This window comes from Narcine bancroftii, chromosome 8 (assembly GCF_036971445.1).
Source record: "Narcine bancroftii isolate sNarBan1 chromosome 8, sNarBan1.hap1, whole genome shotgun sequence".
Lineage (NCBI taxonomy): Eukaryota > Metazoa > Chordata > Chondrichthyes > Torpediniformes > Narcinidae > Narcine > Narcine bancroftii.
Genome location: NC_091476.1, coordinates 163,088,368 through 163,160,456, shown reverse-complemented (window position 1 = coordinate 163,160,456; position 72,089 = coordinate 163,088,368). Strand labels below are relative to the sequence as shown.

Below are 72,089 nucleotides of genomic sequence, written 5' to 3'. Positions count from 1 at the left end.
CACTACAACGATGTAGAACATGATGACGGTATAAACTGAACAGCAAAGAAAGCCACAAACTGCCTTTTTGTATATATTCTGTTGATAAATTTTCTTTGGAAATCATTGTAAAGGTGGGTTGATGGACAGGTTTCCCCATAAGGCCAGCACAGAATCAGGTTCCTGGGGAGTTGTAAACTGGGGAAGTGTTGTTTCCTCAGAGTCTGTCCACAAACCAGAGGCTGTTTGTAATTGTCCTGAACTGCAGCAGCTGATCACAGGGGTTGGTCAAAGGCAGGGAGATGTTCTGTGGGAGTGGTGTTAAATAAAAGGGAAATTACTTTCTGGGAAGGAAGGAGAGAGAGGATGGGAGAGACCAAGAGAAAGCTCAGTTCTTTTTCAATGACTGGAAAAAGAAATAACATTTCTGTTTGCTAATGTTTTGAATAGAGTAATGAGGCTTTTTGCAATGAAGATTGAGAGATAGTTTTAACCTGCTTTGTTCAGGAGCTGTAACAAAATCCCATCTCTTTTCCACAAGATTAGAATATCCAAATCTTTATTTGTGCACTGCCTTCATTTCTTAAATGTAATTTGTGAGCAACTGGATTATTCAGAACAGGTATAACTCGTGTTATAACCTTGGTCTCTTAGACCTGTATACGTTTCCTGTCAAATATGCTGCTCTTCCCAGCCCCACCAGCTGCTCCAGCCTAGTTCTCACTCCCCTTGATTTTCTGATCCCAATTTGCCCTTTGTTTCTTCCCACCATTGATGTTCCCAATGCAATATTTGCAACTATTTTTCTTCCAGTAGAGGGAAAATATTTGGTCACTGTCCAACAAGAATGGACAGAAAGGCATCATCACAGTCTTGTGTTAGGAGGGAAGGATACATTTTCTTTAACACTGGCATGGTTGAGTTAGTTGCTGATGCAACTCAATACTGTGCCAGTGGGAACTGGCAAGGCTATTGTACAATACCACATTGTACTCTTGTGGATGAGCATTATTTGAATTTTTTTTTAAATTGCAATTGTTGGAAATCTAAAACAAAGATAGAAAATTACAGAAATTGTCAAGAGGCCAGGTAGCATCTGAGGAGAGGGAAACAAAGGTTATCAACCTTTCATCAAAACAGGAGATATGAGAAAATGAGTGTTTCAAGGTGGAGAGCGGAAGTGAGGAGGAAAATAGACAGGGGTCTAATGGTGAATTGAACAGACAAGTGGCTGAAAGACCAGGATAGATTTAATTGAGGTGATGTGTAATATGGTTACCCAATGAATGTTTGGTTCCTACAGGTGACCACATTTAAATTAAATTTGGACATACAGCACAGTAACAGGCCCTTATGGCCCACGAGCCCAAGCCGCCCAATTACACCCAATTGGCCTGCAACCTTGGTACATTTTTGAACAGTAGGAGGAAACCAGATCACCCAAAGGAAACTCACGCAGGCATGGAGAAAGCTACAAATTCTTTACAGACCAAGTACCGGATTCGAAACCTGGTTACTGGTGCAGTAACAAAGTTGTTGTAACCAGTAGGCTAAACATGTTTCTCCACCATTCTGAAGACCATATACAGTACACTAATTGGAAGATGTCACAATGAAGCACTCCTTCTTCTGCAAGGAGTACTTGGTTTACAGGATGGTGGGAAGAAGCGATTAAAAGGCAAGTTTTGCAAATGTATGTGAGAGGGCAAATTGGACTGGTGGAATAGAACAAAAACCCAATGAGTTGTAGAAAGAACAGTCCCTTCGGAATTCTGAAAGGCGGGGAGAGTAAGATGTGTCTGGTAGTTAAAATCTCTTTGAAAGTAGCAGTATTGAAGGAGGATGATCCATTGAATGTGGGGTCTGGTGCAGACAAAGCAAACTCTGTCTTGTTCTAATTGGAGGATTAGGGGTGAGAGTAGAGGTACAAAAGATGTGGCGAAGAGCTCTGTCAACTTTCATAGTGGGAAATCATGGTTGAGGACAAAGGAAAGATTTAAAGGATTCAGGTGTGGAAAGTCTAACTGAGATAGAGAAAGAAATCTTCATTGGAAGAGGTGGGAGAAGGTGCATTAAAGATGGCCATAGTTTGTGGACTAAGTATGGATATTGGACACTATTCCTATCACCCAAGATGGAGATGGGTCAAGAAAGGGAAAAGAATGTGAAAGTGAAAGCAGTGGAAAATTGCAGTAAAGGTAATCAAGTTTTCCAGATCTGTATGAGTGCATGAAGAAGCCCTGATGGGATCTTCACTGTCACAATGAGGAATGGGCATGGTGTTTTTGCCACACCATACTCTGCCTCTGTGATTGGCTGTGTCTTGCAGCTGCAAAATTTGGGAATAGAAAATACTTCATTCTAAATAAAGCAAGTATAATTTTCTACAAAATGATATATTTCCAAAACTTGACACTGTCATAGCTAACAAGTCCAAGAAAATATTATGAGGTAACCCCTACTTTTGGGACATTTAGGTAGGACACTGTTCTCCAAGGGACATTTCACACCACTTCTTCGTTTCGTTGATAATTTTCAGACATGCAAGTGAGAAATTTAGCCACAGAAAATACAAAGACATTTCATGTTAGTTCTTGAAGCCTTGATAATGTACATTGCAGACAATACCGTGCTCAAGTCTCAGATTCCGAGCTTAGTGGAACTTCCTCCAAATGTTCACTCATGTATAAGGATCATTAATTTAACACGCATCTTCAATGCCGATAATTGTCCTCACATGTCGAGCACAACTAAAGTTTTCAGTCAGTATACATTGTTTAATGGCTGACTATTTCATGGTTGTGAGCATTGTTTCACCCTCAAGTTCCACCTGTCTACTATAGTCTTAATAGTACACATTAAGGAGATGTTCACATAATGGTTCAGAGCTTGGTAATATCAAAGAACTAGGACCTCATCATCAACCTCATAAAACATGAGGTCAATGCAATGCCTTGAGTAAAACTATCAAATTTGTTAAGGTCACAGAGCTCACTGACATAATTTAGGACCTACCTGAAATTCAAAGTTCAAGGTTCCCCTTATTGTCCTGTAATAATACATAAAAATGTAAAATACGTGATGTAATTCAACTTTTGTCTCCCATAAGGCAAAAAAAAGAGTGACTATGACCAGTGTCCCTAACAATGACAAGTCAAAGAGAGTCCCTTCAGAGACATGGAGTGTCCGTGGATTCACCTCCAGTGGTCCCGCAGCCTTTGCAGCACCAAGAATCCTGTTCAAACCATTGACAGCCCTAGTTCCAGGTCCAAACCTCCAAAATGATCAGGAAGCCTTCAGTGCCCAAGCCCTTGCGGGAACCCTTTTTGCCCTCAGCACTTTCTTGAATCCATCTCTATCGAAGCATTCTTGATCAAGAACTTTGTGCACGTAATAGATGAGTAAACTATTTTTATGGTCATGGTGCCCAAGGGCCTAGTACAACAAACTGGGCCATGAAGGCTTACATATGTCATTTCACATAGCAGAGCTTTGAAATGCTGCTGCTTTCTTCAAGTAACCTGACAATTTCGATACGCGTCACTTGCTAAGTACTCTTGTATCATAAAGTAAAACCGATTTACCAATTTAGGAATGCCGTGGAGTGCCAGTGAAGTAATGTTAAATGAAACACTGCTCCAGTGATTGAAAATGCTCTACAGCAGAATTTTAAAGTAAGTTTTCCCATACTGTAAAATGCCACATCATCCATCTTATTGAAGATAATTGGGACAAATGTGGAGGATTATCCAAATCTAGTTTGCAAAATATTTTTCATAAACTTTTGCTTGAAATTACTCCAAATGTGCCCATCTTTGGCTTGGCTTCGCGGACGAAGATTTATGGAGGGGGTAAAAAGTCCACGTCAGCTGCAGGCTCGTTTGTGGCTGACCAGTCCGATGCGGGACAGGCAGACACGATTGCAGCGGTTGCAAGGGAAAATTGGTTGGTTGGGGTTGGGTGTTGGGTTTTTCCTCCTTTGCCTTTTGTCAGTGAGGTGGGCTCTGCGGTCTTCTTCAAAGGAGGCTGCTGCCCGCCAAACTGTGAGGCGCCAAGATGCACGGTTTGAGGCGTTATCAGCCCACTGGCGGTGGTCAATGTGGCAGGCACCAAGAGATTTCTTTAGGCAGTCCTTGTACCTTTTCTTTGGTGCACCTCTGTCACGGTGGCCAGTGGAGAGCTCGCCATATAATACGATCTTGGGAAGGCGATGGTCCTCCATTCTGGAGACGTGACCCATCCAGCGCAGCTGGATCTTCAGCAGCGTGGACTCGATGCTGTCGACCTCTGCCATCTCGAGTACCTCGACGTTAGGGGTGTGAGCGCTCCAATGGATGTTGAGGATGGAGCGGAGACAACGCTGGTGGAAGCGTTCTAGGAGCCGTAGGTGGTGCCGGTAGAAGACCCATGATTCGGAGCCGAACAGGAGTGTGGGTATGACAACGGCTCTGTATACGCTTATCTTTGTGAGGTTTTTCAGTTGGTTGTTTTTCCAGACTCTTTTGTGTAGTCTTCCAAAGGCGCTATTTGCCTTGGCGAGTCTGTTGTCTATCTCATTGTCGATCCTTGCATCTGATGAAATGGTGCAGCCGAGATAGGTAAACTGGTTGACCGTTTTGAGTTTTGTGTGCCCGATGGAGATGTGGGGGGGCTGGTAGTCATGGTGGGGAGCTGGCTGATGGAGGACCTCAGTTTTCTTCAGGCTGACTTCCAGGCCAAACATTTTGGCAGTTTCCGCAAAGCAGGACGTCAAGCGCTGAAGAGCTGGCTCTGAATGGGCAACTAAAGCGGCATCATCTGCAAAGAGTAGTTCACGGACAAGTTTCTCTTGTGTCTTGGTGTGAGCTTGCAGGCGCCTCAGATTGAAGAGACTGCCATCCGTGCGGTACCGGATGTAAACAGCGTCTTCATTGTTGGGGTCTTTCATGGCTTGGTTCAGCATCATGCTGAAGAAGATTGAAAAGAGGGTTGGTGCGAGAACACAGCCTTGCTTCACGCCATTGTTAATGGAGAAGGGTTCAGAGAGCTCATTGCTGTATCTGACCCGACCTTGTTGGTTTTCGTGCAGTTGGATAATCATGTTGAGGAACTTTGGGGGACATCCGATGCGCTCTAGTATTTGCCAAAGCCCTTTCCTGCTCACGGTGTCGAAGGCTTTGGTGAGGTCAACAAAGGTGATGTAGAGTCCTTTGTTTTGTTCTCTACACTTTTCTTGGAGCTGTCTGAGGGCAAAGACCATGTCAGTGGTTCCTCTGTTAGCGCGAAAGCCGCACTGTGATTCTGGGAGAATATTCTCAGCGACACTAGGTATTATTCTATTTAGTAGAATCCTAGCGAAGATTTTGCCTGCAATGGAGAGCAACGTGATTCCCCTGTAGTTTGAGCAGTCTGATTTCTCGCCTTTGTTTTTGTACAGGGTGATGATGGTGGCATCACGAAGATCCTGAGGCAGTTTACCTTGGTCCCAACAAAGCTTGAAAAACTCATGCAGTTTGGCATGCAGAGTTTTGCCGCCAGCCTTCCAGACTTCTGGGGGGATTCCATCCATACCTGCTGCTTTGCCACTTTTCAGTTGTTCGATTGCCTTATATGTCTCATCCAGGGTGGGAACCTCATCCAGCTCTAGCCTTAGGGGCTGTTGAGGGAGCTGGAGCAGGGCGGAATCTTGGACTGAGCGGTTGGTACTGAAAAGAGATTGGAAGTGTTCTGACCATCGGTTGAGGATGGAGATCTTGTCGCTGAGGAGGACTTTGCCATCTGAGCTGCGCAGCGGGCTTTGGACTTGGGGTGAGGGGCCGTACACAGCCTTTAGAGCCTCGTAGAAACCCCTGAAGTCGCCAATGTCCGCGCTGAGCTGTGTTCGTTTGGCGAGGCTAGTCCACCACTCATTTTGGATCTCCCGGAGTTTGCGCTGAAGATGGCTGCATGCGCGACGGAAGGCTTGTTTCTTCTCTGGACAGGACGGCTTTGTAAGGTGAGCCTGGTGGGCAGCTCGCTTCTTTGCCAGCAGCTCCTGGATTTCCTGGCTGTTTTCGTCAAACCAGTCCTTGTTTTTCCTGGAGGAGAAGCCCAGTACCTCTTCAGTGGATTGCAGTATGGTAGTCTTCAACTGATCCCAGAGGGTTTCAGGGGACGGGTCCGTGAGGCGGGTTGCAACGTCGAGCTTTGCTTTGAGGTTTGCCTGGAAGTTTCCTCTCGCTTCGTCTGACTGCAGTTTTCCAACATTGAACCTCTTTCTGGGGGCTTTATTGTTCCTGGGCTTTGGCTTGAAGTGAAGGTTGAGCTTGCAGCGAACCAGCCGGTGGTCAGTGTGGCATTCCGCGCTAGGCATGACCCTGGTGTGGAGCACATCTTGTTTGTCACTTTCTCGCACCAGGATGTAGTCCAGGAGGTGCCAGTGTTTGGATCGGGGATGCATCCAGGTGGTCTTAAGGCTGTCCCTCTGCTGAAAAAGGGTGTTTGTAATGACAAGCCGCTGTTCTGCGCAGAGCTCCAACAGGAGGCGCCCATTGTCGTTGCACTTGCCGACGCCATGCTTGCCCAGGATTCCTGGCCAGGTTTCTGAGTCTTTGCCGACACGAGCGTTGAAGTCGCCCAGGATGACAACCTTGTCGGCTGTAGGGGTACGTTGGATGAGGTTGCGCAGGTCGGTGTAGAACTTGTTCTTTTCTGCTGGTTCCGCCTGGAGGGTTGGAGCATAGACACTGATGAGGGTGATGTGACGCTTGTTTTGAAGTGGGAGTCGCATGGACATGATTCGGTCCGAGAGGCCTGTCGGAAGGTTTTCGAGTTTGGAGGCAATGAAGCTCTTGACCATGAAGCCTACACCAGATAGACGTCGTTCATCCGAAGGCTTGCCAGACCAGTAGAGTGTGTAGCCCGCGCCGCGTTCTTGGAAGCTGCCTACATCTGCCAGGCGGACTTCGCTGAGAGCGGCTATGTCGATGTCAAGTCTGAGGAGTTCATGTGCAAATCTAGTTTGCAAAATATTTTTCATAAACTTTTGCTTGAAATTACTCCAAATGTGCCCATACCCTCTTTGAATAACTAACTGTAAGAAATAATTACCAATTCTGCTGTAGCTTCACGTTACTTCAACCTACAGCCTTCTAAATGGCATAATCTCACACCTCATAGAGCCAATTAAATCTTTGCAACGTGCCACAGTAACGGAACATTTGAGGCCAGGGTATTGCCATTGTGCAAAACACCATTGCAGAAGTGTTTGACAATTAAAACAAACATTTATTTATTTTTAAATAAAACAAAAGGAGTTAACATAATATGTGTGAATGTGGTAGTAAACTAGATTAAATATTGTTATCACAATCTTAAGGAACAAGCTTGTATTGCTTTGCTTGTTAAGATTTATTTAGTTTTCATTATTTTTATTAACATTGAAATTTCACATCCATAAATATAGAATACATAAGGATACTTCACATTTAAATGAAATCGTTACATCCAAGGTACTCCACATTTTAATCAAGCAGATATCGCATTGATATATTATTTTATTATAAAAAAAGGAAAATCTAAACCTACTACCAAGAAAGAAGCTGTTTGGCAAAAAAAAAGACAGAATTCTTATCAGAATGATAAATTAGTCAACATTTCTACCTTCATAACAAATCAAAGATTACAAAAGTAATTAAAAAGGGTCCCCACAGTGTTTCAAAATGTACATTCAAATATGAAATTGAGCATCAAATCTTCTCTAAGTTTAAACATGCCATGAGTTCATGTAGCCATTGAGCATGATTAGGTGGGATAACATCCCCCCATCTGAGCAACACTGCCCGGCAAGTTATAAGAGAAATAAAAACTAATACACACAGCTCAGATGCTGTTGAAGTTCTGTCACTCTCTCCAACAATACCAAATAAAGCAGTTAAGGAATTAGGTTTAAAATGAACTTCAAAAAATGTAGCGCAAGTTTGAAATACTTTGTTCCAATATTTCTCAAGACTCTCTCTGACATGTCCAGGACACAAGAATTAATGAAGCATCCCATTGTTGTATTTATCACAACAGAGATACATCCGCATAAAAACAAGATAGTTTGAAGTTGGACATGAGCCCTATGGACTACTTTAAATTGTAGAAGAGAATGGTGGGCACATAAAGAAGAGGTATTAACCAATATGAAAATTACATTCCAAATTTCTTCAGGAATTAAATGCTGTAGATCATATTTAAATTTTATCTAAGGGAATCTCTCTTATTCCCAACAAGATATCATAAATGTTCGATATTGAACAATTATCGAAAGGTTGTAAATTGAAAATTACATCAATTAAATTCTTATCAGTCCTCTTGGGAAATATGCCATTGAGATCGTAAAAAAAATTTCAAACTCTAGATAATGAATAAAATGAGGATTTGGTAGACTGCATTTAAAGGAAGCAAGAGTCAGCTCAACAAATAAATCTTTAAAAATTTAATGCCCAATTTATAGCTCTCTTTAAAAGTTACATCAATCATAAAAGGTTTAACGAAATGATTAGAAAAAAAGGACCAAAAAGAAAAAATCTCATTAAACCAAAATATTTTCTAAATTGCATCCATATCCTCAAAGTATGCTTAACATATGGATTGTTAGGTTTTTTTAAAAGATATAGAAAGTGAGGATTCAAGAATAGAAATTAGAGAAAATTTTGTAACAGAATTAGATTCCAGTGAGATACATATTGGACAGTGGTCATGGTTATTGCAATGAAACCAAAATGTAAGGTTTCATATATTGACTGCCCAATAATAAAACCTAAAGTTTGGTAAAGCTAAACCTCCATTCTTTTTGTAAATGGACTTAATTTAGGTGAGGATGTTTATTCTTCCATATTTAAGAAGATAAGGTTGAGTCAAGGGAATAAAAAAAAAATTCAGATTAAAAACAGGCAAAGCCTGAAAAATTATAAAAATGTAGGTAATATATTCATTTTAATAAAGTTGATTCAATCAACCAATGATAAAGAAAGGGGCGACCAATTTGATAGTGCCCATCTCACGTGTTTGATTAAGGTGTGAAAATTTTATCTGAATAATTGTTATACCTAAATAGATAAATTATTTTTTTTACTATTTTAAAAGGATTTTATTAGTGCCAAATTATTCAAAGAAAAAAGCTCACTCTTATGAAGATTTAACTTATAACCTGAAAATTGACTGAAATGAGAAATTAAAGAAACATAGAGAGTAATGAAGTCTGAAGATTAGAAATATAAAGAAATAAATCATTTGCATATTATAAAAATTCATGGGTTGTGCCCTTCCTTAAAATTCCAGTAATATCATTCGATTCTTGGAAAGCAATATGTAATAGTTCTAAAGCCAGGTCAAAAGCAGTGAACTTAAAGGGCATCCTTGTCTTGTTTTGCATTAAAGTCTAAATGGTTTAGAAATCTGTAAATTAGTAAGAACACAGGCAGAAGTGGATAAATATAGGAACTTATTTAATTGAATGAAGCCAGCCCCAAAATTAAAAATTTCTGAAGTCTTAAATAAATAATTCCATTTTACATGATCAAAAGCCTTCTCTACATCCAGAGATATCACACATTCTGAAATCTCCTTGAAAGAGAGCATATAATATTTAATAAACAGAGTATATAGAAAAGTGAGTACTGGTTTTTAATAAATCTATTTTGATCATCCAATATAATGTGGTAAAATATTTTCAACTCTACGAGCCAAAACTTTAGATAGAATTTTAGTGTCAATGTTGAGCAATGAAATTGGCCTATATGAAAAGCATTATTTCTCATTGCTTATTAGAATGCAGCTTTCAAAAATCCAATCGAAATGCTTGTTATAAAGATTTGGAGTCCCTAATCTGTAACAATGAAGACATACTGCATAATATGTAGGAACTGACTGTGAAGACATCAGGTGGTGTCCCACACACTGTAATGTAAAAGAGCCTTTAATGTGTATTTGCAATATAGTTAAATAATATGTAGGAAAAGGTCCCTTTATATTGTTGTGGCCAGCAGCTGGTGATAAAATTGTTCCATCGAAGTTATAAGTGTAATGAGCACTTGACCTTTCTGGGGATATATTGAATGTGTCCATCTCATCTCAGAGCAGCTGGTCACTGCTGTGTTGACTCACCTTAGGGGTGAACAATCCTGTGAAGTCCATTAATGGGCTGAATTGCACAAAAGAACATTTGGTGGATTACAAAACACAGAATTAAAATACTCCTTTACTACCCTCTGCCAATCTTTTCATTTGTCATAGCAATAATGAAAGGAATATAATTTAACTTTGGGGAAAAATACAAAAATGCTTTATGAAAGAGCCACTTCCATATATTAAAATGATAATTTAAAGGTCAATATTTTTGACAGAGTGATTTAAAATATTAAGTACGTGGTACTGATGGAGGAGAATAATGAATGCTGTTTCCTTGGCCAGAAAATACTAATAGCTCCTGATGACTCCACATTCCAAAGCTAGCTAATTGGTGCCAAATTATAGGCAATTGAATGTTAAGGTGGATTTTGATTTATAGAGCCATATATACAGCACAAAAACCAGTCCTTTAGCCTTCTACAACAATACTGACATGTTTTTCCCATCTACACTAATCCTTTTTTCCCATGTTAGGTCCATCCATTTCCTTCTATGCCTTGCCTATTCAAGTTCCCGTCCAAATGCCTCTTAAAAGATGGTGATCATATCTGATTTCACCTCCTTTTTGGGCAGTGAGTTCCAGACATTGTGTGAAAATAAATCCCCACAAATTCATTTTAAAAATCCTTCCTCTCACTTTAAACCTCCTGTTTTTGAAACCACATGGGAAAGATTCTGCAAATCATCTTAATCCCTTATTGTGGATTCCTTTATTGAGAGATCAACCCAATCAAATGTGACCTTTATTTTTATGAGTTCAATCCGATCAACCTCCTGAACACCTGAAAGATAGGAATATTGTTCAACTTGGCCCAGTCTCTTTACCTTTCATTTTCTTTAACTAGTAAACTCCCTGTGCTGAACACTCCATTCTAAATGTCTTGCAGAGACATTGGGCAATTGCATTTCCACATCCTTTTCTACCTGAAATTGTTGTATCTTGTTAATCTGCTGTTATTCACCACAAAACACAATGAGGATTGCCCAAATGTAAAGCATTTTAAAAACAATTCTAAAATAATCACTGCTGGAAAACCTAAGATGTGAATTGGCTTTGAATGTGTTTGGATTTGTCTCTGAATATTTTAATTTTGCAAGTTGAATATATTGTAGTTTTTAAGGCCTCAGAAGAAGACTGGATGTCACACAAATGGAACTTTGGACGGAATATAGGAATATAGGAAGTAGCTGTTCAGCTGCAGCAAGTAAGGATTTTGGTGCATATGGTACATAGTACAATATGTATGACAATAAATTCATTAACAATGTTAATATCATGACTACAGTCTATAACTTGGCTATTAGTATCCATTGGATGCATGTGGTGAACTACTGAACACTCATTAATCTGGCTCTGTCCCATTCTGTAACTGTTCTCATGCATGGCTCCTCTTGACCCTGTATAAAGGCTCCAACACCATAATTCCTCCATAGAAAGCCTGGATCACAGAATGGGATAACTTTTAAGTTTATTGTAAATAAAAGTTCTTTAACTCTAGTCTTTTGAGTTATTGATAGCGCATCAGTTAGAAATTAGAAAGAGGCTGCAAAACCTTGTGAAACTGCCATTTCTTGACAGGCATCGTGTCATACTACACAATATCAATGAAAGGCCATTCTTTCCCGGACAGGTCTAAGGAGTTGCCAAGTGGTGGTGTGGAGTGAAAGACGGGAATAGAAAGGGGTGTTGTGGCAAATGGTTGATAGATGGGAGGTAAGAAGATTGAAGCTAGGAAGAGAGATCAGGATGAGGCTGAAGTGCTAGGGGTACAGTGGGATTTTGGGGGGGAAAGTATCTCTGGGGTTGATACTACATGACACGGCAGATTGGTAAGCAAGGAGGTTGGATTAGGTCAACAGCTCTTTACTTTGAGGGCTATCACATTAGAATAGGGAGGGTGGGGGAGGTGAGTCTCTACCAAGATAAGGGGGGAGCCAATGGGAGGAGGTTCCAGTACTGGAATCTACTCAGTCATCAGTCTCCATTCTGCAAATCCAGACTTCCTGAAGGGTCAGGAAATAAACAAAGCATTTGACCTTGTAACTTAGAGCAACTACCCAATCTATCAGTACATTTTCAATGAAGTTGAATAATATAGCACACAGGAATATGACATTTAAACAAACCAATTTCAAAGCAAATATATTTGAATATAATTGCGGAGTAATCAAGGCTTTAAACAATGCTTGATTATAAACAATTTAATGGCTTTAAATAGCTCTGATTTAGATTGTTTAATTACCATTCATTCCTAATGGTCAGATTGCAGTGTTATGAGAAAAAGCAGAGAATGCCACAAAAATGAGGCTATCCAAGCAGTCATAACAATAGGGGAAGGCTGTTGACAAAGCGACAGAGTTATGTTGTCTGTCGCTTTGAAAGCCTTGTCTGACAATTGTTGCAAAAGTCGACGTGCGGACATTCCCTAGCCAGGTAACCAAGTATAAATGAAGAAAAAAAGAGAGAAATAAAACAAGATAGACAAATTAGAAGGGTGTGTGTGAGAGGATGGGTATGTAAATGTATAATTCTGGTCATATTTATTGCCCCATATGATGGATGTAATTTCACTTTGTTACATTTCGTTGCAAGGTGAGGCCTCATTATATAATTGGAGCAGACAAGATGCAGAAATTTCCCACTGTCAAGAATGCCAACCGAATTATACATAATTTTATCATTAGTTTATTTAGTGCACGGATTATTTTACAACACAGTAACATAAAACAGTATCATCGAGTAGCTTGAACTCATTCTTTCCTCTTCCACAACTTACAGTTCCATTCCTGCAGAATTCTTCCATTGGCCTATTCTTTTGCCCATTAGCTACTCTATCCAAATAGCTACCCTTTATGTGGTTAAATCCATGGATATCACCAGTCTATTTGACTGAGAGCCTCATTATAGCCAGATTCTGCCTCTGTCAAAATCTGGGTTGTTGGTATGTTTACAAACATGATGGTACAGTAACATGGCTCTCAATTCCATTTGATTTCCTCCTCATACCACTTCAGGTGGAGATAATTCCTTATCTTTTCTTCAAGCTTTAACTGAGATCAGGTGCATCTTCCACAATTTCTCACTTTTCTCTGCTGCTGTTTCTTCAACAGAATCTTCATGGTACATCATAAGAAATTGGATTGGTGCTTTAAAAGTCACAACAGGTCAAGTACAAATGTCATCCAGCTGGTCTTCAACTCTGAGTTAGATGAGAACACCTGTTGTCCCTTAACTGCAGATCAGAATTCAACACCATCACCAGAAATTTTTGATTAAACCAGGGAATCTGGAACTCTGTTCATATGCCTGTACATGGATCCTTGCCTTCCTCGTCGGGAGACTCTAATCAGTGCAGATCAGTAACATCATCTCCTCCTCACTGACGATCAATATTGGAGCACCTCAAGGATGCGTCCTTAGTCCCCTGCTCTACTCCCTCTACATTCATGATGGCATAGCCAAGTTCATCTTCAACACAATCTGTAAATTGGCCGACAACACCACCATTTTTGGCTGAATTATGGGGAATGATGAGCCAGAATATAGGATGGAGGTTAAGAATCTGGTTGGGTCATGTCAGAAAAACGATCTTGCTGTGATCGTCAACAAGATCAATGAAACTCACCTGGAGCCAGCACATCAAGGCAATTGTGAAGAAGGCACACCAATGCCTCTACTTTCTGAGAAGGCTGAGGAGATTTGACATGTTGTTGAATAGTCTATCAAACTTCCATGGATGTACTGTGGTTATATTAGGACCTTGTTTGGAAAATCAAGTGCCCAGGAACCCAGAAGGCTGCAGAAAGCAGCAAACACATCATGGGTATCGACCTCCTATCCACTGACAACATGCTCGTGAGGCACTGGATTGAGAAGGCAGCCAACACCATAGCTTGAAGGACTCAGGCCCTAAACTTTGGTTATATGTCTTTATCTCCAGTGAATGCTTCACGATCTATTGAGTTCCTCCAGCATTTCTTTTTATTTACTAACATGAGGAATCCCCATCACCCTGGTCACAACTCTGTCTTACTGCCACATTTTTTCTTGCACTACTACAACTGTGAATATTTTTATCTATCAATCTATTATTTCTTTCTATATGATGATTTCATGGATTATTTGATTTGTTTTTTTTTACAAATGATCTGTTTGGTTGCAGCAAGTAAGAATTTTGGTGTATGTGAACAATGTAGTTATGCACATGATAATAAACATCATCATGAATTATTATAAAAGGGTGGAGAAGACAAATTATCATTGTTTGTCTTTGATCTTTAAGGGCTTCGAGCCAACACATATACGAAACAATGGCCCAATATTGCTGAAGGTGGTGCAAGGTGAACTAAGGATGGAAGGGAAGGTTTCTGTGGGAAGCTGAGAAGAGCATGCCTGCTACTAGAAATGCCTGTTGTATAGACTGCTCCCCTGTGAATGCACAGCACAACAGTAGATTTTATGTAACGCTCCTAACTTGAATTTAAGAGCCCAATTTAAATGTTAATTAAGTAGCCAGATATTTAGACACTGATATTCACCTGCTTTGTGTGCACAGTATTGGAGACACAATTTCCATATTTAACTCTGAAATCCCCTCCATTTCACCCGCCCATTGTTAATAGCAAGGACAATAAAAGTACTTTTGGCTACAACTGTCTTTAATTTAGATGGCTGAGATTGGCCCTTCCTTCTTTGAAGAAGGATATGAGGTCCTATCGTTGTTCAATTACATTTCAAGATCATCATTAGAGCCTGACCTGATGATCTGGCAGCTGAATGCATCAGAAACAGGATTAGGAGTAGGCCACTAGATCCATCACAGCTGCCCTGCCATTCAACGTGATGCTGACTGATCTGTGCTAGCTCAACTCCTCTTAAATAACCAGCCCTTAATCGTATTGCATTGTTTGTGACTGTCCCACCGATAAGAACATGTCAATCTCCTTCTTTGGCTTGGCTTCGCAGACGAAGATTTATGGAGGGGTATGTCCACGTTTGCTGCAGGCTCGTTGGTGACTGACAAGTCCGATGTGGGACAGGCAGGCACTGTTGCAGCAGTTGCAAGGGAAAATTGGTTGGTTGGGGTTGGGTGTTGGGTTTTTCCTCCTTTGTCTTTTGTCAGTGAGGTGTGCTCTGCGGTCTTCTTCAAAGGAGGTTGGTGCCCGCCGAACTGTGAGACGCCAAGATGCACGGTTGGATCTTAGGATCTTATCTATTTGAATAAGGCCACCCCTCAACCTTCCGAATGCCAAGAAATACAAACATAGTCTTGCCTCAGAAGGTATCCGTGGGATTCCATGGTATCTGTGGATGATCAGATTGTGGAGACATCTCTGACCACAATTGCAATGTGCCTAGGGGAAGAGAGGTCCAAGATTTTCTTCGCAAGTCTGGAGGAGCAAACTTGCCCGGGGTAGACGTCTTTATCTCAACCAGTTACCTTAAAGGTAGCACAGGATATTATTACCATAAAACTGGAATATGGATTAAGTAAAAATGTTAGAAGGAAATGTTGAAATTGTGTCATTGGTCCCAAGATAACTTGGTGAAATGTAATCCATTTGTTAACTTGGTCCTAATCTTTTTCAGTGTGCCCTATGTAGATTAAATGGGATGAGGTATTTTCTGAATAAGACTTAGATCTGTTAGCTTGATATCTCATTGTTATTTCCTTCCTGGAACCAATAAGTAGTTTTAACAGTGACTGGCTGTGCTGTTGTTGGATCTGCCACACATTTGTGGTATAAATAATAGCTACAGAGCTCCCGGGTAGGAAAGCTTTTAGCTTAAATCGCCAGGAGAGAGAAAGTTATATGATGTAAATGTTGAGGCCCATAAAAATCAATGATCCTTCCCTGAATGATCAATATTTACTTGGCTTCAGTGCCATTTAATCCAATGTATCAATTAAAGATAGTGTAATGTCTAATTTTGTCTCCATCCTCTGTTCCTATTTGTCACTCGCTCAGCTGTGGCATATCACTCATGTCTGGAGCCACCACTCTTTTGTCCCATGCATAAGTCAAGGACAATAAGTAATTGACATGAAAGTTTTTAAAATTAATTTCACTGCATATGTGACTAACCAAGAGCAAAAGCAGAGATCATTTATAACTCTGCAATGATTGGTCCTGACAAAACAATACCCTAAAAACTCACAAAAGTAAATTATGTCCCCAGTAAATGGCCAAGTGATGGTTGAGCCTCAGATTTTGGAAGAAAGCCAAGCTAAACGAAGTAATGTGCTTTTGATATTAATAACGGAGATGATATTGATCCTGTTGCTGGTGTCATTTCAACGCTGAAGCTTTCGAATTGCCTGAGGCACTTACTCTGCTGTGGAGCTGGTTATCCAACTACCATTTCATTTTATAAGGCCTTTTCATTATGTGAAATGGAATCCTTTAGAACAGAATCTCCATCCAAAGAGAAAGAATTATATTCGGCACTCTGGTGTCAGCTCAGTAAAGGACTGGATGCTCAGTGTGAATTGTAAACTGCTGCCTCTGCCCTCTCTGTAGGAATAGGATAAGGAGCTTGCTTGAGATTTCATGCTGTGATTGAGATGTGCAATCTAAATTGAATTCAATGACAATCAATCTGGTATTGATTAATCAAAGCTTGTATATTTCTAGACTCAGTGGCAAGTATCTTTTATTTATTCATACCACTACCAAGTTTTCTAACTGACAAGGCCACTTCTAATCATTTCCCTTTGTCCACCAACATCTCCTCTATCCTTCATTTCCAGCCCTGGATGCCTTGGGATCACTTCTTTTAAAAAAAAACCTTTTCATAAATGTTTTAGTTCCTTTGATTCTGTAAATGCATGACTGAGGATGGAGCAGACCAAGAGCTTAATAACACCTGCCCCCAAACTTCTATTCCACTGTTTCTAGCTGGGTTCTTGTACATTGCCACTCCTGTGTTACCCTTGCAACTGCCTATTTCTGATCATTTGAAAATACTTCAGTAAACCCCTCTATTTCTATATATTCCACTTATGCTTTATCTCCTCATTATATCCTTTATGACCAAGATTTATACCCCTTTAAATATAATTTATTTGGTTGTGTAGCAATTATTCTGTTTTAATCCAGTAACATTTGTTTTTTTGTTTAGTAACATATGTGTAATCAACAAATCTTTAATTTAATATCCCAGAAATTACTGTGTTAGGTATTGTTAGTAATCCATGGCTTATAATAATCAGTTAACAAATGTCACAGGGTAAGATATTTTCTGTTGGTTTGACACTGAATGTGGGACTGCAGCTGAGGCCAACATTTATCACCAAACCTAATTCCCCAGTAGAGGTGGTAATGAGTCAGCTGACTAAATCCCGCCACCCAGTGTTGAAGGTACTTAGGAAGTAACATGATTCATAGTTGAAGTTTATTGTCACATGTACCAAGATGCAGTTAGAAAGTTTGTTTTCTGTGCAGTCCATCGAAACATCCCATACATATTAGCACAAATAGGGCACAGTACAGAAGTGCAGATTTACCGAGATAGATTAAATATTATAGAAGGTCAACATTATTTTAATCTTTGTTAGAGTGGAGGACAGTAGAGGATAGCAATTGTAGAGGGTGAGAGAAGATCCACTAGGAGCAGCTCACTGAAAGTTGCCATGCTCCAATGCCTTTTTTTTAAACCTACATTTTGAACCAATCTTTTTAAAGAATTAGCATGAGTCTAGAATTTGCCATCAGTAAGTGATCCAGTTAACCACAGAACAAAGTTGCTGCTTGTGTTGTAAACTTATTAGTAACCATTACCATGTGAAGCTGCACCAATCATGATTGGCGCAATCCATGCACGGTGACCACCTGCAATGCATTCCAATCACATGGGTAGGGAAAGGGGGAATTGAACCAAGTAAGCTTCACCCCCTCCAAAAGAAATTGAAAAAACATCTGACGAACCCACACCTGTAAAAATTGCCAATATTTGTGTCAATTAAAATCTTGTGAAATGTAAATTTAAAAAAACAGATCTTGATACATTTCAAACCCCTGATAAAAATGTAACTGAGAGAAAAGGGGGGAATATTCATTCTCGGACTGACCGTGAAACCTGTGTCAGGTCCAATTAAAAATTTGCCATCAACATAAATACATAAGAAATAGGAACAAGGCCTGTCGAGCCTGCTCTGCCATTCAATGAGATCGTGGGTGATCAGCGCATCTTCACCTACCTGCCTTTTCCCCATATCCCTTAATTCCCCAACTTTGTAAAAATCTGTCCAACCTTATCTTAAATATATTTATTGTGGTAGCCTCCACTGCGTCAATGAGCAACAAATTCCATAGATTCACCAACCTCTGGGAAAACCAATTCCTCCTTATCTCCATCCTAAACCTACTACCCCACCAATGGGAACAACTTACCTACCTGTGATAGTACAGATTCTATCACCAATGTGTATATGTACAGGTGATAGTGTAGGATGACTGTGATTGGCTGAGAGTGTAGCCACACCTACTGGCAGGTCTTAAAGAATTGCTCCTAGCCAGACGTTATTCTGGACTGGTTGACCTACTTGTGATATGCTCCAGTCTTTTAGTTAATAAAAGCCTTGGTTTGGATCAACGTCTTTGGTTCTTTCGACGCACACTACACTACCTCTATCTTATCTGTGCCTTTCACAATTTTATATGTTTCTATAAGATCTCCTTCATCCTTCTAAATTCAAGTGAGTGCAGTCCCAGATGCCTCAATCTCTCCCCATAGGCTAACCTCCCTGTAGGGCACTACCAGTAACCACAAAGACAAGCTGAGGGAACAATAGGCTTCAATACACAGAAGAACCTTGCTGGCCCGGATCCCAGGATAGGAATGGCGGCAAGGGAAAGGTGGCTTAACCTTTATGGCCCAGGACCCCAGGGGAGGAGTCATATGATATGAGTCCTCCTTGGGCGGGCTAGCTCCATATTTCTTTTGGCTTGGCTTCGCGGACGAAGATTTATGGAGGGGGTAAATGTCCACGTCAGCTGCAGGCTCGTTTGTGGCTGACAAGTCCGATGCGGGACAGGCAGACACGGTTGCAGCGGTTGCAAGGGAAAATTGGTGGGTTGGGGTTGGGTGTTGGGTTTTTCCTCCTTTGTCTTTTGTCACTGAGGTGGGCTCTGCAGTCTTCTTCAAAGGAGGTTGCTGCCCGCCGAACTGTGAGGCGCCAAGATGCACGGTTTGAGGCGATATCAGCCCACTGGCGGTGGTCAATGTGGCAGGCACCAAGAGATTTCTTTAGGCAGTCCTTGTACCTCTTCTTTGGTGCACCTCTGACACGATGGCCAGTGGAGAGCTCGCCATATAACACGATCTTGGGAAGACGATGGTCCTCCATTCTGGAGACGTGACCTACCCAGCGCAGTTGGATCTTCAACAGCGTGGATTCCAACATTCCATTTGACTTCTTGATAGCCTGCTGCACCTAGAAACCAACCTTTTGAGATTCATGCACAAGCATTCCCAAGTTTATCTGCATGGCAGCATGCTACAATTGCTTGCCATTTAACATCAAAATGTACATGGTAGGCAGGCTATTTGGCAATGATAATGTGATTGAATATCAAGGGACAGCAGATAGACTCAAACTTGTTGAAAATGGGGGAGATGTTGATTAGACCTCAAGTCTGACTGATGTCAGGTTTTATTGCAAATGGGCAGAAATTGCTTCATTAAATTCTGTTTAGATCTGAACACTGCAATCTTCAATGAACAATCAAGATTTTGTCCACACTTTTGCCTAGAAATTGATTTTGCTCTTTTTAGTCCACATATTTTGTTACATATCGAGTAAGTGTCAGATCCAAACACCCCAAAAAGATCATAAGATCAGCTGCAAACAAATGTGTAAAACATTTCTACCAGAAAATATATGTTTATTCATTAGCTGCATTCCTTGCAGTTAGGATACTCCCATAGCTACTGGCACTTTGATCTGTAATTATCAAAGAAGGGACATTCACCCTGCCAGACAAAGAGGAGAAACACATACAGTGGTTAGCACAGAGGAGGACAAACTGGGAAGAGTAGGTATATTTACACACAGGTACACCCCACTTTACAAATAACACTTTACGAAAATTTGCTTTTACGAAGAAACTAGCGTTCGCTATCCAAAAGAAATTTGAATAGGTTTTCGCCTTTACAAAAATAAACTTCAGTAGTTGTGAATGAGTCTTTGCTTTATGCCATTTTGACTTACTAAAAGGTTTCATAAGAACGCTCTACTTTCGTAAAGCGGGGGTATGTCTGTATAGTTGAACTGCATCATGACATCATTGGATAAGTCATGGTAACCCCAAAGGCACTATAGATACACATTTTAGCATACATTGCATCAGATGCATACATTCCTTCACATCCTCCATTGAGGTGCAAATTACCAGGAACAGAATGTAAGCCACTTGGACAGGAAGGACATTCCTTGAAAGCAGCACTCAAATAGGCTGAGAAGATTGTCTTCCTTCTCAAAGGCTGACGCATCCCTAAAGCCTGACTCTTTTAAATGATTATTTCCTCTTTTAAATGATTATTTGCTGGTTTCAGCGTGTTGGAGAGGTGGGAATCAGGTTGCAGATGGTGTTGGAGCTGCCTTGTGAATTGATGTTGTGAGCCCAATGCCTTTTTACATGATGTCTTGTGTAGAAATGAAGAGGCTGTGCTTGTTTTTTTTGTTAATAACTTGTTCTCTAGGCCCAGAAACTCCAAAGTTTTCAAACATGCATCACATAATCACTGTTGTCATCTGGTGCATATATGATGCAGGAAGTAATAGAGTGGATCTAGACTAAAAGTGCCTGTTCCAATTTTGCAAATGTTATGAATTCATGTGGAAGTGGTTACTATTTAAGGTTTACACTTGGCTATCTCAAGCATCGAAGAAACAATATTGTGAAATCTAATGCTCAGCTGTGAATATCTATGGTACACCCTTGTACCAGTGGTTACAACATGATATAGAAGTGTTGATCCTGTCTGATTTTTGCAATTAAACTTCAAAGAAAGCTAATTGTAGCACAACACAAATTGTTACAAACCCAATTGAAAACAATTAATTTAGCGAAGACCGTTCTGGTCTTCAGAGAGTCAACCACCTCTTGAAATGAACTCACTGATTTATCGAGGGAATTGTAACAGGATTGTATTTAGATTAAATCATCTTGCATTAATTGCATTTGAATACATTTTTCAAAAGGAATCTTTCTTGTGGATTTTCATTTGTTCGTATATATGTATTCATGATATACATCTCAATGTATTCAAAACCATGTGCATACAGGTCCTCGTCCACTTACAATGGGGTTACATTCCAATAAACCCATCGTAAGTGGAAAAATCATGTCATAAAAGAATACCACACTTACTGAATATCATAGCCTCGCCTCCCTTAAATGTGCTCAGACCACTTACCATAGCCTACAGCAGGGCAATTTTATTTAAAACAAAGCCTATTTTATTATTAAATGTTGAATATCTTTTATTCCACACTGGTAAAAAACAATTTTTAATCATAAAATATAACGCCAGCCAAAGCATCCATCAGCTGTTGCGCGATAACCAATAACCAACACCAACACCAACACCACCATGTGGCGAACATCGTAACTTCTAAAAATCATAAGTGGAGGAGCACCTGTTTATCTACAGAGTATACCTGCTCAGAATTCACAGTCCTATAGCTAAGACCTATTTTGCTGTTTCAGTGCTACAGCTCATCTAGGATCTCACTGCACTATTCAACGAGTAATAATTTTTCAATGCCTTTGGCTAAAATACCTACCACATGATATCTACCAAGCTTTTCATTTTTCCCTCCCTGTTGTTTACCGTCATTATATTTTCATTCATATCATATGGTTGTGCAACATCCTAGTGCATTTATTCACAGAAACTTAAACAATCAAAAAGTAATTGTCTATGAAACATTGTATATACAGTAGTCCAATCCTATGTAACTCAGCTTTTTTCCTTGCCACAGTAATTTGCCATTACCAGTAGTTCAAACAGTTTAATTGTCACCCAAACAAATTATGGCAGTTCATTCCAATAAAAGTTACTTGATCTTTGCTTTAATGAGATGGTCTCTAGCCAACAGGTTAAGTCAGTGTGCAATTAGTGAAAGGAATGGATATCTGCAGGCAAACTTTATAATAATAAGCTTAGATAGCTGAGAAAAGACGAATGCATTGTATGTTTAAAGTATCTTTTATCCCTAAGGTATCAGTGAATGTAACAGTTGACTGAACATGCTCAAATTAATCACAAACTTGATAATGAAAAGGAATAATCTTTACCCAATGGTAACTCTTTCTGTCCCTTGCCACATTTCAATGATTTTTGGGGGTTCCCTCTGCTATCTGATCCTTTCCTTTGATCTCTTCAGGGTTTCATATATGGTAACTCTAAATCTCAGTAATCCTTGACCATCACGCAATAAAGCTACCAAAATAGTATTTACCGAGTAGCTCAATTCCAATGACACTGAACAAGTTATAACCAAGGAATAGGTAAGAGCCGAGGAATAATCGAAGTTTAAGTCAGAAAGGGCCACCCTATTCGAGGAACAAAAAGGATTCAACAGGTAGGCACAGGTAAAGGCAGGATTTTTAGGTCTCAAATATTTTGTTTATCTAGTCATAGACAATGGGAATGGCAGCCAAGTCAGGGGAATGCTCCTCTTTCAAAATGTGGTCATCAGGGAAGCCAGCAGTATCCCTGACAACTTCATCTGTAAGAAGTCCATCCACCTGCAGCTCCTGACAAACCAAGTAAAGGAACTTGAGGTGGAGTTGGATGAACTCTGGATCATTCGGGAGGCAGAGGGGGTGATGGACAGGAGATGCAGGGACACTATCACAGCTAGGAGGCAGGAGGAGGGTAGATTGGTGACAGTCGGGAGAGGGAAAGGAAACAGGCAGGCAGTTTACCATTTTGGATACTGTTAGGGGGGACAACCTATCAGGGACAAGCCATAGAGATCAGATCTTTGGCACAGAGTCTGATCCCTGTGGCTAAGAAGGGAAGAGAGGAGAAGAGGCAACCTGTAGTGACAGGGAATTCCATAGTTAGGAGGACAGATAAGAGGTTCTGTGGAAGAGACTGAGTATCACAGATGGTATGTTGCCTCCCAGATGCCATGGTCCGAGATATCTCAGATTGAGTTCACGACATTCTCCGGAGGGAGAGTGATCAGCCAGATGTCATGCTCCATGTAGGGACCCAATGTCTAGGGGAGGAAGGGTGAGGAGGTCCTGCAAGGAGAGTTTAGGGAGTTTGGTTCTAAGTTGAAGGACAGGACCTCTAGGGTAGTAATCTCAGGACTGCTATCTATGCCACTTGGTAGTGAGGTTAGAAATGGAAGGATAATGCATTACTTATATGCATATTATAGGTAAAGACATGGTGCATGATTGGGAGGGCTTCAAGTTTTTGATCATTGGGCTCTTTTCCAGGGAAGGGGGGGACCTGTTCCGAGGGGACAGTTTGCATCTTAAGTGGAAATGGATTAATATCCTTGTGAGCAGGTTTGCTAGTGCTGTTCCGGTGGGTTTAAACTAGATTTGCAGGAGGAAGGGAAGCAGAGTGCCAGAGTAGATAGAGGAGTGGAGGGAAAAGATGATAGAACCATAGAACATTACAGCACAGAAACAGGCTTCTTTGGCCCTTCTAGTCTGTACCATACCTTTTTATTGCTGTCCTGCACCCAGCCTATAGCTAACTATACACTTCCCATCCATGTGCCTGTCCAAATTCTTCTTAAATGTTAAAATTGAGCCAGCATTCAGCACTTCAGCTGGAATCTCATTAAAATTATGTTAAAATTGCATGTACTGTTAGAAGTCAATGGGTTGAATATGGTGGAAATGTTTTTAGGTACATCTATTTCAATGCAAGGAGTATTGTAGGAAAGGCAGACGAGCTTAGATCATGGATTGGCATGTGGATTTATGACATTATGGCTATTAGAGAAACTTGGTTGCAGAATGGGCATGACTGGCATCTCAATGTTCCTGGCATCCATTGCCTTAGAAGTGATGGGGAAGGGGAGTTGGGGATGAAAGAGGGAGGAGTGTCATTGCTTGTCAAGAAATATATCACAGCTGTGTTCAGACAAGGCACCATATTGGAAAAGGACTGGATGGCTTAGTGTTTGTTAAATGTGCTCAAGAAAGCTTTCTAAATAAATATATAGAAGTACCAACTAGAGAGAGTGAAATATTGGATCTTCTATTAAGGAAAAAGACAGGAGAGGTGATAGAAGTATGTGTTGGGAATATTTTGGGTGCAGTGACCATAATCCCATTAGTTTCAAGTTAATTATGGAGAAGGATAGGCCTTGGCCTCAGACTGAGATTCTAAATTGGAGAAATGCAAATTTTGAGGAAATCAAAAAGGATCTAGAGTGTGTGGATGGGAATAAATTATTTTTGGGCAAGGTTGTGCATGGTAAATGGAGCACCTTTAAAAGTGAAATTTTGAGAGTACAGAGTTTGTATGTTACTGTTAGGATCAAAGGCAAGGTTGGAAGGGATCAGTTGGTTTTCAAGGGATATTGGCGATCAGGTTTCAAAGGTGTATAACAAATATAGGCAACATAAAGCAAATGAGGTACTTGAGGAGTATAAAAAATAAAAGAAAAACCTCAAAAAAGAAATCAGAAAAGCTAAAAGAAGACATAAGGTTTGCTTTGGCAGACAATGTGAAGGAAAATCTTAGAGATTCCACAGATAGTAAGGAACAAAATTAGTCCCCTTGAAGATCAGAGTGGTCGGCTTTGTATGGAGTCAAAAGAGATGGGAGAGTCTTAAATTTTATTTTTTCATCAAAATTCACTCAGGAAAAGGGAACAGAGTTGTGGGAAGTAAGAAAAACAAGAAATGAGGTCATGGACCCTGTAAAGATTAAAAAGGAGGAGGTGCTTGCTGTCTTAAAGAAAATAAGGGTGGATAAATCTGCAGGGCCTCACAAAGATATTCCCTCAGACCTTGAGGGAGGATAGTGTTTCCACATTATTGATTTTTTATTGATTTATAAGGTAACTTTGATTAGAGGGAAAGCAATGATTAGATTTAGTTTTAGTTTTTAGTTTTTTTTCTTTTTTCCTTTATTTTATACAAGTTGTTTCAACAAATGGGTTTAACATGGTTGCATAGGTAATTTCAATTTAATGTTTTTGAGGAATTAGAAGCAATTATTAGTGTAGTTTTATCTACTTTTTAAATTTTTTTGTGTGTGCTTGTATACAAATGAATTATTATATAATTGAGATTTCTGTATTTATGCTTATATGTTAAACAATAAAAATATTTTAAAAAGAAAAGAAAGAGGATTGGAAGGTAGGTCATTTTATTCCATTGTTTAAAAAAGGCTCCAAAAGTAACTCTGGAAATCATACGCTGGTGAGTGACGTCAGTAGTAGGTAAATTATTGGAAGGTGTTCTAAGAGATCAGATATACAATTATTTGGATAGCCTGGGACTGGTTAGGGATAGTCAACATGGCTTTGTGTGTGGTAGGTTGTGTTTAACCAATCTTATAAAGTTTTCCAGGAGTTTACCAGGAAAGTTGATGAAGGAAAGTGTGTGAATGTTGTCCATGTGATCTTTAGTAAGGCCTTTGACAAGGTTCCTTATGTGAGATTAGTCAGGAAGATTCAGACACTCGGTATTCATGGTGAAGTAATGAACTTGATTTGGCAATGGCTGGAAGGGAGAAGGCAGAGAGTAGTGGTGGATGATTGCTTCTCAGACTGGAGGCCTGTGACTAGTGGTGTGCCTCAGGGATCAGTGTTTGGACCATTATTGTTTGTCATCTATATCAATGATCTGGATTATAATGTGGAAAATTGGATCAGCAAGTTTGCAGATGACACTAAGATCGGAGGCATTGCGGACAGCGAGGAAGGTTTTCAAAGCTTGCAAAGGGATCTGGACCAGTTGGAAAAATGGACTGAAAATTTGCAGATGAATTTAATGCAGACAAGTGTGAGGTGTTGCAATTTGGAAGGACAAACCAAGAAAAGACATACACGGTAAGTGGTAGGACATTGAGGAGTACAGTACAGATACATCATTCCTGGTGGACAGGGTTGTAAAGAGAGCTTTTGGCATGTTGGCCTTCATAAATCAATGTATTGAGTACAGGAGTTGGGATGTTGTATTAAAGTTGTATTTGACATTAGTGAGGCCAAATTTGGAGTATTGTGTGAGTTTTTGTCACCTAACTACAGGAATGATTTCAAGATAGAAAGAGTGGAGAGAAGATTTACTAGGATGGTGCGTGGACTTCAGGAACTGAGTTACAGGGAAAGGTTAAACAGGTTAATACTTTATTCTCTGGAGAGTAGAAGAATGAAGGGAGATTTGATAGAGGTATTTAAAATTATGAGGGAGGTAGATGGAGTAAATGTAGATAGGCTTTTTCCACTGAGGGTAGGTGAGATACAAACCAGAGGACATAGGTTAAGAGTGAAAGGGGAAAAGTTTAAGGAAATTGTGAGGGGGAATTTCTTCACACTGCTGGAATGGGTTTCCAGCTGACGTGGTGAATGTGGGTTCAGTTTTAACATTTGAGGTATTTGGACAGATACATGGATGGGAGAGATATGGATGGCTATGGACTGGGGGCAGGTCAGTGGGACGAGGCAAAAAAAATGGTTCGGCATAGGCTGGAAGGGTTGAAGAGGCCCAGTTCTATGCTGTAATGTCCTGTGGGAACCTCTGGGTGCCCATTAATTGCACTGGGTCATAAAGGTATTTGTAATGTTTCAAATTCAACTCTTACCACGTACATTTTCAACAAAGAGCAATAGCCTCATGACCTGGGAGTCAAGTGGCAAGGAATCTAATAATAACAGAAGGTGCAAGACATATATAAAGAGCCAGGCAATTTATGAGGTGAGCAATAAATAGTTAACAGCTCATATCAAGTCTGGATCAGCAGATGAGGTGATGGAAAAGCTACAATGGGGTGAACATTCTCAATGTCAGGAAGTAGAGTGCTATGTTTGACTGTTGACTTTCAGGCTGGAGAATGTTGGACAGCAGTCTTCCCCAATTAAAATTATGATCACTGCTTCTTGTGATACTGACGAGGAAAATAGTCATTGATTATAAGTGGGTGCAGGCAGTAAAATGGGTGTGTAGAATTTATTACAGATTAGTGAGGAGTAAATCATTTTGGCAGAAAAAAACGAGGAGACAATTTAGACAAAATCACACAGTTCTAGGGGCAGGGCTCAAACAGAGGGATCTAGGTGAGTATATGCACAAGCCTCTGTGGAATTCTTTGGCTTGGCTTCGCGGACGAAGATTTATGGAGAGGTAAATGTCCACGTCAACTGCAGGCTCGTTTGTGGCTGACAAGTCCGATGCAGGACAGGCAGGCACGGTTGCAGCAGTTGCAAGGGAAAATTGGTGGGTTGGGGTTGGGTGTTGGGTTTTCCTCCTTTGTCTTTTGTCAATGAGGTGGGCTCTGCGGTCTTCTTCAAAGGAGGTTGCTGCCCGCCGAACTGTGAGGCGCCAAGATGCACGGTTTGAGGCGATATCAGTCCATTGGCGGTGATCAATGTGGCAGGCACCAAGAGATTTCTTTAGGCAGTCCTTGTACCTCTTCTTTGGTGCACCTCTGTCACGGTGGCCATTGGAGAGCTCGCCATAGAACACGATCTTGGGAAGGCGATGGTCCTCCATTCTGGAGACGTGACCCACCCAGCGCAGCTTGATCTTCAGCAGCATGGACTCGATGCTGTCGGCCTCTGCCATCTCGAGTACTTCGATGTTAGGGATGAAGTCGCTCCAATGAATTTTGAGGATAGAGCGGAGACAACGCTGGTGGAAGTGTTCTAGGAGCCGTAGGTGATGCCGGTAGAGGACCCATGATTCGGAGCCGAACAGGAGTGTGGGTATGACAACGGCTCTGTATACGCTAATCTTTGTGAGGTTTTTCAGTTGGTTGTTTTTCCGGACTTTTTTGTGTAGTCTTCCAAAGGCGCTATTTGCCTTGGCGAGTCTGTTGTCTATCTCGTTGTCGATCCTTGCATTCGATGAAATGGTGCAGCCGAGATAGGTAAACTGGTTGACCGTTTTGAGTTTTGTGTGCCCGATGGAGATGTGGGGGGGCTGGTAGTCATGGTGGGGAGCTAGCTGATGGAGGACCTCAGTTTTCTTCAGGCTGACTTCCAGGCCAAACATTTTGGCAGTTTCCGCAAAACAGGACGTCGAGCACTGAAGAGCTGGCTCTGAATGGGCAACTAAAGTGGCATCGTCTGCAAAGAGTAGTTCACGGACAAGTTGCTCTTGTGTCTTGGTGTGAGCTTGCAGGCGCCTCAGATTGAAGAGACTGTCATCCGTGCGGAACCAGATGTAAACAGCGTCTTCATTGTTGAGGTCTTTCATGGCTTGGTTCAGCATCATGTTGAAGAAGATTGAAATGAGGGTTGGTGCGAGAACGCAGCCTTGCTTCATGCCATTGTTAATGGAGAAGGGTTCAAAGAGCTCATTGCTGTATCTGACCCGATCTTGTTGGTTTTCATGCAGTTGGATAACCATGTTGAGGAACTTTGGAGGGCATCTGATGCGCTCTAGTATTTGCCAAAGCCCTTTCCTGCTCACGGTGTCGAAGGCTTTGGTGAGGCAATATATTATCTTGTATTTATATTGTCTGACAATGTTGGCCTTCCTTCATTTGCCAACATTAATTGATTTTAAGTTTGCATGACTGGCATCTTCATCCATCAGCGGTGGTTCAGATACACGATCCTTTATCAGGACATCTAAAATCCGGAAAGCTCCAAAATCCAGCAAGTGGGGCGAGAGGCCAGCAGCGCAAGTTGGGTGGGCGAGAGGCCGGTAGTCCGAGTCAGGCGGGTGAGGGGGGAGAGACCGACAGCGCGACTGGAAGGGGGTGGGGGTGGATACGGCTGCACAATGCGGGTGGATTAAATCTGGCTTTCCAAAATTTGGAAAAATCTGAAATTTGGAACACACTGTCCTCCGGGTAAAGGATTGTATACCTGTTTCTTGTCCTCTGACTTTATCCATAGTCTCTGCTCTGACTCTATTTACAATCTGAGCTGTTGTGTGTTCCCCTTTTTCATCAGAACTGCGGAACCTCTGTGAGAGGCCACTACAGTTCCATCAATTTCCTGGAACTCATACTTAATGGCTGAGTTTTTAAGTCTACATGTGCACCTGGATCCTGCTTCAAAATTAAATCATACCCATGGACTTGGTTTACTGGATTTCAGTATAAGCCATGTGCTGATTATCTTGAAACTCTTGTCAGAACATTTTCTACTTCACTTATTTCCTCCAATGTTGAAGAGATCACCACTTCAAAACATAATGATGGCGAAACTCAGCAGGTCAAACAGTTTACTTTCTGGAGCAATGATAAAGATGCTTAACCAATGTTTCGGGCTTGAGTCTTTCATCAAGGTGTAAGAAATACTTTATAAAGGACACTGTTTGACCTGCTGAGTTTCTCCAGCATTACGTTTTCACTTCAATCACAGTGTCTACAGACTCTCGCACATTATCACTAAGACAAAGCTCTCTTCATCACTCATGCCTTCCAGAAAACTACTCAATGCCGGTCTACATTTTTTCTTAACCTTTCCTACAGTTTCCACTTGTCCATATTTCTGGTCTTCCAAATACGGTCTCAAAATATACAGTCATTACCGTCACGTTTACACACATAATCACAAGCTACTCAGCAAGGCAGGCAGCAGCAATGGAGAAAAATTGACTGGTAAACCACTCTTACGCATAATTATCTGGCCAAGCACACTTATTGGACGGTTTTACCTGTGGCCCCTCCCAACAGGTTCTTGTATAAAGGTGACTGTCCCACAGCCCCCATTACTAAGTGCAGGATAACTGAACAGTAGGGATATGCTAAGTTCTCAAGTGAATAAAAGCTTATTGGTTTCTCTACAATAGTCTTTTGAGTGATTGATAGTGCATCATGGACAATCAATATTTTGGACTGGTGCCCTTTTACATCTGCATTTCTGTGTTTCTCCTGCTTTACCACAGTTTACTGTTGATTATTTTTCTCTATTACGTATCAAATTCTGCATTTATGACATTCACCATTTTATGTCTTGTTGTTCCTAGATATCACTGATCTTAAGACTCAGATCTATGGTTTCAATCATGTATATCTTCAGTGTGTTGCTAAGAGAGCCAAAAGATGTACTGTACATTTTCTACACACTATAACACAATGTGAGTGATGTGATATAAGCACAAATGGTACACATGCCTTTAACAATAAGGATCTCTATTTATCCTTCCAACAGATTCTCTCTATGATTCAATTACTTTATTTTAGAAATGAGTCTGAATAATCCTTTCAAGTTTTGTTCAGGATTCATGTTTATTCGCCACTTTTCCCTTGTAGAAGTTTAATGTTCCTTCTGAGTTTCCCTCTTTAAAAGCTGATAAAGCCCATCCATTTGCAGTTTTGTCTCATACCTATTGATTCCAGGAGCCAGTCTTGTCATTTGACCTAGTTGGTTTCTGGTCTGTTGTGGATGGACATGATAAGTGGCCTAACCAACATTACTCACAAAAGTCATTACAATTTCATTTTTAATCTTTCTCAAAACTATCCATATGAATACTGTGAGCTTGGCTATTTGAAAGTGCTCTCACGTCTGCATCAAAAGGTTTTAGGTTTAAGGCCAATTTGAGAAAATTAAGAACAATGTTGTATGTGTTGTGTTTTAGACGAGACAGCGTGTCAAAGCTTCACCTACCCATTCAGCCTAACATAAAAGACCACAGGACATTTTTGAAAAAGACAATTCTGGTTGATATTTATCCCTCACTGGCATTGCTATCTCAGTTATATTATTCTTCTTCTCTTTTTCTTTGGCTTGGCTTCGTGGACGAAGATTTACGGAGGGGTATGTCCACATCTGCTGCAGGCTCGTTGGTGACTGACAAGTCCGATGCGGGACAGGCAGGCACGGTTGCAGCAGTTGCAAGGGAAAATTGGTTGGTTGGGGTGGGGTGTTGGGTTTTCCTCCTTTGTCTTTTGACAGTGCGGTGGGCTCTGCGGTCTTCTTCAAAGGAGGTTGCTGCCCGCCGAACTGTGAGGCGCCAAGATGCACGGTTGGAGGCGTTATCAGCCCACTGGCGATGGTCAATGTGGCAGGCACCAAGAGATTTCTTTAAGCAGTCCTTGTACCTTTTCTTTGGTGCACCTCTGTCTCGGTGGCCAGTGGAGAGCTCACCATATAACACGATCTTGGGAAGGCGATGGTCCTCCATTCTGGAGATGTGACCCACCCAGCGCAGTTGGGTCTTCAGCAGCATGGATTCAATGGTTGCGGACTCAGCCAGCTCGAGTACTTCGATGTTGGTGATGAAATCATTCCAATGAATGTTGAGGATGGAGTGGAGACAGCGCTGATGAAAGCGTTCTAGGAGCCGTAGGTGATGCCGGTAGAGGACCCATGATTCGGAGCTGAACAGGAGTGTGGGTATGACAATGGCTCTGTTCACGCTGATCTTTGTGTGTTTCTTCAGGTGATTGTTTTTCCAGACTCTTTTGTGTAGTCTTCCAAAGGCGCTATTTGCCTTGGCGAGTCTGTTGTCGCTCTCTCTTTGTCGATCCTTGCATCTGATGAAATGGTGCAGCCGAGGAGGGTAAACTGGTTGACCGTTTTGAGTTCTGTGTGCCCGATGGAGATGTGGGGGGGCTGGTAGTCATGGTGGGGAGCTGGCTATTGCTGCCTGCAAATTGACAGCTGTGATGCCTACATTTCATCAGGGGTGACTCTTCAACTGTATTTCAAAAGAACAAAAGAAATAGGAACAGGAGCAGACTATCTGTCCCATCAAGCCCAATCTGCCTTTCAATAAGGACATGAGTAATCTGGACATGGACTCAGCTCCTCTTATCCATCTGTTCCTCACCACCCTTAATTTTCTATTATGCAAAAACCTATCTAACTGTGTCTTAAATACATTCAAGGAGACAACTTCTGCAGCTTCCTTGGGCAGAGAATTCTACAGATGTACTACTCTCTGAGATAAGCAGTTCCTCTAATATTAAATCTACTCCCCAAATCTTGAATCAACAAACTTTTATGTGCCATTAATTTTGAAGTACATTGGAGCATTCTGGAATTTGTAAAGATGCTATAGTCCTTTTATCTTTATTAAATTTAAACTGCTAAAAATATCATCGTGATTGTCCCCAATATTAGCTCTTGCATAAATCCCAACAGAAATTTTCAGGGTAACTTGAAGACCATCACAAAATATCACATTTTTTTATCACGTATGGTTTACTTGCCACCTTTCAGAATAATTCTTAGGTAAGTGCCTTTAGTGGTTATATTATTTGTTCCCTTTTGATTACAGGTGTGATTTTATTAAGTGGAAATGGAAGCTATTGTTATGTATCCCAGGTGCTTTATTGTTACAAGATTTTAAAAAATGAACAATATCATTATTGGGATCAGAGAACCCAGGAAACAATTAGTTATTCCAACAAATAAAATCAGATAATACTTGAAAGCTTTGCCTCATTTTAACCTAATAAAAATGGATGAATGTTATCTGGTTCATGTTTAACAACACTGGACCATAGGTTACAAATTCACAAATGCCAGTAATGAATTCAGTATTTGTTGCATTAAAGAAAACCTGATAGCTCTTTGAGAAGGAGCATTAAAATGCAAATTAAGCTGATATTTCTATTTAACCAAAGAGCCCTTAACCTCTGACTTTATACTTTACTGCATTTAAAAACTTGTGCTATTAAAGGGGAATTAACAAATTAATGGGTCACATGTGTTTCCTGTCATTCTTGGCTGACTAACCAACAATTTCATGTGGTGTCATTCACCTTTGTCCTTTCCTTTTTGCTATTTTATGTGGTGCTTCTACATATTTAAAGTTATTTCTCAATTTGAATGTCAGACGTTATTTGATAGAGAAATTCAGGTTATTAAGAGTAAGGGTAACCAGTTTTCCTTTTCTTGTATTCCATTCCTCTGACCCCTTCACAATAGCTAATTATTTTGTTTGTGAAAGATTTCAGGATTGAAGTTTTAGGGATTAAAATAATTTAATTATTGCCTGAAGGTGCTGAAATCATTTGGGTACCAAATCCTAAAGGTGGTGGTTATCCACCAGTCACCTAATTAAGTAAAGGAGACCCTGGAAAATAAATAACAGCATTGTAGCTGAGCAACCAAGCCCAATTCAATTGTCTCCCAGCATTGATACCCCTCCATTTTACAGTGGAAGAAATGCATGCAATTTGAGATTTCTGGCTTATTTCATCCCATTCAAACGTCGCCGTTGATTTTTCCTCTTCTGAGATCATATCTAAACAACTCTGGCCTAAAGGCTCTGTACCATATTTGTAAAGCTTGGCTAAATAACACCTCTTTTGAAATGATCTATTCAAGTATTTTAATAAAAAGGAAAGAACACAGGAGGACTGAAAACCGGACAAAGAAAATAATGGAAGCAATCTGTCAGTATCTGAAAGAGGCAGGTTAACATTTTAGGTAATAACCTATTATTTTAAAATACATTTGCATATATTTGCACCAGGTGAAACAGCATTGAAATTGATCTAATTATCTTGATAATGTATCTTTTTACTATGATACATTGTATAAATTTCCCATCATCATCAAATGTTTCTGACAGTGAGTTCCATACTCTTGACACGGTCTGAGTAAAGCTATTCCTCCTCAATACTCCATGTGATCTATTCATGGCTTTCTCATATCTATTGCTCCATTCACTTAATCTAACCACAAATAGACTCATTTGGATTTTGTAAGTTTTAAACACCACTAGCAGGTTTCTTCCAGAAGCTAACTCCTCAGTCCAGTCAAACTTTCCCAGAAGTTTCAATTCAACTAACATCCTTGTAAACTCTTTTTCCTTAATGTCTTTAGTGCCTCTGCATCTTTCCAATAAATTTTTGTTCGCAAAAGTGAGCAACGAAAGGGTTTGCATAACAGATCAAGAATGCATCATGTGAAGAAGTTTTATGCTCAATGATACGTGATAGCAGAAAAGCAGCTCACAATCTTGGGTCTCCTAAATCTCCTGGATACAGGTTGCACTGTCCCTCAATCTCTATTCGTTTTTGGACTCAGTAGAATTTCTGGTGTATTTTTGTTAAATGACAACATTGTCTGACTGGTTTAATGCAACCTAGATTGTATACCTAAAATGGATGAGAGGAGGGGGGTGGGGGGGTGGCTTGGGAGGAGGGAGGGGGGGGGAGAAAAAGTCACTGTATATGTGTGAAAAAGAAAAAGTGTATATCATGGCTAATGTGATTTATGGTGTGAAAAATAAAAAATTTAAAAAAAAATCTCTATTCGTTTTCTTGTTTTCTCTGAAGTCTTTGTATGAATCTTTCTTGCACAAGTTTAATTTAATCCTTCAATTTTCAAACAACCGCCATTCAATTGCCATTGTAGGTTTCGAACAGTCCATTTGATTCTATTGATTTAAGAGGCCAAAAATGCTAGAGATACATAAGACCCCAAGTGTTTTCTTAGCTCCATCCAGATCAGCACCTCTTGGTAGTTCTGTCATTTGTTCCCATTATCTCATCCACACATAGCCACTTCATCTTCTTAATAATGAACCAGATAACTTGTTGATTACATCAAAGGGTTATTACAATTAAATCCTATCATACCTTGTCTCCTTTCATTTTGTTCTGCCATTTCAATGCACACACATTCTGACTCCACCTTTCTGCAGCCTTCCAATCCCATGAACTATCATTCATATCCCTTCACATCACCAGAATAATGAATATGTAGTTTTGATCTGTTGCTTTGTTCCAAAGCTTTCAAACGAACAAACAGCTCAATAGAAGCTGCAGAGAAAGGACTTAAATTTGGTGGAATCATATAATCTAAAGATCTTTTATTGTCATGTAACAAAATATACAAAATGTAATAATACAACAAACAAGTAGATAATTGGAAATGAAATGAGTTGAGGAACACAGGCTTAATACAAGCAAATGGGATTAGTGTACATAAGCATCATGGTCAACATGGACACATTGGGTCAAAGGACTCATCCCCGTGCTGCACAATTCTTTAACTATGTCTCTCAATGTGATATGCTCTTATTTCCACTGAGACTGTCCCAGGACAACCATAGTGTGGAGCTTTGAGCTCCAACTAATGCTGCTACATGTAGAAATCTTTGTTATACATATGATCTCATGTCGGGAAATGGTCAAGTGGGCTGATGCCAATAGCACGTGCAAGTGTCTGATCCAATTTCATATTTGATGCAATTATACCCAGAAATGAAAGTCTACAAAATCTGTCCACTCGACCCAGGTACTCCTCAAGGATGCATGATCAGTCCCCGATGACACTCCTTCTGCACCCATGGCTGTGCAGCCATATACCATCCCAACTCCTTCTGGATAAGAGTATCCGAGCAATGCGGAGAAGTTTGGATAAACCTGGACTGTTTTCTTTGAAGCATCAGAGGCTAAGGGAAGACCAGATAAAAGTTTACAAAATCATGAGAAGTGTTGATAGGATAGGTATTCAGAATCTAACTCCGCAGTAAAAGTGTCAATTACTAGAGAACATACGTTTAAGGTTATTGGGGGAGGTGGGGTGGGTTGGTGGAGGGAGGGGAGGGGGTTTAAGGGAGATGTGCATGGCAAGTTTTTTACACAGAGAATCAGTTCCTGGAATGGGTTGTCAGGGGTAATGGTGGAAGTAGATACAACAGTAGGATTTAAGAGGTTTTGAGATAGACACGTGAATATTCAGAGATAGAATCATGTTCAAGCAGCAAAGTTTTAGTTTAATTTTGGCATTATGATTGGCACTGAAGGGCCTGTTCCTGTGTTGCACTGTCCTATGTTCTATGTACAATTCCAGCTGACCCAAATTTCTGTCCATTTAAGCATACTCCTTCCATAGTTCTGAAAGGACCCAGGGTCCTATATCTTTGGCCATATAATCTATAAAAAGAGCATAAGAAACAGAAGGTAGACTTGATCATTTGACCTTCTGTTCCAGCTCCAGCATTTAATAAGATCATGGCTGATGGTTTACCTTTCCTGCATTAACTCATATTCATTTATTCCCTTAATATCCAAAAAAAATCTATGAATCCTTGTTTTGAATATGCTTGGCAATAAAACTTCCACAACCCTTTTGCACAGAGAATTCCAAAGATTGATTTTCTGGGTGATTTTTTTTTTCTTATCTTCATCCTGAATAGCTGATCACTGATTTATAGAATCTGATCTATGGTTCTGGACACCACAGCTTGTGGAAAAATCAACTCCTCATGCACCTTGTCGAAACCATTAATAGTTTTGTATACCCCAATCCGAATGCCTCTCTAAATTCTTAAAAGCATTGGCCCAATCTACTTAATTTCTTCTCGAATGACAAACATATGCCAGAATTCACAACTAATTGACCTGCTTCTTCACAGTTTCACCCAGTCATGGAGAAGGCAGCCAAGTTTTAGGTGGTAAATTAGCATTGGAATTAATAGATGGAAGCATGACACCACTTGTGAGACTTGTATCTTGGGAGTGCTTTTCAGTTTCAAAGCCAACTTTAACACGAAGATATTGACAGTATTAGCATTTGATAAAATAGTTAAAAGATCTGAATAAAAGAATTCAAATGATTATGCAACCAATATGCTTGCGCTGTGCAAATAATGTCCTCCTACAGTAACCTTGTTTTTTTTCTCTAAAAATTAAAACCCACTACATCTACAACAGTAAACTATCCTAGAGAGAACCAATTCAACCAACAGTGTTCATAAATATTAATAAAGGAGCTTATTCCAGCCTCTTTTATGGTAATGTAATAACTGTATGTCATGGAGAGGAATTCTAACTTTCAGTATTTCTTTGAGTGTTAATCTCCCACATACTTGCGCAAATGAAGACTATGCAGTCATTGGGATTGTGCAGCCATAAATGTTACATTGAAAACACATGGCAATATTAGAGTTTCTCAGATCTTAAGTAATTCACAGTTTATGCAGATTGCACTCCAAACTGAAAATGGCTATCACACACTCCTCCCTAGTGGCTCTATATAGTTTCAGGAGTTGCATGGATTTTATAGCCAATTTGTGCCAATTTGCATCCCTGATGCTAAGATGGTAAGGTCATGGGTTATTTGTTGTTGAAATACAGTTGCCATGGTAACAATGCCATAAAACTCCCCTTCTGATTTTATTTGGTTCTTCTTCAGGAAACCTACGTCTAAAAAATCAAACAGATGAAGGTTTATTTTGATTTCTAATTTGAACAGAGTTCTTGGAAAGCTGGCGGCCTTAACTTCTTTTTTCATGTTAACACTTTAAATGAAGGTAGATGAGAGGCTGCATCTGGTTTAAGTCTCAGTTGATGAGGCACAGGCACAAGGGCATTGTAGTAATGAGTGCTTCCAGATCTTATTGTAACAGAAGGGGATCTAACTTCTTATTTTATGACCAGAATACAGCAAGACGACAATAAAACAGGCTTCATTATCACCTTTATGCTTTCAGCAATTAATTATTTAGCTAGCAAAGCATCTGATAGATTAATGAGCTGTTACTGTTTCCATTCTTTATATGTGCTGTTGCTCATTCTTTCTGAAAAATTTCATTTATATTTAGTTCTCATTTAATTTATTTTTAAAAGTCTAGGTGGTCACTGTCAAGTCAAGTTTATTGTCGTCTGATTGTACAAATACAATCTGAAGAAAGAACATTCTCTGGTCCTCGGTGCAAAACACGCAGACACACAACCAGAGATAACATACATACAGACAGACAATACATATTCAGGATAAGTATTCATATATACAAATAAATAAATAATTGTGTTTCGTTAATATTAGAGTATCGGATGGTTGGTGTGACCAACTGAAAATCATCCAGAATCCAACGTAGAATTAGCTAACTGATGTTATGTTTAAGGTTTCATTGCTGGTCAACTTCTGCAGTAATAATAAAACCCATTAATTTAATTATCGTTTTTGGATCATTTCCTATGGCTTTTTCAAGTCCTCCTTTGTAAGGCAGCCAGCTCATTCCCAAATTTAAAACCTTCAGGTGCCAAAGTCTGATGCAAGAATGGAAAGTGCTGGAACTACTCAGCACGTGAAGCTGCATCCACGGAGGCTTCATCCTGAAATGTTGCCTGATTCTCTTTCCATGGATGCAACTTCACCTCCTGAGTTTTTCTAGCATTTTCAGTCCAAATGAAACCTGTTTAAGTCATGAGTCATTCAACTCAATTTGACATTGTATGAATATCAGTGAAATAAAATACACTGTCAAGTTCAACATTAACCAATATATTTTGCATATTCTCAAATTGGCAAGTACTTAAACTTTCATTCCACTGAATCAGTTATCATTGTTTTGTTTCCTGTATTTTAGTTCAACTAATTTTAACAAATGTAAAATAAAACATGATTCAATTGATAAGTACTACTGAATTTAGCATACTCTGCTCTTGATCTTCAGGTTGGAAGGTTGGGGGGTGGAGAGGGGGAGAAACAGTGGGTGGGGGCGAGGGGATTTGGGGATAAATAGCAGAGGCATAGAATTGTAATTAACCAGAACCTGTTCAGTTCCAGCCCTGTGCCATTTTATTCCACTCATTTTCAATTCAATCAATTCTCTCCTCGCACTTAAGTTGTGATGTCACCTAAGGCTATTAAAAGTGTCATAATGTAATTTTACCTCTGTCAGGTTTATCGCAACTAACCATCCCCAGTTGTAAAGCCAACGTAAGGTTAAATTTCAACCTCCTTTGTGTTTATGACTTATCTCTGTATTGGCTCTGGAGTGTTCTTGCATGTCCCTGAGTCTACCAGCTGGACCATTTACATTCCTTTTCACATTACATTGAGGGGTGAAATTTTGAAAACAAAAAAAAATGGCACAGCAGCAAAGATGCCAGAATAGGAAACAATAAAATGAACAAAATGACAAAGGTAAATTATAGCTTTACATTTTCATTATGCCCTGCCAAGAGAGGTGGAAGTTCCACAGAAAGAATTTTTTCTTGCCGTGGTCTTTTCTCTCCCTTTTATGCCCCTTTTATGACAGCATCGAGTCCACGCTGCTGAAGATCCAGCTGCGCCTGGTGGGTCACGTCTCCAGAATGGAGGACCATCGCCTTCCCAAGATCGTGTTCTATGGCGAGCTCTCCACTGGCCACCGTGACAGAGGTGCACCAAAGAAAAGGTACAAGGACTGCCTAAAGAAATCTCTTGGTGCCTGCTCCATTGACCACCGCCAGTGGGCTGATATTGCCTCAAACCGTGCATCTTGGCGCCTCACAGTTCGGCGGGCAGCAACCTCCTTTGAAGAAGACCGCAGAGCCCACCTCACTGACAAAAGGCAAAGGAGGAAAAACCCAACCCCAACCCACCAATTTTCCCCTGCAGCCGCTGCAACCGTGTCTGCCTGTCCCACATCGGACTTGTCAGCCACAAACGAGCCTGCAGCTGACGTGGACTTTTACCCCCTCCATAAATCTTCGTCCGTGAAGCCAAGCCAAAGAAAGATACCCAGCATAGATTCTGCCAGCACTTGAATTAGAGTAAATTCTTTGCATCTATGGCTCCAATCGCATTGAGCAGGGGACAGATAACAAAGATCAAATTTATGTCCTGAAGATTATAAAGACCAAGCTACAATAATTACTTCAAGCCATACATTGACCCCCCCCCCCCCCACCCACACCATCCCAAATGATCATCAATCCCACTGTGTGGGAACTGAACCTTGTGGTCTTGATCCCAGCTCAATGTTGTGTATGTTGACCTCAGCTACCTACTCTCTTATGGAAGCATATGGATGGCTTCAATGCCTTGAGATGAGACAGAAGTGGAGGAAACACATTGTTTCCCCACTATTGACTCCTATCCAATGACAATGAAGAGTGTAGTAGTAAGTTGCCTCAATTGAAATGGCTGCCAGCAGGCATAATCACCATTTCAATGTGCAGAGCTGAAGGTAACCTTTAAGCAGAGACGAAATCATTTAGAGAAAGAAAACATGAGAGAGGAATTTCAAAGAAGCCAACCAATTACCTTTTCAGAGAACTAATGGATAGTGTTAAAGCATTCTTAAATCTATTAATGTTCCTCATTAAAATAAACAAAGCAGAAGAAAATGCTGCCATGAAAAGCCTTTTGCTTAAAAAATAATTTCCATTTAATGGTGTTAAATGTTCTCTATTGCTGCAAGAGCATCTTCCATTTTGTAAAGTTCATTCCATTGAAGTCAATAGGAGTTTATCACAACTAAAAACTAGTTGAAATTACCATTTCCATTCAAAAGGCCGAACACAAGATTAAACCTCATGTGCATCTTGTCTGCACATGACTTGTGGCTCATATGGACCTTGAGTATTCCCACGTGTCCTTAGGTTCATCAGTTGGTTAAAGTATATCATGTTGGTTAAAGTATATCGTGACAGAGGTGCACCAAAGAAAAGGTACAAGGACTGCCTAAAGAAATCTCTTGGTGCCTGCCACATTGACCACCGCCAGTGGGCTGATAACGCCTCAAACCGTGCATCTTGGCGCCTCACAGTTTGGCGGGCAGCAACCTCCTTTGAAGAAGACCGCAGAGCCCACCTCACTGACAAAAGGCAAAGGAGGAAAAACCCAACACCCAACCCCAACCCACCAATTTTCCCCTGCAGCTGCTGCAACCGTGTCTGCCTGTCCCGCATCGGACTGGTCAGCCACAAACGAGCCTGCAGCTGATGTGGACTTCTTACCCCCTCCATAAATCTTCGTCCGCGAAGCCAAGCCAAAGAAGAAAGGAATATTACAATAAGAGGAACCTTGACTTTAAATTTGACCTTGGTCTGTTTCCGGACACTTTCAGATAACATTGAAAGGTGATTTTTAAAAAAAAAAATATTTGAAAGGTAAAATATTCCTATTCTGTTCTTTGTGCTTTTCAATCCAGTTTCCAAATTATTTGCACTATTCATTAGATTTTGGTTTTGGTCATGAAATTACTGAAACTTAATTAACATTGGGAACTTCTACAGTAATCAGGAAGAATATAACTATACAAATGGCACTCCATTAATAACTTTCTTATTGGGTACAACGTTAAGTTAATATTTCAATCTTTCACTCCGATCTCATTGAGTACGATTTCAGTTTAACAATAGGTTATTTGCTGTATTCCCACTAGGTGTGACCTAAGTTTAATATTGGCACACATAGTTATATCCCATTGAGTGTAATAGCAGATTACTATTGGCATTCTGAGCTATATTCCCACTGCAAATGACCTGGGCTTAGTATTGGCACAATGTGCCCACAGCGTTGTGTGCCAGATATTAATTCTTAGTCTTCATCAGGGGGATAAATGTACAATCAGCAGAATAAGTGGTAATTTAACCTTGGATCTGAGGATGTCAGTACCTGAAATTGACCTAGTTAACCTTCACTCTGTGAAATAAACAAATTTGATGGTTGACATTATGAATGAGATCCAGTCAGAGTGAACTTCAGGTTCATCAAGCTGTACAAAATGAATTGGTATTTTTTTTCTCTGATTTTCATTGATCAAAGAATCTTTAAGTTGAGAAATGACTCTTTAAGTTCACCCCACCTGAGTAAAAAAGTTTAAAGAACATGTTTGTTTGTTCCCTGCTCTTATCACATTTTCTTTTGAGTATTTTTACAACTTCCATAGAACCATTGAACAGTAGAGGAGAGAAAACAGGCCCTTTGGCACTTCTCGTCCATGCTGAATGATTATTCTCCCTTGTTTCACTTACCCGTACCAGTCCATAGCCCGCCATCCCATTTTCATCCCTGTACCTGTCCAAATTTTTCTTAAATGTGAAAATTAAGCCCGCCTTCACCATTTCAGTTGGTAGTTCGATCCACACTCCCACCACTCACTGTGTGAAGAAGTCCCACCTAATGTTCCCCTTAAACTTTTCCCCTTTCACCCATAACCCATCTCCTCTGGTTTGTAATTAATCTAAACTCAGTGAGAAAAGCCTACTTGCATTTAGTGTAACTCCACCCCTCATAATTTTGTATGCCTCTATCAAATCTCCCCTAACCTGTTAAACCTTTCCCTGCAACTCCATTCCTGAAGTCCAGCAACATTCTAGTAAATCTTCTCTGCTCTCTTTCGATCTTATTGATATCTTTCCTGCAGTTAAGTGACCAAAACTGTACCCAATATTCCAAAGTTGGTCTCACCAATGTCTTATACAACTTTACGATTACAACTCCTATACTCAGTACTTTGATTTATGAAGGCCAATATGCCAAAAGCTCTCTTTCCAATCCTATTTACCTGTGACGGCACTTTCCCTTTGAATATAATTTTTTAATCTGCTTTCACCTCCCTTCAGGCAGCGCATTCCTTCCTTAAACCATCCATTAAAGTCTTTGTTCTGCTGATGTATGAAGATAAAATTCCAGCTTTGTCAGATGAAAACTCAACGGTTTTATTTTCATTTTTCCATATGAAAAGGCCAGTTTATCCTTATTCTCACTTCCATCTCTCTATGAAGTGATTAACTTTATGGTGGGCACAGTGCCAGGAACCATTAGGTATCTTCTGACTAGCAACTAAAGCTGTTCATACTTAGATTAGATTTCAGATTTATTGTCAGAGTACATACATGACATCACATACAACCCTGAGACGTTGGATGACAAACCTAATGGGTTCAATCATCACCCAATGCCCACAAACCAGCAGGGATTCCTGGTCACCCATCACAAGCCAGAATGATGGGCAATTCTGTTTTAAATTCCTTTCCCCCCTGATTACATCGTATTTGTTCCCCACTAATTCTTCACCTCCTAGGATTTAAATGAAAATATACAGCTTTACATGGTTAGGCTACATAGAAATTAAAGTGCATCATTTGATTCAGTTGTAGAACTGAGCACACTGATTCTCTTTAAAATATTTTATTGAGTTTAACATGTAAAGTCTACTAAAAATATAGCAAAAAAGCAAGTCATATCATATACTTATCACAAATTAATATAAATGTAATTCAAATCCACACATCATGGTTCATAAAACATTATTTCTTACAAAAAATTCTGGATAGAAATCATACAAATTACAACATAGCAAACCTTGGTCATAACACAAAGTAATGTCTGTTTAATTTGATAATATCATCTAGGACAGTGCTTCTCAATCTTTTTCTTTCCACTCACATCCCACTTTAGGTATTCCCTGTGTCATCGGTGCTCTGTGATTAGTAAGGGATTGCCTAAGGTGGGATGTGAGTGGAAAGAAAAAAATTTGAAAACCACTGTTTTAATCGTGCCTAATTGACTCATTATGTGCACAGTCTCATAACTCCAGAGGAAATGGGCCAATGACAATTTTCCTTATGCAAAATATTTCAGTAACAATTGGGTCTAGAGCAGTGATTCTTAACCTTTCCTTCCCACTCACATCCCACCTTAAGAAATCCCTTAAGGGCCTATCTCAGTGGCGGAGACATCACCACGACTGCCACGATTGATCAGTCGCAGCAACTCGGGCGACTCGGGAGACCAAAAAATGGCTTGCGCTCTCACCGAGGCGATGCCAGGGCGATGTCCGAGACATCTCTAGACAAGGTGACAACCGATTCGCCCGGCAGTCGCGGTGACATCTCCGAGACATCTTGTCAGTTGCGGCGACGTCTCCAGCAGTTGCAATGACGTCACCGTGATGTCGCTGATAGGTCGCCATGGGTCTCTGCAAGGTTGCAGAGATGTCGCCGTGACTTCTCCCTGTGTATATATACCTAGATCTACAACTAGATCTATCATTCTCTTTTCAGACGTCAGACAGTCAAGAACTCTCACCATGGACATCTGCAATGAGGCTGTTATGCTGTTGGAGCAGGATCCCTACCTGGAGGATGAGCAGAAGGAGGCCTTGGCCCTCGTCCTGATAGCTCTGCCCATGAACAAGGCAAAGGCCAGGGCTAGGGATAGGGCCAGAAAGGGTGTCAGGAAGGCAAAGACAGTGTGGGTATGTGAGTGGCTCCTACAACAACAACACCATGGCTGGTATGAGAAGCTGATGAAACACCTGGAAGAAGGGGATGTGAGGTCCTTCAAGAATTTCCTGAGGGTGGATCCAGAGATGTTCAGGAAGCTGGTGGCTCACCTTACTCCCAGGATCCAGAAGCAAGACACTAACTTCAGCAAAGCCCTGCCCCCTGGTTTGAACGTTGCCATCACTCTGAGGTTCCTTGCTACAGGAAACTCTTACAAGAGCCTGTCCTATGGCTTCCGTGTGGCTCCAAACACCATTGTCAGTATTGTCCCAGAGGTGTGCAAAGCCATCTATGATGAGTATCATGAGGAGGCTATCAAGTGTCCATCCACACCAGAGGAATGGAAGGAAGTGGCCAAGGATTTTTCTGAGAAGTGGAACTTCCATCATATCTGTGGTGCACTGGATGGGAAGCATGTCAGAATTCTTGAACCTCCAGAGTCAGGCAGTGTCTCCCATAGCTACAAAGGCTACTTTTCCATCATCATGCTGGTAGATGCTGACTATAAGCTCATGTACCTCAACGTGGGGACTCCTGAGGCTGACTCAGATGCTGGCATCTTCAGGGACTGCAGTTTGTTCAAGGCACTGGATGAAGGTCAAGCCAACCTACCACCTCCTGAACCCTTTCCTGGTGGAGATCAAGATGTCCCCTACTTCTTGGTTGGTGACGATGCATTCGCCCTGAGGATATGGATGGTGAACCCCAGATGACCCACACAGAGAGAATCTTCAACTATAGGCTGTCCAGGTCCAGGCTTATTGTGGAGAACAGCTTTGCCACCTTGGGAAACAAGTGTGCAGCTCTTTATTATTTTTTTCCTGCCACACAGACAGTCATATTTGCCAGATTGTAAACACAGAAAATACAATGACTTTAATTTTACTTCTATTTTTTTCTTTCCAGATTCAGATGCTTCCACACATGTTGATGATGCGCTCACAGATGGTTGAAAAGTTGGTCCTTGCTGCCTGAACACTCCACAACATGATGACAGACATCAGACTCTCAGCTGACAGAGAGGTCCCACACACCCATGAAGTTGCCCCTGGAGAGTGGAGACAGCATACCAACCAGTTGGAGGGGATGCAGAGAAGAGGAAGTAACATGCCATCTGTTGCCAAGAACCAGAGAGAGGACCTGACCCAGTACTACTCTGGGGTTGGAGCTGTCTCCCGGCAAGACAAGATGGAGGGGCCTCTTCCAAGGCAGTACAAGGAGCAGCAGCAGCAGGAGGAACAAGTACCAGATGATGAAGACCTTGACCGGGATGTACCTGTGACTTGGACCAGCAATGAAGGTGTCTCGATGATGCCAGCATGCGCTCAGTCACGTGGTCTCTAAGCCAAGCAGCATCGCGGAGATGTCGCTGCATCATCGCCACAACGTCTCTTCAGTCTCCTTGGTCTCCAGCAGGTCACGGAGATGTCGCGGAGACGTCTCCCCAGTCATGGACAAAATTAGTCACCGAGACCTGCTGGCGACTGGAAAAAGTCTCCAAAAAAAATCAAACATGTTTGAATTTCCCACGACTCCCCGGAGACACGGTTAGTCTCCAGGAGATGTCGCGGAGACTCGAGTCACCACCTAGTCTCCAGGCCAATGAGATAGGCCCTTTACTGATCACTGTGGTATGTGAGTGGAAAGAAAAAGGTTGAGAGCCACTGCCGTATATAATCAATTAATCTAAAAAAAGGAATAAAAAGAAAAAAATCACTAATCCTCAAGGAAATCAAAAAACATTTTTTTTAAATATATGTCTAAATTCAAACTTTGCTTCATGTTATTTGTGGTGCACTTTTGAGATAACAACATATTGACAAATTATTTCATCTAATTATTAAGGTTGAAAACTTTAAAAACATATTCCATTTTTAGCCGTGAGTGCAATTCTACTTTATACCAATCAGTTTTTAAGTGTAGATTAATATTAATTCAGGACACTGTCCTATTTCACAACGACGGCTCGATAGGAACCGTTGTTCATTGCGAGTGATCAGACCGCCATTCCCCAGACATGATCATATTGCAGTCCAACACAGATTTATCCTTGCTTAGCATTCCATACTTCAGTTAAAATCTGAGAATTGCGACTGCCATTTTCTGACAATATCTACATGGAATATCATACGTGACCTGAATATCTGCAGATAAAACTTTCTTCTCTTCCATTAAAAAATGACCTATTCTTATGATACAATATAATTGGTTACACAGACTATACATTACACCGCAAAAGTTAAATAAATGGGACCCAACAGTATCTGATAGATGTTTTCGATGTAAAAAAGAAATGGGAACAACAATTCATGCAATCTGGACATGTGAGAGAGTAGAAAAATTTTGGGATGATCTCAATCAGATATTAAATAAAATAACAGAAAACAATATACCAAAGAATCCAGAGATCTTTCTCCTAAGTAACATAAAAAATAAAGAATTTGGAATTGACTTGGAGGATGCACAAAAAAGATTTGTTAAGATAGCCCTAGCTGTAGCAAAAAAATGTATTATGTCAACCTGGAAATTGGAAGATAATTTGAAAATACAACAATGGTATATAGAAATGAATAAATGTATTCCATTAGAAAAAATAACATATAGTTTAAGAAATAATATTGAAATATTCGAACAAGTATGGGAGCCTTACATTAAATACAATAGCGAAAACCTACCGGGAACAAACATTACCTAAGTTGATGGAAGGAGAAGAAAAGAAAAGAATGGACTCAGTAGAATTTCTGGTGTATTTTTGTTGAATGACAACATTGTCTAACTGAATTAATGCAACCTAGATTGTATAACTAAAATGGATGAGAGGGGGGGGGATGGGGGGGTGGCTTGGGAGGAGGGAGGGGGGAGGGAGAAAAAGTCACTGTAAATGTGTGGAAAAGAAAAAGTGTATATCATGGCTATTGTGAATTATGGTGTGAAAAATAAAAAATTTAAAAAAAAAAAAAAAAAAAGACCTATTCTGATGTTTTCTCTTGTGTATAGTTACTTGCTTAAATATATTACGTCACATTTTTTGCATTGACATTTTATTCTCTCATTAGCTTTGTGATAATTTTGTTAAGTGCAATCATCAAATATTATCGCTCAAATTCAGTCCAAATTAATACTGTGTAGGAAATCATCTTCTTGCTGAGAGATTCATTCACAGTCAGTCACACTAAAGACATGGTGTAAGGGTGTGAATATGCTATACTCTGCCTCCATGAATTTCAGATGAATAAGTCTCAGAACCATAGCATAATGTACTGATAAGGCTACATATTCCATATTTAGCAGTAGATCAAAAAGATCATTGTGTGTCGGCTTCATGCATTTCTTCTTCTTTGGCTTGGCTTCGCGGACGAAGATTTATGGAGGGGGTAAATGATGACAGAAGGAATGGTTCCTGAATTTTCTAATGATTCAAATGGAAGTGGAAGAGTCAAGTTCAAGTTCGATTTGTTCCAGAGTTTGAACAAGAAAACTGAATTAAACTTTAACTTGTTACTTAAACTACTTACTTAACATACCTAACCCACTTAATCCTCCCTCTAATCCTAAGCGCAGGTGTGTGTGATGTGTATTTAAGATCCAGTAAGTTCTTTGGATCACAGTCCAATCTCACTGGTTGCAGGCAATTCTTCGACTGTGCACAGAAGTTAGCATTAACAAAGTTCACCGGTCTTTGGTGCTTAACAGGCCAATGGTTATGATTCAGGAGGGTTCTTGCTAGTTTTCAGAGAGAGATTCCTTTTCCAGGACATCTGCAACGGATTCCTTCTCAATCAGTCTTGCTGATGAAACTTGCCCCCTTCAGGGTTCTCCAGGTAATCCTCTTTCTTTCAGGTCACCTTTCAGACTGCCAGTCTTCTCCTTTGACCAGGCAGCCTTCCAATGTTTGCCAGCTTTGTCCTTCTGGAACTGATTTCTGTCTCCATTCTCTCTGGTTCACACCCTCCCTCTCTGAGAGCAAAATTGTTCTGTCTGCCTGCAAAAATCACATGCTCTCCCAAGCAAGCTGTATGTTCAATACTTTGTTGCTCTTTTTGCAAAAAGCACTCTCCAAAAGTCCTGCAAAAATTCTATGATATAAAATGTGTGTGTCCAAGCTGCTCTAGCAATTGCTCCTAAACCACCTCTAAATACTCAGTCACACATTTTATTGTCACATGTTCCAAAATGCAGCGATAGAGGTTTTTTTGCAAGGAGAAAGGAAGCATCTCATATATAGTACAATGAGTAAGACAAAGTTAAAAAAGAGTACAAAGTGCAGAGTTACAGAGAGAGAGACAAAGCATGGCAAAGACAACATAATTTCCCTATTTTACGTTTAATTCAGGAATCTGATAACAGGAAAGACATTGTCCTTGAATCTGGTGATCTCACATTTGTGAATCTTCTTCCTGATGGGAGAGGGAGTGGAAGGGTCAATGAGTCTCTTAGTTTGTTGGCTGTTTTTCCAAGTCAGAGTGAGATGCAGATGGAGTGATAGAGGGGAGGGGGTATGTGTGGTGGACTGGGTGATCTTGGGCAGAGCAGCTCCCATACTATGCAGTGATGCACCATGATAGGATATATTTTCATGAAAATATAACCTGTAGAAATTATAAAGGAATGCTGGTGACATACCAAATGTACTCAGGCTTCTGAGGAAGTAGCGATAATATTGCATTGATGTGGGAGGACCAGGATAGGACACTGGAGATGTTTATCCATAGGAACTTAAAGTTGCCTACTATATCTACCTCAGTACCATTGATGTGGTCTTGCTGACGTTAAGGGAGTGGTTGTCCTAGCACAAAGTGGCGAGCCCCTCTTCATTACTCCACGTAGTCATCATTAGCGATCTTGCCTAAAATGGTGGTGCCATCTTCAATTTTATATATGGAGTCGGAGCTGTTATTGGCCAACAGTCATTACTGTACGGTGGGACAATAGTGGAGAATTGAGTCCACAACTGTGTCATGTCCCAGTGGTCAGGATGATTGTGGAAGAGGTGCTGTCACTGATCCCCACTGTTTGCAACCTGTGGGATAGAAAGTCAAGGATCCATTTGCAGAGAGGAATGCTGAGACCATGGACTCGTAGCTTGGTACTATTATATTGAAAATGGAACTGTAGTCAATAAATAATAGTCTGACATAGGTGTTCTTGTAATATTGGTCTAACATGTGTAGAGGACTTAAAGAATGTTAATAGTTTATATAAGTAGGCCACAATCTAGTGAATAGGCCATAATACATCATTGTGCATTTTGGCAAGATGAAGAAGTTATTGAAATGATGAGAATGACAGAGGACTGAGATGCGGAGGTGTCCGCCTGAACAATTTGCAAATGATTAGCATACATTAAGATAGTATTAGCATACATTAAGATGGGAATTAAGATAGTTAATGGAGCGTTATCATTCACTGAAAGGGAAATTAAATTTAAAAGTAAGGTATTATTAAGGTATTGGTGAGACCCATATCAGGGGTGATGTGTACAATATGATTCTCCTTATTTGAGGATTAATCCATTGGAATCAGTTCATAGAAGGGCATGCTTAGATATCCTGGAATATTCTTAAGGCAGAAGTAGATATTGATTGACAAGAAGTGGAAAGTTACCAAAGCAAATGGGAGTGCTGAGCTGCAGTTACATTCAGATCAGCCATAATTTACTGAATAGCAGAGCATCTTTGAACAAGTGAATGGTCTTCTCTTCCTCCTAACCTGGTCTGTTTAGTGGTATACAAGCCGGATCCCCAAAATAGGAGTCAAATACACTAATTTTAAGCTATGGAAATTCAGGTGTGCTATGTAATTGATGTGCTATGTAATTTAAACCAAAGATGAACTATTCCTATCTTAGGCAATTCTGCTTCCTTGTGAAGTAATGCTTGTTGGTGTAGTGATGTGCTAACTGTTAGCCTCTCCATAAGCATGCTGACCCTACATCTCTTCAGGTTAACATTATCCTGTCAATGCAGCTCACTGCCCCAATTTAACAGCCTAAATGAGCTTTCCCTTTGCTTCTTGATATATACATAACAAAAACAATCCAAGATTACTAATTAAAAGATTTTTTCAGCTCATGAACTACTTTTCGGGATCAAAATCCCTTTCTCCGTAACATTAATTTTGACAAGAACTGAATGCTTTACTCTCTTCCTCTTTCACATTTTTTCTAATTTCTTAAAGTTATGGAGCAATTTTGAATCATTGCCTCTTTAATTCACTTTCCACAAACTATGGGAATTTAGCAGGTGAGATGAGTAAACATCTACATGGGCAAATCACACTCCTTATATTAGAACTCTGTATGCAATCATTGCTTTCCATTGCCATTAGCCCAGCAGACTGGTCTAACCAGCTGGTGCATACTTCATTCTGACTTGTCCAGTTTGTCTTAAACATGACAGTCTAAGCAACGTTGACATGCCTACCTCCTGTTCAGATTATCTTATTCCCTTCAGGGTGTTGAGCTAAATTAGCTTCCCTGTTGATTCTATGTGTGGAAGCAAGAGTTTCAGTCTTTGCATCTGGGAGAGAATCTCAACGCACTAACTTAGTTCATTCCCTCAGGGCACCTGGAAAAAACCTTTAAGTCAAATTTCGAATACCACTTCTTTCCTTTACCTCATTAGGAATTCTAAGATTTACATCTCCTTGGGCAGGCAAGTAGACCTAACTCTATCACAAGTTAAATTCCTACAGTATATGGATTAAAACATTAATTGCTGATTTCCAGATTTGAATCAGGTTTAGAAAGGGTGATCAGTCATGTGAAGTTGGGCTTACTAAGTTAAACTGAACTGAATGAATCACGAAAGTGTGCAGACACGGTGATTGCAGCAAAAACACATTAAAATGCTGGAGGAACTCCGTTGGTCTTTCAGCATCCATAGGAGACAAAGATATATCGCTGACATTTCGGGCCTGAGCAAGGAATAAGCAGGATCAGCAGAAAACAAGAAATCTCAGAATATGGACAGGGAAAAGAATCCAAGCCAACAAAAGTTGTTAATATTGGATGTGATAAGGGGAGAGGTGAAAATTAAAGGTGTCTGTGAGAAAGGAGACAGGGAAAAGGGAGAAAAACACAGCTGGGGAAAGGTGATGACGGGGGTGGGGGGAGGTGGGGGGGGTGGTAAGGAAAGCCAGAGAAGTCGATATTAATGCCATCCAGTTGGAGGGTGCCCAGTCGGAAGATGAGGTGTTGTTCCTCCAATTTGATAGAGCACCAGACACAGAGAAAGCATGGAGAGACATCACACTGAAACGACTGACCATTGATCATCCATTTTTACACTGACCCTACTCAAAAGCATTTTATTGTCCCCGCATTCCCAACAACTCTCCCCAATTTCTATCATTCATCTGAACCACAAGGGCAATTTACAGTGATCAATTAAGCTACAAACAAGTATATCTTTGGGATGTGGGAGGACACTAGATCGTTCAGAGAAAACACATATGGATGCAGAAAGAGGATGTGAACTTCACACAGATGGTGCGAGAGGTTAAGATTGAAATCGGGTTAACGGAGTTGTGAGGTAATACCCCCACCAGTCATTTTTACCGAGTGTAGCAAATCCTCCATAGATCACTGAACATTTCAATTCCATGCTGTTGCATTTCTCCCCGCTGTTGCCATCGGCCTCCTCAGAACTCACAGAACCAGAGCATAAGCCATCCTGAGGGGCAGCCTTAGGAGGGGAAAACACTTCTCTGATAATGTGACGTTTGAATGGCAACTTGTCCTCTCGCTTCCAGATTTCAGTCCAATTGTGCACTGCCAAGTGAAATCGGAGACATCACAGCTGGATGGCTGGAGGGAAGGAGTTTGAATATCAGCGACGGGAGCCAGAACTAGGGCTCAAAGGAAGAGCCATCGATTCAACTCAGCAACACTGGGAGACATCCTTTCCACAATCACCCTGTCAAAACCCCTCTGGATCAATCAAACCACCTCTCACAAGATAGATAGAAACGGGCTTGCAAAAACAAAAATGAACCTACAGGTATGAACAAGCCAACAGAGGTAACTTTAAAATGTTAAAATGGGATAGTGTTACATTTGTTCAAGATGTTATGAATAAGTATATATTCTGAAATGCACACTACATTTAAAAACTACTTGAATGAGAATCTATAATCTACATGACTTTTTTTTAACCAAGATGGACAAGATCAGCAAACTGGTCAGCTCATGGGCTATAATTTTCTGTAGTTCAACAATTCTCACTCATAGTCTCAAGAAGTTACCCATTTTGTGGGGTGCAACCACACAGAAGCATATAATCCAAACTCTATCTCAGTACGAGAAGAGAATAAATCATGAAAGTCTGTAGGCAACGTGATTGAAGTAAAAACACAAACTCTGCAGGTCAAATAGCATATGTTATATACCAAAGATAAAGTTAAATAGCCAGCATTTTGGACTTGAGCCCCTCATCAAAGTATGAAAAAAATGTTGGCATGATCCCAAACAAAATGGTGGGGGGAGGAGCACAGTCTCACAGGCAGGAGGTAATAGGTGGATAAGGGAGGGACAACAGACCAGCAAATGGTGGGGTGGGGGGATGGGGTGGCTCTGTGAATGGTGGCGGAAGAGGGTGGAGACCTGGAGGAAAGAAGACAGAGAGATAGGGAAGAGAGGGAGAACAGGAAGTGGGCTAGCTGAAACCAGAGAAGTCGATGATAACAGTTGGAGAGTGCCCAGATGGGATAGTCGGTGTTGATCCTTCACTTTAACACTATATGGTTTGACACTGTATGAGGCCATGGACAGACATGTCAGTGAGAGAGCGGAGCACAGAATTGAAATGGTTGGACACTGGGAGATCCCTGTCATGGTTGCAGACAGAGCGAAGGTGCTCAGCAGTGATATCCCAGTCTATGTCCAGTCTGTCCAATGTAGAGAAGGCCACAAAAGGAGCACTGAATGCAATGGATGACTCCTTCAAATTCACAAGTGAAGGTGTTGCTTGAATTGGAAGGACTGGTGAGGGAGAAGGTTTGGGACCAAGGGTGGCACTTCCTGCAGCTGCAGGGGAAGGTGTCAAGGGGCAACTAATGGAAAAGGATGAGTGGTTGAGGGAGTTACGGAGTGAGCAGTCGCTACGGAAGATGGAGAAGGAAGAGAGGTGAAAATGTGTCTGGTGGTGGGGCCATTTTGTAGGTGACAAATTGCAGAGGATAATGTGTTGGATAAGAAATCTGGTGGGGTGGTAGGTGAGGACAAGGGAAATCCTGTTTTTGTTGTTTACAGGGGCCGAGAGGGGCAAGGCAGGTGACCAGGAAATGGAGCAGATGTGGGTAAGGGTTGAGTTGATGGTAGAGGAGCAACCATGAGTTTGGAAGAAAGAGGACATCTCAAATGATCTGTACTGGAAGCAGTTTCTTCAGAGACAGTGGAATTGAAAGGAGGGGGGCCAGGTGTGAAGAAGCATAGTTGAGGTAGTTATGGGAATTGGTAGGTTTAGAAAATGTTTGTGGATCTCTTGTTTCCGAATTAGAGACAGGGGAAAGTGTCGACGGAGATAGATCAAGTGGATTTGAGATCAGGGTGAAAGTAAGCAATCAAGAGAATAAAGTTGTCAAGCTAATAAGACAGTACCAATGTCGTCGTAGGTGTATGGGAGGAAGAGTTGCGGAGCGTTGCCTGTTTGGCCTTGCAGTATTGATTGTTCCACAAAACCAACAAAAAGCCAGGTATAGCTGGGACACATACCTGTACCCATGGCCATTCCTTTAATTTTGAGAAAGTAGGACGAGTCAAAGGAAGTTACTGAGGGTGAGAACAAGTTCTGCCAGGTGGAGGAGAGTGGTGGTGTCGAGGAATTGGTTAGAATTCTTGTAAAATAAAGAAATGAAGGCCTTCAAGAGTTACAGTATGGGGGATGTAGGTGTAAAGAAATAGGACGTTCATAGTGAAAATAAGGCAGTAAAATTCATGGAATTGGAAATCATTGATGAGATGATATTTCAGATGTAGATTGGGAGGGACTGGGCCAGGGGAGAAAAAATTGAGTCAAAGTAAGATGTTCAGTGGGGGAGGAGTATGAGGAATCCATGGGTCTACCTGGATAACTGGGTTTGTGTATCTTGGGGAGGAGGTAGAACCAGGCAGTGCAGGGACGGGAAGCAATGAGATTAGAGGCTATGGGAGGGAGATGGCAAAAAGTGATGAGGTTAGAGAAAATCCTTGAGATGATTTAATGTTGATGGTTCAATGTTTTTTGGTGGGGTTCTGTTAAAGGGATAAGTAAGAGGAGGTACCTAAGAGGTGTTGGCTGGCCTTGGCCTACCTCAGTAGGTCTTATTTTCTGAAAATTTCCCTTCTGATTAAGGTCTTTCCTTTCAGAATAGTCTTGCAGAAGCATCATCTTCTCAGCCTGTTACTGAAATGATATTGTAATAATTAATATTATTATTTTACATTACTCTTGTATCTTCCTTCTTTAGCAGTTGGCCTATTTTGCAAAGTCATGCCAGACAATGCAGAAATAAGGAATGAAATGCTTTTAAAAAAGAGTAATGGGCGGCAAAGAGCAGACAATTAAGAATGTGGATAGGTCAATAATGAAGAATGACTGACTGGAAGGATGATTAAACAGGATTTTGCATTTATTTTTCTCCACAGTATGTTCACATCAACATTTTCCTTCAATGCATTAATTGCTTTGGACTTGCATTTCCGTCCAGGTCGTTTTTAATTTTTTTTTCTGGACCTTTAAAACAATTTGGGATTCAGGATAAAATTGACTTCAACAAGGACTGAGTCAAATAATTTATTAATATTTGAACAAATTAAGTACAAATATAGAATAACTCATGGTACAATGTTTGCATACCGCCAACTGAAAACCTACTTAAAGGACAAATTGGGAAGCAGACTGAGGTTACAAGAAGGAAGCAGTTTTGAATATGTGATTACAGAAACAACGATAATAAAAAGATTTATAACAAACATCAAGCTGCAAGAGAAGTAAAATTATGAAATAAGTTATAAACCCAAACAAAAGTGGGAAAAAGATTTAAACATAAAGATTAAAAAAATGAAATATGGGAAAAGTTATGCTCTGGAACTATGAAAAATATAATAAACACGAGGTTACGCATGATACAATATAACTGGTTACACAGGCCATATATCACGTCCCAAAAGTTAAATTAATGGGATCCAACATTATCAGATAGATGTTTTTGCTGTAAGAAGGAAACGGGAACAACAGTACATGCAATATGGGCATGTGAGAAAGTGAAAAATATTTGGGAAGATCTAAATCAGGTATTAAATAAAATCACAAAAAGCAACATACCAAAAAATCCAGAGATCTTCCTGCTAAGTAATATAAGAAGTAAAGAATTAGGCTTCAAACTGGATGAAGCGCAAAAAAGATTTATTATGATAGTCTTAGCTGTAGCAAAAAAATGTATAATGTCAACTTGGAAATCAGAAGAGAGCCTGAGAATACAGTAATGGTACATGAGAAATGAATAAGTGTGTTCCATTGGAAAAAATAACATATAATTTAAAAAATAAAGTCACATTATTTGAACATATTTGGGAACCGTACATAGAACACAACAGAGAGGGCTTGCCTCGGACCTCCACCCCCTAAAATGATAGAATGAGAAGACAAAATGACTTGATCCAGTTGTGTGATGACATTGTTTAATGGTTTTATTGTGTTGTATATGTTGAACATTTAATGGGTTTGGAGGGGGGTAGGAAGGTAGGGGGGTAAAAAAAGGGAAGAAAATGCCACTGTGTATATTTAAGAGAGAAATGTTTGTATGTATTTTGATTGATATGGTTCACAGTGTGAAAAATTTTTTAAATTAAAAAAAAAACAAGGACTGAGTCTAATCTGCCTGAATTTCTGGGAGCACAAGGCAACCCAAAACATTGACTTTTCCTGCTCTCAAGTGCTGCTCGAGCCACTTAATTCCTCCAGCAGATAGGTTTGTTTTATTGCCATAACTCCAGCTTGGCTGAAGCAACACACAGTGAATGTTTTCCCAAGCTCTGAAGGCAGTGGGAGGCTAAACTGCGATGCAGGGGAAGTGATCAGGGATCACAATACATGCTTAACCTATTGTGCAAACTCCACGTGAAATTTGCATTGCTAGTTTATTGTAGTAAGTTCAGCGCCCAGCTAGTAATACCTATGCTGTTAATTGCCTGAGTTAAACAACACGGTTCAATCTCTTCAGTGGACTGCAGAAGTTCAAAAGTGGCTTGCACAGCTTTACAGGAAGATGCACTGTGGTTACAGAAAGTCAGGAATCTCATTCAGGAGATGACAAGTGATAGCCCTACAGAGCAGAGCCCAATTTTCTGGCTAAGTCCTCACGGTCATGGTGAAGGGATTGAAAAAGGGAGGGATATCCTCTTTTGGCAGGAGACTAAATATCCTTTGGACACCCTTTGATAAAGAGAAGGATAGGATGCATCAGGAGAGATAAATGACAAGCATGCAGCCTCTTCCTTTCCATAATGGATGTGGCCACCAACTCCATTTCAACAAGTGTACATTTATTTCAGAACTGGTGATTGAGGGAGCATGCAGTTCAAAACCTGATTTAATGGGCCAGAAGTAGATGATAGGTCACCCTCTTCCACAGGAAATCAGCAATGTTCCACCGTCCATGCTGAGGAGAACAACAGGGCCGGCAAAGGCAAATAGAAGTCGTGCACTGGTGTCAGCTGTAGGATGATTAATCAACATTTATAATATATGGTTTTGATTGATGTGCAAGTTATTATGTGTTAAATTTTATTTGGCATTATGATAATTGAGTTACTCAGCCCTTTCAGTTACAGAGGGCCTCACTAAGTTGCTTCCTCCTCTGGGGTATCTATTGCTGCTCCTCTTCTCCTCATACTAGTGCTGACCATCTTGTTACTAGTAGAAAGCATTGCACCTTCATGAATGCGAAGGTTTGTGGCATACAGCAGATCACAAGGAACCTCAAAACATATGATTCTGAATACAACCAGGCACCTCAGGAGTGATACAGGGAGTCATTCTCCCACTGGTTATCTATCAAGTCAATTTAGACATACAGCACAGTAACAGGCCCTTCCAAACCATGAACCTGTGCTATTAACCTAGAAACCCCATACATTTTTGAATGGTTATAGGAAACTGAAGCACCCAGAGGAAACCCATGCAGGCACAGGGAAAATACATAAAATCCTTACAGATAGCATGGGATTCAAACCCAGGTCCTAGCTCTATAATAGCATTGCACTAACCATGCCACTCAACCATGCAGGGTAGGCAAGGTATTCCACATCTGCATAGGGCCAATCGGAGTCCGAACTCTGTAGTGGAAGAGTATTATCCCTGTCATCCAGCAGCCACTCTGCTTTGGAGACAGAGAGTACAGCTGACTCAAGGAAAACAAACAGAATATGACGGTTTTCTGGATATCAGATTGGGACAATCATAATGCCCTGGGTACGGTCACAATTGGGAGTATTTTTTCTCATGTGAAATGCATCCACGTGTTCATGTGAAGTGCCCGTAATCTGATGTGTGTATAGTTAACAGTGTCCCTCACCCCTGGAAAGATGCAATACTTGCTCAGGCATGTAGCTCTGTTTGGTTAATATTTCTTATGCACAGATGAACATTTGATTAACAGTCTTCACACAAGAACTGGTGCTTAATTAATATGCCTAGAATAACTGATACTGAAAAACAATTGAATTAAATAGCAATATGAAATAGGATGATAGAAACATAGTTTTCCTGGTGCATTGGCTAAAAGAACCAGAATCAGTATCATGTGGGGGCTGATTGATAATGTTGACAGTGCTTGTTTACAGAGCTGTGACATGAGAAGGTAATTATGCTGACAATAAATTGTAACCAATTAAAATTATTTAATTCCATGGACATTCCCAATCAGACCCTAGAAGGCAGAAAGACAAGACAATATACATCAGAGAGAAGATTATTATGTTTAAATATATTACAGCAGAGAGGATTTGTTTTGCTGCCATGACACATGATTAATCAATACATTTTAATGTTGGATGAACCATTTCAAGAACTTTTTGGAAATGCATTTGCCTTATCTTCGAGCTCAGGAAGCTCCACAGCCCCATAGGCTCAATTATAGCCCGTGCTATCGGGACCTTTTGGTCCTTTGAAGAAACAAATTGCTTCTCCTGCTGGTTATGATGGTAAGTGCGAACATTTCAACAGTTGTAGCCTTTTGTTGAGATCTTGAATTTTTTATGAACTCTTTTGTGCTGAAGTTCAATGAGGTGCACTGTTGATGCACCATCAATTACCACGAAAGACTGAGGTTGTGAAACTAATAGGCTATATTGACTATGGACTGAAGCAACCATCAACCTCCAAATGATCATGACAGGATGAATGGGGAGCATGCAATGGGTTATGGGTAGGATCGGTCGGTCTCAGGAGGCATGTCCAGCCATCAATAGCCAATCATAGTATTACCACAACTGGTTTCAAATATTTTGCATCATCCCATTTGATTGAATTGGAATGATTCTATTTTCTGCAGCATTATATGTAAATTGATCACCAGAAGATATAGGTGAGGAGATAATAGTGTGCCAAGATTTGAACATTGAAGGTTAATTACAAATCAAGTGTAATGACACAACCTGAAGAGTCATTGTCTCATCATCCCAGAGTCTTGGGTTCAATCCTGACATTGGATGCTGTTAAAGCGAGCAGCTGGGATTCCTCCAGGTGCTTTAGTTATGATAAGGACAGGGAGTATACAGGTACTTTATTAAAAAGCACAACTCCAATGGAATATAATAAATCACTATCTGGAAATAGAAAATGAATATAAAAGATAGATAATACAGTAACAAAAGAGCAAGAAAAAAATGGGTTTTCAACATTGCAGACTGTTCTTTTTGTGGTACTGGACTAGTTTAGGATTAAATAGGAAGGGAAGATTCAAAAGCCTGATAGTTGTTTAAAAGACTCTCCTTGAACCTAGAGGTGCTGGAATTCAGGCTTCTGTACCCTCTTCCCAAAGGTAGTGGTGAGAAGAGATTGTGACTAGAGTGATGGGGGGATAATATTGACTGTCTTGCTTAGGCAGTACCTCACATAAATATCTTCAATGAATGGAAGGCTGAAGTACATAATGGACCTGGCTATGCCTGCTACTCTCTTGTGCATTCTGCGATCATGGATACTTGAATGACCAAACCAGGCCATGATGCCGTTTCTTCCCAAGTCCCAAATATACATGGGTTGGAGGTCCCTTCAAGTTTCCCAAAGTGTGTAGATGAAGGGTAGAATCTGAGGGGAGTTCGACTGCTGTAGGGAGAATGGGATGTCGGATCAATGTGAATATGTGGCCAATGCTTGGCATGTTCTCAGTGAGCTGAAAGTCCTATTTCCTTGCCTTAGCTATGATTTAATGAAATCCATTTTTCTAGAAGTATTTTGCATAAATGTACAATTTCCTAGTCCTTCGAGTTATTCCAATTAAAATTTCAGGCATACTGTAAGTTCAAACAATTTTTCTGTCAACACACCTGATGGGAAGTATCATTCATGGTTGGATTCTTCGGGACCGGAGAAAATCATGCAATGTTGATCAGTGTGTTAAAGTGTCTGAACTGTAATTCCTATTTTCTGTACAATAAAATTAACATTAGAGGATCTTTAACATGCTGACCATTATGTTCAAAGCCAATACAAACCAATGAAATTGACTTCTGTAAATGTAATATTGTTTCTAAATTTTTATTACATTTTCCTCTTGATTGTTCTCTTGTTCCACTCTTTGCAAAAGGTGCTGAATCCTTGCTGTCTCATACTTTCATTTTTTACTCTTAGTTCCTTATATTAAAGAGCTTTTCAAGATTCCTTTCATCAAGATTTCTATATTGTCATGTGATAATGCAGAAAATGTAACATTACACCAAATATTTCTTTTGCCTGCCTTTCACAGCCTCTGTAACCACACAGATCCCTGTTTGATCTATTTTAATCACTTGAGACCATTACCTGTCAATTACCAGCTTAGTAATCAATGGTAGGAAGATGATTTCCAACTTTGAGTGCAAATATTTGCCAGAGAGATGATCAAAAATGGGATTGGTGGATGATTTTTAACTCATCACCTTTCTTGACCAACCAACAGGATCTGAGATAAGTTATAGTGCATCATAAGTTGCTTAATGATGAAGTCAGACAAAGTGAGTTAATGTAACTGGTGTTGAAGGCCTCATCCAATTCTGCAGTCACCTGCAATCCCCTGCAGTGCCACAGGCTCCTGACATGGCCTAACATACTATGTACACGGGAATGTCTCATAACCGTGTCCATTCCCAAACCCTACCCTTGTGGGACAGCAGCCTATGCTCTGTCAACAATACGGTTTGTTTACAAAGTTGACCTTTTACTTTCAAAACTAATGACAGTTTAGCAATTTATAAAAGAAGACTGGTGGTATCTATATTAATGTCCACTATCCACACAACTCTGAAGGATATCCTCCAACAATCCCCAACAGTGATTTCTCCGTCCTTAAAAGCCCTTGATTATTTATTATCGCTGAGATGTTTTCACAATTTCTATCAGAAGATCAATCCAAAATAATTATATAGGATCGCAGTCACTTCTCAACTTCAATTATTAATTCCCAGTCTCCCAGGGACCAACATTTACATCAGCTATTCCCTTTTATATTCTCTACATGAAATGTTCTTGTTTATTTTAATTATTCATCAGTTGATTTTTACATTATATATTCTTCCATCCCTGCCATGATGGACATTTATAATGGTCGTTGTTTGCGGAAAGCCATAAACATTGTGAAGGACTCCACACACCCTTCCCACAATCTATTCTCCTTCCCACAATCCATTCTCCCTCCCACAATCTATTCTCCCTCCTGCCATCTGGGAAGAGGTACCAAAGATTTCGGGCCCTCATGACTAGATAACGAAACAGCTTTTTCCCACCCCCCCCCCGAGTCGTGAAGTTTCTAAATTCCGGGGACACAGGGCTAACATATGCAACATCATATTTATAACTCATATATTATTATGATATGTTATTTATAAAAAGGTTTCTGAGGTAATTAACCATGTAAATAATCAGATCCACAGTCCGGAAAAACATTACCTTGTTTTCACTATACACCGCAAAGTATGAACAACAAATAAACATGACACGACTTGACTCTATAATGTTTAGTTCGTTCCAAATATTTACTAATTCTCTGGTTTGCCACTAGCTTTTGTAGCACTGAATGGCATTTTCATTCAGTATGATACCTTCCTGAACTCTCTTATTAACCATGGATGTGCACACTTCTTATTGGCCCATGCCTCCTCGGTGGCACGGTTGGCGTAGCAGTTAGAGCCACACCTTCACAGCGCCAGCAGTCAGGATCAGGGTTCTGTCTGTAAGGAGCTTGTACGTTCTCCTTGTGTCTGCGTGGGTTTTCACCGGGGGCTCCAGTTTCATTCCACCCTTCAAAACATAACGGTCATGTAGGTTAATTGGGTGTAATTGGGTGGCATGGATTCATGGCCTGTGAGTCTAAATTTAAAATTCTTATCTTTGCAGAGATTTGTGTAACATATGCTTACATTTCTTTAATTGCTCATCTAGCATTTTATTTCATAATTCTCAGTTCAATATTACCAACTCTTTTCCCACACCATTGTCTTTATGTACATTTAGAGCACTGTTTCAGAACCAAATTTTATTCTCCCAAACTTAATTTGAAATTCTACTGTGCTATGATTACTCTTTCCTAGAGGATCCTTTCCTTTGAGATTATTAATTAATCGTGTTTTATTGCACATTACCAAATAGCTTTCTCTCTAACTGGTTCCTCGGCACATTACTCAAAGAAACAATACTGAAGCATACCATGAACTCATCGTCAAGGTTACTCTTGCCAATTTTATTTGTCCAATCTATATGATAATTAAAATCACCTACGATCATTACAGTTCCTTACAAGCCCTATTATTTCTTGATTTATATATTTTCTTACAGATTAGTTACTGATGGGAGGGGGGTTATGTTCTACCCTTACTATTCCTCCACCCAAACTGATCGGTTCCCTGTGACGGCTGTGAAAGTAATGAAGGAGAACTGACAATCTGCATTGCATACTAAAGGTATAGAAATATGGGTTGGCACTTTCCACAGTAAAGTGGCCCGTTAGTATATTTAATGTTTTAGACCTGATTTTACTCCTTTATACTTTGTAGCTATTATTCTAGACAAAGTTGAGACAGTTAGTCGAGATACAAGTCATTATTCATCTGAGATTCCTCAGATCTGTTGCAAATCGTTTCGCTGCTGCAACCAAACTCCAGTTGTAAATGCAATCATCAAGTTTCACTGACGTCACACAAAAGGAACAAAGCGAATAGTTTGTTCATGCTTGCATAATGTGCAATTTTAATGCTTTTTTAAAACTTAGACGTGCAGAACAGTAACAGGCCCTTCTGGCCCATGAGCCTGTGCCACCCAAACACCCAATTAACCTATGAGCCTGATACGATTTTGGAGGGTGGGAGGAAACTGGGGCATCCAGAGGAAAACCATGCAGACACAGTGAGAACATACAGTGGCAGATTTGAATCCATAGCACTAACCGCTAACTATTTATTACCTGAGATTTACAATTTTAAAGTTGCGATTAGAAAGTGTTGAGTATTCTGGTGATACAACCACCAGCCGACTGCAGGGGGTGGTCTCCGTACCTGCAGGAAGACTACCTAAGGGGCTGACTCCACCTGACCGGCTGTCAACCAGCCAACCTGAGCCAGGCCCTCCTGAGCCAGTCACATGGGGAGCCATGAACTGTTGTTCAGACTTTTACTGGAATAAAGCCTGTTGTACAGTCTTTTCTGAGTTTGTGCTTCTCGCTGCTACCTCAGCGCACCACAAGTATGCATGTTTCAAGGATCTCCTGTTAAAGCGAGTGTGGATTATTTCTCTTTTTTTCACTCAGCATGAAGCCTTGTGCTGAATTAATGGTTCTGTGTGCTCAAGACTCAGGTCACTGACCTGCCAAGCCATGTGCATGGACAACTGAAATTCCTATACAATTATGTAAAACTAGAAAGTAGAGAAATACAAGCCTTCTATCAATTTTCAAAAAATTGCCTCCTGGAAAATTAGGTGCTTTGTTATTCAACAACTATCAAAGTCACTATTTGTTGGAGATCAAACAACAGCTGTTTAGATATTCTCAGCAAGAGTCTATGAGTGATGACAACGTTGATGCCCAATGAATCTGATATGGTGTGGCTGCTTACAGGCTGGAATAACATAGAGCCTTCTTTGGAATGACGCCATGAAATATTTAACCCTCTTGAACTCACAAAACAGGCAGCTAACATGTTAGCATTACCTCCAAGAGAGCATCTCAGACAAGACAGCACCTCATGTGCCCTGCATGAAATGACTGCTTAGACTACATGACCACATCTTGGGTTGGTTTGCACCCAATGTGCATGACTCAGAGCTACATATTGATTGATGTTTATTTGTTTAGCACTTGTGGCTGAGATTCCTACTGGTTCGGTTACCCAGGTGATCTCCACCCAAGTTATGAACCAAGTTTATTTAGCGGGGTTCCCACAGACAGTCTAGTTGAAGCATTTATGCATTGCTCCCCACCAAGCCAATTTGAAGACCACTAACAATGTTCAATGTGGCCTCATTAATCTAATTTGTCATAACCACAGTTTTCTCCATAATCCAAGTTTAGAACCACAGTTCCCTTTATAATGAATAATCAGGACAGAATGGAAACTATTCTCTTGGACCTTCAATATTCATGCTATAGCAATAATGGAAAATTAATAACCTATCGATAGATAAGAGCCATGCCAAGGATTAGTTAATGAAAATTAAAAATAAAATTATTGTTAAAGAAATCAAAGGAAAACTGCAGAAAATTGTAAGCAACAATATGATGTAAATACTGAACCATTCAAAGCTTGTTCAATCCCTTTGGTCAGTGATGATGAATTGGTCCAACATAATCAACAGTAGCATAGCTTGTTAAAGGAATTGGGAATTTGCTGAGCGAAATATATTTCAATGTTTTTTGGAATTGAATAGAAATATTTTTGGGATTTGAAATATATTTCAATTTTTTAACAGAAAAGTTTTTAAAAGTTATTGGGCTGAATGTGAGATCAGAAATAATTCATTAAAATGTGAAGCTACAAACTCTCTCGATCAGCCATTCTTGTACTTTTCCTGAGAGAAAGAGGTCAGGTTGAAGACTAAGTACATCTGGCAGAGCAAATGTTTTGGTGGATACTTGTGATTTTTTAAATCTAACATTGTTTTTTATAATTAAATAGATTTTTTTTTAATGAAGTCACCATTAAACCACATTATGGGTCCTATCAAATGTATAAAATTGTAATCATTTCATCCAACTGATTCGAGACAATTAACTTTTTGTTTCCAGATCTGATCCAGAGAAAGCAATTTTTAAGATGTACCCAGAAATCTGAGCCTTGTTTTCTTTTATTTTCCATCTGTTAATCATACTTTTTATCATCACACAAATTGACTGTTTTTAGCCTGATTTGTTCACTCTCAAATTTTTATTTGTAAGTCAAAAATATTTGGCATGTTAGTTTGTTGGTGATAAACATTTCAAGCACACTACCTGCAGATTTTTTTAAAAAAGCATAGATTTCATATCTGGAAAGTGCCGAACATATCAATGTATTTTTTTTTTTAATTTCTCCTTTATTCCTTTGAAGATGTAGAGACAAAATAAAATGGATTTCATTGATTTATTGCAATGGTTTTCAAACTTCCTGCCTAAACTCACATTCCATCTTAAACAATCCCTATGCCATAAGTGCTCTGTGATCAGTAAGGGATTGCTTAAGGTGGTATGTGAGTGGAAAGAAAGAGTTTGAAAACCAGTTTTAATCGTACCTAATTGGACTCGTTATGCGCATGGTTTCATAACTCCAAAGGAAATGGGTTAATGACAATTTTTCTCATGTAAAATATTTCAGTATCAATTGGGTCTAAAACAGTGATTCTCATCCTTCCCTTCCCACTCACACACCACCTTAAACAATCCCTTACTGATCACAGAGCACCTATGGTATAGGGATTACTTAATGTGGAATGTGAGTTTGGGAGGTGATTTGAAAACCATTGATTTATTGGTAACCCATTCAACTGAATTTCCTTTACTGTTCAAAAGAGAGTCACAAAAGTGGTTCTTCCTGTTAATAATGCTTTTCTCCTGAACTGTCAATACAGAGTCACCAGGTAATTTTCAAGTCTACTCAAATATTTAGTTTTATTCTCTTTGATTTTTGTTCTTCTCCCCAGTCTGTACATCAAAGTAAAAGAGAGGTGAGAGTAGATACAGGGCCATCATAAAATGATGCTGGAGAAATAATAATGGGAGACAAAGAGATGGCAGAGGAACTAAATTAGTATTTTGCATCAGTCTTCACTGTGGAAGACATTGGCAGCATGCCAGTTGTCGAAGGATATCAGGGAAGGTAAGTGAGGGCAGTTACTATTTCAAGGGAGTAGGTGCTCAGAAAGCTGAATGGTCTAAGGGTGGATAAGTCTCCCAGACCAAATAGTTGCACCCTTGAGTTCTGAAAGAAGTAGCGGTAGAAATTGTGGAAGCATTGGTAATAATCTTTCAGGAATCATTAGATTCTGGCAAGGTCCTGAAGGACTGGAAAATTGTAGGTGTCACCCCACTATTCAAGAAGGGAGGCAGTTATAGTCCAGTTAGCCTGAGGTCAGTGGTTGGAAAGATGTTGGAGTTGATTGTCAAGGATGAGGTAGTGAAGTACTAAGAGGCACATGACAAGAAAGACCAAAACCTGCATGGTTTCCTTAAGGCAAAATCTTGCTTGACAAACCTATTGGAATTCTTTGAATGTGATAAACAGGCTAGATAAATGTGATGCAGTAGATTTTCAGAAGGCCTTTGACAACTTGCCACACATGAGACTACTTTACAAATAAAACCCCATGGTTTAACAGGAGACATACTACGGATAAAACATTGGCTGATTAGCAATAAGCAGAGAGTTGGAATACAGGGATCACATTCTGGTTGGTTGCCAGTTGCTGGTGGTGTTTTACAGGGTCCATGTTGGAGCCACTTCTTTTTTATGTTGTATGTTAATGATTTGGATTATGGAATGAATGGCTTTGTGGCCAAGTTTGCAGATGATACAAAGGTAGTCGGAGGACCAGGTAAGTGTTGATGAAACAGGATGACTGCAGGACTTCGACAGATTAGGAGAATGGGCAGGGAAGTTGAAAATTAAATACAATATCAGAAAGTGTAAGGTCATGCACTTCAGAAGAAAATAATAAATGGGGAAAAAATTGTAAATACCTAGATGCAAAGGGACATGGGAGTCCTCATGCAGGATAGCTTGAAGGTAAACTTGCATGTTGAGTTGGTGGTGAAGATGGCAAATGCAATGCTGGCATTCATTTCAAGAGAAATAGAATGTAAGAGCAGGGGTGTGAAGTTGAGCCTGCTGAGACCCCACTTAAAGTATGATGAGCAGTATTTGGCCCCTCACTTAAAAACGTATGTGCTGACATTGGAGAGAGTTCAGAAGAGGTTCACAAAAATGATTCCAGGAATGAAAGGGGTATTAAATGAGAAGTGTTTGACAGCTCTTGCCTGTACACTTTGGAATTTAGGAGAATGAGGGGGATCTCACTGAAACATTTTGAATGTTGAAAGATGCGGACAAAGTAGATGTAATAAGGTTATTTCCCATGGTTCAGAGAGTCTTGGATCAGAGGGCACAACTTCAAGATTGAAGGATGTCCACTTAGAAGAGAAATGCGTTGGAATTTCTTCAGCCAGAGGGTGGCAAATCTGTGGAATTTGTTGCCACAGCCAGTCGTGAGGCTATGTCATTGGATGCATTTAAGCCAGAGATAAATAGGTTATTGATTAGCCAGGGCATCATAGGTTATGGAGAGAAGACTGTAGGGCTGAGCGGGAAAATGGACCATTAAATGGTAGAGCTAACTCGACGGGCTGCTCCAATGTCTTATGGTCTTATTAATTCCTGTGGATGTATAATGACTGATTGAGAATTCTGTTAAGATTAAGAAGAATGACTTCAATAATAAATAAGACTGAAACATTTAAAATGACTTTATCCATCCTAGAACTGAACTAATCTTCCAAATGAGTGAAGTGATCATTCTTGTTTCCTATTGCATTCTGCTGTGAAATATTCTGACAGTAAACGTTTCTGGATGAGAACTGATATGAAATTCGGTGGGTTGTATTTATCCATGATGCAGACTAGCCTTCCAGAAGGTGTTAAGTAGGAATTGGATCTCCTTCTTACAAGACCAAATGAATTTCCAATGGTGATAACCTGCTGCTGACTAGCGTCTATTCTCTGCATCATTGGTTTTGTTCCTTTCAGTTGTACATTCAGCAATATTGACTCAGGCTAAGCTTTCCCTCTCCCATCCCATCAATTTGGCCAACAATATTGAACTGGGATTTCTCGGTTATCATTACTTCTTTGGGAACAAAATATTCTCCTTACACCTGCAGCAAAAGTTGGCTCACAGAACACAGCAGGAATTAGATGCCTATTGGCCCAATGGCTTAGATAGGGTATAGAAGAAATTTAATGTTATGATTCCAGCAATCAGAATGGTTTAGTCACTAAGAGAAGATTTCAGACTTTTGAATCATGGGCATGGTCATCCAAGGATTGGATAATGCAGATGGAAATAATTATTTTCTCAATATCAGATAGTTCAAGAACCAAGCAACACAGACTGAAAACAATAAAGGAAAACTACGAAGGGGTGTAAGGTATTTCATATGTACATTTGTGGTTGATGATGATCTGGAACTCACTGCCTCTATGGGTGGGGTAAATAGGATCAATGTAAAGGAATTGGCTGGAAGTGAAGGAAAATGATTAGAGGGCTACAGGAAAAGAGTGCAGAAATGGACTCTGTAGGAAGCGAGCTTGAATTTAAAAAGGCCATTTGGCCTCCTTCTCTATCATAATTATTCTATCATTTAATTACAATAAAAATCATCCAGGAAAAGAAGTAAAAATAAATAAGGCTTCCAAACCACAGGCTCCAAGAAATTGTGACATCATGTGCAAGAAGTATGACAGCATTTACTAGATACTGAAGAGAATGTGGCTAAATATCTTAAGCTTGAGACAAACCTGTAGTTATTTATATGAACTTGGGGAATTGAGAATGCATCTCTATAAATCTTTGGTGAGACCACACTTAGAATATTGTGTTCAATTCTGGTCACCTCATTTCAGGAAGGATGTGGAAGCTGTGAAGAGGGGTCCAAGCAGATTTACCAGGATGTTGCCTGAAAATAAGCCTTATGAAACAATGTTAGCAGAGCTAACCTCTTTGGAGGGAAGAAGGATGAAAGGTGACTTAATAGAGGTCTACCAGATTCTGAGAGGCACCTTTTTCCCAAGGTGAGAGTAGCAAATACCAGAGGCCATCTGGATAAAGTGAAGGGAGTAAAGTATAGGGAAGACATAGGGACTATTTTTTCTTCACACAGAGAATTAAGGGTGCTTGGAATGCATGGCCAGAGATGGTTGTATTGGTAGTTCAGAAAAGAATTATTCAGGACAAATCCTAATTCTTCTACATTGTGGAAAGGGGATGGAAAAGCAAATAGGACATCAGTTTAACATTACATGGAAAGCAATAGCTCCACCCAGCCACTATACTGAAGGGCAACGTTCAATATTAACATTCTGATGTGCAGCTCTCTGGCATGTGCATAGTGTTCAATCCCCTGAATATTCAATTTCCTGATCAAATCTGTGGTTGTCAGTCCAAAATGGTGACATTCATGGACAGCTCCTTTAGTATTCTTTTTAAAAAAACTATTCACGATAAAAGACCTGTGATCCACAGATTCAGAGGAAAACAGCAATAATTTTCCACATGAGAGAAACATCGAGAAAACACGTGAAATTTTAGTGATCGTTTTCTCAACCTTTCTCATCTTTTTCAGCCCTCTGCCCCTTCTCCACATTGCTTCTTTTCTATCTCCCCCTCCACCTGTATTCCACCTATTATCTGCCAGCCCATGCTCCTCCCCCACCCCACCATTCTGTTTGATCATCTTCCCAGTTCACATGATTACTGATGAAGTGTTTTCAGCCTGAAATATCGACTATCTGCTACTTTCCACAGATAATGGTAAATCTGACCTCTTGAGTTCCTCCAACATTTTTTAATGTTGCTAGAGTTTTCCAGCATCTGTTGACTTTTTGTTTGCCAATTGAGGTGTTTTTTGATTATAATAGCCAAGAAAGAAATTGTCCAAGACAACTTGTCATGTTTTAAAGCAGTGTTGTGGACAACTAAAGCAGTATTAAAGAATAAATGGACAGAAAAAAAAACAGGATTTGAAGTTGGTAGCAAACTCCCCATTAAAGGAAATGCTCCCAATTACCTTGAGAAGCCCCCAGCAGAAGCTTGCTGAAAGAAGCCAGCCTCGTTCTCAGCAGCCGTGAAAGGTGGTGCTAACCCCTTTAATTTTGAGGATGATTTAATCCTGATCTATCGAAGGAAATTTAAGATACAGGCATATGTGAATATCAATTTCAATCATCCCGAAAGAACAAATATGTTTTAGTGATTCCACCAGAGAAATCCACATATTGGATTTCTGTATGAATTTTAGTCTTTGAGCTATTATAAATTGCTTGATAATTTTGTACATAAGAATTAACTTGTGGACTTTGTTTTCTATAACATGGTTTATTATTGCTGTTACTGATAAGTTGAGCTGAGGGTTCCCTAATAAATTTAAACCTTAGCACTGATTGTTGCTAATTACTAGGGACTAACCTATTTATTGAACCCAATTTGCTTATTGACATTAGGATGTATGAGCAGAGGCTGTTTTAAATGCAGTCATTAACCATACAAATCAGCCTGTTGACAGAGTGCTTTTGAATTAAGCTTCAACCATGCAGTCATTGGACATGGAGCAATTTATAACGCCATTAGCCACACTCACGAAGGTTACAGGCATCAAAAATTGTTCAGTTGTAATTATTCTTAATGGATACAAGGACTAAACTGACGTAGGACAGCTTATTCATTAGATTCAATCAAAGTTGATGGCTATAAAAAAACAAGGTTCTGTTCTTAGCAGCGATGAATACCAAACTGTGTGCAGCCATTAAAAATGCTTTTATGATGCATCTAAAGTTTTTTTTTTCCGCTTGCCTCCATTTATTTTGTTGTTTTAAAGGGTTTAATTATAATTTTAGAACAACAGATAGTTTTGTTTTATTTCATGAAAGAAGCAAATCTCCTTGTGATTAGCTAATGTCACAGTCCTTTACTGACAATACTCCTGGAGAGATGGTTCCTATTTTCATTGATTTTAAACAAATCCTAGCAAACATACAATAGAGATTTTACAAAACTCCATTGAACTCTTCCTTTGCCAGTATTTTCCATTCTGTGAAACTGATGCTTTTTTTGTCAAGCATTCAGTGTTTTGAATGGGTCTTTGCAGATTTCTGCGGCAAAATCTTGAGCACACCATTGAATAATTATTCCATCATGCCACTTTAAAGAATGAGAAATTGTCCTGGGCATCTTTTTCCTCAAATATCATTACCAAAAACAATTAAAGGCTTGGAATAAATTCTAGCAGTAATGCTGTAGGATAAAATCACTTGACTGCTTGTGCACACATTGTAAATATATCAGAACAGGAATAATGGTCTCAATTTTAAGAACGCTGTGATTGTCAGATAATAATATGCTAGTCTCGAAGAATGCTATCCTGTACATCCTTGTATCTTCCGCGCAAATTGTTAAATCTGAAACAGTTGTCGGAATGTTGTAGAACTGTATATTCTCAGTACATTGTACTCTACACATGGATTGATAGAAAGTCTGTTTACTTAAAGTGCATTGTGGTCCATTCTTCAATGAGAAAATATTGTCTTTTGAGGTCAATATAGTTTCAGGCTTCAGTAAAATCAATAATACACCAAGTGGGGATGGTGCATGCATTAGCTATTTAAAAGACACCTGGAACATTACATTATAGTAATATTTTGTGACACATGTAATTTCAAGGATGACAGAAATAGGCTTTCAGCCACCAAACCACCAATGGCCTCTCTTTGAAACAACTTATTAGTCCTCTTCATGGATTTGTCTCTGAACCTATGCCTTTTCAAGTTGTATGTCTTAACAGTCCTTTTCGTGACTCCTCAATCCCATCTAGTTCTTTGGCCCAATTATTTTGAACCTTTGACCTGTGACAACTGATTCCTCAAAATCCTTCCTAGCATTGAATTTCTTTTTTAGACATCGCTTGAGGTACTTCGACAAGCTAAACTGCTCTGAACTCTCAGTGGAGGTTGGGGCAGGTTTTATACAGTAAGGTGCCAGGAAATATGAGGAATAACTAGATGTTTGTGAATGTTAAGCATGACATTTCAGATGAAAGTACAAAGCAAAACCATCTGTCTACAAAGGAGATTTAATATTGCAGATCTATCAAATAGCATACAGGTTTCAGTTCATCTTTTAGGCAGAGTTATAACTTGCTTTAATAGTTCCCTGCATTTCTACAGGCTGGAGAATTTGAATCGTTTTACAGTGGGTGGATACTCCACATTCAAACAAGACACATTCAAGGTGTTTAAAATTGTAATGGTGTGAAGGATATATTATTTCATCATCGAAACATTTTTTATGTTTGCGATCTTGGCTCTGAAGTTTAAAAGGAATCATCGATTTCTGCCCCTGTATGTTTGTCACTGATTGGAATGTGGTAATTATCTCAAACTGGGAACTTTCGATATCTATAAACGTACAGACAAACAGCACGGTAA

The 72,089-nt window shown here is 40.0% G+C and overlaps 1 protein-coding gene across 1 annotated transcript; it reads left to right on the top strand.

Annotated features, from left to right (window-relative positions):
* Positions 1–43,998: 43,998 nt before the first annotated feature.
* On the top strand, positions 43,999–44,907 carry LOC138742138 (uncharacterized). The gene has a single exon (XM_069896321.1). The coding sequence runs from the start codon at positions 43,999–44,001 to the stop codon at positions 44,905–44,907; it is 909 nt and encodes a 302-aa protein (XP_069752422.1).
* Positions 44,908–72,089: the final 27,182 nt, after the last annotated feature.

What these genes read in the sequence shown, in the direction of transcription:
- LOC138742138 (XM_069896321.1), top strand. Translation starts at nt 43,999, where the DNA reads ATGGACATCTGCAATGAGGCTGTTATGCTGTTGGAGCAGGATCCCTAC.